Here is a 72089-nt window from a genome sequence, read left to right on the forward strand (position 1 = left end):
GGGTAATAGGCTGGCCAAAGGAGGAGATAGAAGCCACTGACATAAAGACAAGAAAGCTCCTTACCATGCATGGAGGGTTTCACCCCAAGTCCAGCACCCTGAGGCTGTACGCTAAGCGGAAGGAAGGGGGCCGGGGACTGGTGAGTGTCAGCACCACAGTCCAGGATGAGACAACGAACATCCAAGAATACATTAGGAGGATGGCCCCAACTGACCGAGTGCTCAGTGAATACCTCAGGCAGCAGAAACCCAAGAAAGAGGAGGGAGACGAGGAACCATCATGGAAGGACAGGCCCCTGCACGGTATGTACCACCGGCAGATAGAGGGGGTGGCTGATATCCAGAAATCCTACCAGTGGCTGGACAAAGCTGGACTGAAAGACAGCACAGAGGCACTAATCATGGCAGCACAAGAACAAGCTCTGAGCACAAGATCCATAGAGGCTGGGGTCTATCACACCAGGCAAGACCCCAGGTGCAGGCTGTGTAAAGATGCCCCAGAGACAATCCAGCACATAACAGCAGGGTGCAAGATGCTAGCAGGCAGGGCATACATGGAACGCCATAACCAAGTGGCCGGCATAGTGTACAGGAACATCTGTGCCGAGTATAACCTGGAAGTCCCGAGGTCAAAATGGGAGATGCCCCCAAGGGTGGTGGAGAATGACCGAGCTAAGATCCTGTGGGACTTCCAGATACAGACGGACAAAATGGTGGTGGCTAACCAACCGGACATAGTGGTGGTAGACAAACAGAAGAAGACGGCCGTAGTGATCGATGTAGCGGTTCCAAATGACAGCAACATCAGGAAGAAGGAACACGAGAAGCTGGAGAAATACCAAGGGCTCAGAGAAGAGCTCGAGAGGATGTGGAGGGTGAAGGTAACGGTGGTCCCCGTGGTAATCGGAGCACTAGGTGCGGTGACTCCCAAGCTAGGCGAGTGGCTCCAGCAGATCCCGGGAACAACATCGGAGATCTCTGTCCAGAAGAGCGCAGTTCTGGGAACAGCTAAGATACTGTGCAGGACCCTCAAGCTCCCAGGCCTCTGGTAGAGGACCCAAGCTTGAAGGATAAACTGCCCGCAGGGGCGTGCTGGGTGTTTTTTTTATATATATATATATATATATATATATATTAGAGTAGATGGTGTTGGCTGAATATGTATCATTCTCTCTGGCACCTTACGTGCATAGACCACTATCTATTAACCACTTTCACAGGCTAATCAGACCCTAAACTTTTCATAACTTTATATAAGCCCTCCGTCTTGATTTGATGTGATGAGTGTGAATGTTTTAAAGCAGAAATCAGCCGACTGCCCTTCAGAAACCGATGGAGAAAGGATTCATCACTCTAGCCCGCAGTGTCTTAATGTAGTTTGAAAATCAAATTCGTTTGAAGATAATGATCGCTGTTTTACATTCTGAATGGGTTTTAGATGCAGTTGTCAGAAAGACTAACGAATGATTTCAGTCAATATCATTCATGGTTTTAAGTGAGTGATACTTCATAGCGGTTTATTAGAGCTGAGTGAATTTACTTTCAGCGATTGCTTCATATACAAAATACTAGAGGCACCCAATCATTACAGGAAATAAATAAAGGTGAAAGCCATTACCCCTTGTTAATTATGCTCTTAGTGCATTCATGATAAAAGAGGAGATGAGATGTAGTTGGACTGAGGTATATTTCAAGGCTTTGACAAAGCTCAATATACATTGGGATGTATTCATGTTTTCAGTTTGCAGAAAGCATCAGGATGGAATTATGATGCCGTCACACAATCAGCCATTACTACTTGACAAAGTAAATTGGTGCTGTTTCCCTGAAGGGGGCGTCAGTAGTCTGTTAGAGCTTGGGTGCCAAATTTGTTTCTGTCCATGGGCCACCTACAGCTCAGTTTGAACTCTTAAGTGCACCGAGCACTTTATCTTGAAAAAAAAAAAATAGACAAAAAAAAAGACAAAAACAAAACAATTCACAAAACAGTTATTTCCACTTTAGTTTCAATGTAAAAAATGTGCATTCTGGAAAAAAAACATTAAATGAACCGTCCAGAAAAACATCCTGAACATCCTCAGATGTCTTAAGAATAAATATATCTCAGTTTTCCCGCATCCATTCAATCTGCTGTCAGCACAATGAAATGCTGCTGTCATAAATCAAATAATAGTGTCAGCACAGTTCCAGCTCTGTGGCTTAACCACCTTACTTCAGTGTGATAAAGCAGGTCATGGCAAATGTCTTTGCCAGTAAGAAGACACTAACACTGCTGATCATTCAGACTTCTGGCTCGAATGAGTTAGTTTGCACAACCAATCTGATTGCATTGTCCATTCTAAACAACTCGCAGCACAGTGCTGACTGGTGTAAATTAAACTGAAATGTCCCTTCTTTCTCTTCTGTTTTCATCTTTCTGTCTCTGCAGAGCTGTCCACTGCAGTGGGCTTTTTAATGTGCAGATTATAGCTGACACGCCATATGTTTCACACTCTGTATTAGAGGTTTAAATCCCATAGTGGTGCTGCTGAAGTGGGTCACAATCAGTGTGACAGGCTTTGTTCAATATAGTATTTGAAGAGGGTTCTCTGTGTGCTGGCCTGCCTGACTTCAGGAGGCCAATTACATTCACCTGCCACTTTATTAGTACACTTCGGGAGTATCTGGATTCTTTCTGCCTTCAGAACTCTTTTTTGTCTTCATGGCATAGATTCAATATGAATAAACATTCATCAAAGATTTCGGTCCAGATAGCATGCCATCAGAAATTGTTTACACTATGATCATCAAGGGATGGAGATGGTCAGCAACAAAACTCAGGTAGGCTGTTATGTTAAAATGAAGCTCAGGTGGTACTAAGCAGCCCAAAGAGTGCCCAGAAAATATCCTCCACACCATTAGTCGCAACCGAGGCTGAGCTATTGCAGGATGGATCCACGCTTTCTTGTTGTTTGCACCAAATTCTGATCCTACCATCTGAATGATGCAGCAGAAATCAAGGAAGGGGGTGTAAGAGGAGAATCCCAGTAGATCAGCAGTTTCTGAAGTACTCCGACCAATGTCTGGTACAAGCTAGCGTGCCACATTTAAAGTCACTTTAAATCACCTTTCTTCTTCATGCTTAGTTTGAACCTTGTCTTAACCTTGTCTGCATGCCTAAATGCAATAAGTTGCTGCCATATGATTGGCTTATTAGATATTTGTGTTAATGAGCTGTTGAATAGATGTACCTAATAAAGTGACCATTGAGTGTAAATGTCCCACAACTGTTTTTTTTTCTTAGCAGATATTAACAATAAAGAAGAAAGATGATTTTCTGTCATATTAACGGAAGAACAGCAGATTAACAAACTCTTGGTTATTTCAAAACAAGGATCAGTTTTGGTACTCTACTCCCCCCCCCCACATCCAAAATTTGGCCAAACTTTGAGACCCACTCACAAAAGTGCATCTTGACTTGCCTTAAAACAAAACTTTAACTGTGAGATTCACAGTTTACACAACAGCCTGGAGAAGTGCATGCGCATCACCATCCTTCACTTGGTTGTTCATACACAGGAAATTAGTTGCATCAACTTGTCTCGTTAAAGAATAAATACAATTTTAAAGAATTATCTGTCACACGTTTTTCAAGATGATGTTTTTTTCATTATCTGTCTGGCACCGTCTGATGGAGCAATATAAGCAACCCAGCTGCTGTGGAAAAGCAGCCTGTCATCTTAACACAAAATATCCAATAAATACTTTATTTTCGAGACGTTATCTCTCAACAGGAAATTTTTATCTTTTTTTTTTTTCCCACTGTGGCATGCCGGATGGATCACAGTCAGTGCAGCACAAGGATTGGAGTCGATGGTTGACAAATTTAATAATGGCCTGTTTTAATAAGCAGTTGTTACCTGGAAATGAAACCCATGTTATCATTTAGTGAAATACTTATTTCCCTCACCGTAAAACCACAGTCGGATATATTCGAGCTACTGTTTTATAAAAGCTTTACTCTCTGTGTCAACCAAACAAAATCTAACCTTTATGGATTTTATTAGCCTTTTATCAAAGCCATGTGAGTGATATTGATCTTTTTTACGAATGTGTGGCAGGAAAAGGAATAAGGTTCCAATTTTTCCCCAAATGCCCATATGACCTTACCTGTTGAAATCAATTTGGATGGGTACTGATGGGAATTGAAGATACAAATAGAACTTGCACACTGGCTAATGCTCTGAGCTTTGATCTGCCAGGCAAACAGTCCAGCCGTCTGTATTTGCCCTGTCCACATGGCCTCTTGCATCTCCTTCCGTGGAAGTGGAGGCATTTCAGAAATCAATTCACTTGCAGCTTTGCGGCTTAAAGACCAGTGCAGCATAATCCCAACCTCGTAAAAAAAAGCAGACCTGTATTCCAGCCCATATAGATGGAAGCCTGTAATCTCGCCGTGCCCTCTTTCTGTGTGCTCTCTAAGCCCTCGCCCTCTCAAACCGTCCCTGCAGCCTACCACTCACCACTATTTTGCATCTGCACACAGCTGTGTGGGACTGTTGGTGGATTGAACTTGCTTTTACTTAAGGACTATGTGTTTGTAAGAAGCGTGCAAGTTTAGAAACTGTTTAATTCGAATGCAGAGGAAGCTGTTAAATATTTAAAAGTGCTGAGAATGGAATTTAAATGATATACAACAGGGGTACGTTAAATTTATTTAATGTTTTAGATATAGCAGCAAATTTGAAGTGAAGTGAGGTAAAGAGGTGTGGTATTTGCCTCCCAGCTGGGTGTGGGCTAAAATATTTAGTGCAATGCATGACAAGATAAATGGGATTTAAGTAAAATGTCTGTGTTTACGAGCCTAGGTTTTGCTCTGAACAGCTGTGCACATATTAGTATAAGTGCTAGTCATTGCCTCAGGTGTGTATTCATGTTTACAACTTGCATTTGTCATGGCGAAGTCATGGTTTGTGAGCCATGTGACACGTCATGCTGCCTTAGCATCTCTCCAACCTGGGAATCTCTTCTTATTTCTGTTGAGCATGGCTTCTGTCAGCTGTAATGTCTGCCCATGTATGAGATACGCCAAAGCAGCAGGCACCATTAGGCAACAGATCTACAGTAAATGAAGAGAGCCAGCGGTTTGGCACCATTCTGTGGTAGCACATAAACATGAGGATTAATTCTTAAGCCCTCCAATTTAGGTTCACTACCGTCATTCGGTCCTTATCTGGCTGTATGCAGTGCATGTAGCCAGGAGAGAAGATAACAGGCGGTATGCCTCAGTGGTTCACAATGAGCCTTCACGGCAAGCTTGGTTGCAATCACCTGATCTCTGAAGTGCAAGGATTATAGCTGTGTAAGTGTTCATGTGTGCACAAAACACACATGTGAGCATCATTGTGAGATTCAGCATGCAATCCAGGTCTTGCTGGTTGACTGTAATATGGTGAAACTTTTCAAATACATTACTGTGACAGATGGAATACCAATTTTGACAGTTTTTCAACATATTATTAGCTTAATGACTAAGGTCCGCCATCTCTCTTCTTTTAAAAGGTATCTTATGTGTCCCATGAGAGCACTAGTCAGGCTACCCCTTGTTTTTATGAGCCTAAACTGAGTAACACTCCTGATGTCAGAATGCAGAGCTCTCTCGATATTCAGGAATATAAATATCTATCTTTTTAATTTGGCTCTTGACTTGAAGTACTGAAGTGTTATATCTTTATGCTTAGTTGTTAAGGTTGTAATGTATGTTTTTAAAATCAGTTTTGTGCCTGACATTTGCGTGTAATTTCATTTATGGGCTTGCCATCAAAAGCACTTTGAGATGCCTGCTTTTATCAAAGGCACTTAAGGTGAGTCGAGTCAAGTAGACAGCGCTGAAAAGAAAATCATCTTGTAGTAACGGTGACTAGCTGTTAGTTCAGATTCTAGGGCTGAATCATGGCAAAGGTAACGCCCTTGTATGTGGTGTTTGGTTATTCTCCTCACACCTCCGTGGCCTCCAACTGCTCCAGTTTGTCCAACAATCAAAACATGCTGGGTTAATTTTCTTGTAATTGTGCCCTTGACCAAGGCACAGACTTGAAGCGTGGAGTTGATCCCATGAGCCCACTGCCTCAAACACTAAGGATGGGATAAATGCAGAGAATTGCTTTTCCTACAGGGAAATAAAGGGTCTCTCACTCTGTGAAGGCCATGAGAGGCTCCAGCCTCCCTGCAACCCTGAATAGGATAAGTGGAAGAAGATGGCTATGATAAATTGTAAAAAATAAACATGTTCAGTAATATGTGGACTTAAATCAATTCAAAGAAGAGGTGTGCTCTGGCAGTTTTACATTGTCTGTATTCACAAAGGCAGGTTCTTTAAGAAATGGCTCACCCTGTTTGGTATGCAAGAAGACAGAGTTGTGCACAGAGTCCTGACTGTAACTCTGTGCAACACTTTTGTGGTGAACAGGACTGTCTGGAAGCAGGACCAGTGCTTTTCACAAAACCTTTTGTGCCTACGTAAGAGTAGAACATTGCAATTAAGTTCCCAAACGCTGCTGAAAACCCATCAAGAAAAGGGAACTCTGATATCACAGCTGCGGCCTATATCCTGTTTTTTAAACAATATGTTCAACATTAAAACTTTGAATACAACACGGCCGCATTCTCTGTTGAACTTAACACATTACTCTTTCTCCTGAAAAGCTGGACGTCTTTTATTTATTGATTTCATTCATTGAGATAAGGTTACATTAACTCAGCTTTTCCAAATTAAATGTAGCTTGCAAAACGAAATGAATCATATGATTGTCAGACTGCAGCGCTATACGATCAGACTTTTTGCCCCCTGTTAGCCATTAGAAAAACTGCAGAGTATGGCAAAGTTTTCACAAGTCCATCTTTTATATACAGCACAGGATTAATCCAAAGATTGTGTATTAAAGATAAATGTAGGCACTGTGACCTCTCAGAGCCCTGTTGTAAAGCATGAAGGTGCTTTGAAACCAGATGTGAGGAATCCCAAAAGGTTGATTCTGTTCATCTGGACCTAACGTTTTCGTCCAAATGAACAGAATCAACCTTTTGGGATTTACTTACCTGGATGATTGAGCATGCATCAAGACATATGTGAGGAATATGTGACACTAAGAGACGTTGCATCCTCATAGGCAAGTGATTTGTAAATCATAGTAAAACATACCATGCTTTAGTCTACCTTTTTAATCTAAAGAAGTCCGTCAATTAAACATTATGGTGTATTCAGTGAGGCCCAAAACTAGCATTGCGACCATAAACTAATCGGGGAAACGGTTTCCTGAGATCATAAATTAAAGCCAAGGTATTGGTACAACCATAAGAGTCTCCCCCTGCTGGCCATTAGAAAGAGTGCACTTTTAAAGCGCTTCCAACACTTTTTTTGTAGACAATATATTTTTTTATCTAATGTAAATAATTAAAAAACTTTAATGTATTTTTTGGTTTTTATATGTTATCAAATTAATTTTCCCTTTTAAAAAATCCAAATGATTTAAAAAAATTTTTTTTAAAAAGCCAAAAAAAACAGTGAACACTATTTTTCATTACGAGCGTAAACAGCAGCGCATAAAGTGCAAAAAGCTGATAACAGCACCAGGTGACGGAGATGGATGGAGATAGTCTAAGTCTAATCCTCTCCCAGCCACTCCCAACCTCTCTCTCTCCCCCCGTGATGCTGCAGCTCCTGTAGGCTCTTCAGTCTCCAGTAAACAGCAGTCATGGCGACAGTGGTCCAACCGCTCACACTGGATCGAGGTAAGGCGCTCGGAGCTTTGCAGTCTGTGCATGTCACCGGAGAGATTGTTTTCAACCTTTTTTACCCCCCAAAACTTGAGCGAGGATTTGGTTAGATTCTGATGTTTTTTGGTGTTTGTGCCCAGCTCGGATTTCCTACACATCGTCTGCGCGAGTCGCTATTTCAAGGCAATATGAGCTCTGGCTTTTCTAAATAAAAGCCCGTCGGTTCCGTCCGTGTATTTTTCCAGACCGGAGCGCTCAGTTCTTTCGTCAAACTACCGAGGGGGTTTCTGCGAGCACGAACATCTTGAAATTAATACCCTTAAACCACTTACAAGGCGTCCCGTTTAATTTCATCTGTATTACGTAACCCCTTTGGCAACATTGTCCCGTTAAAGCTCGCTTTTTGATCTTCATCTGGCGGAGACAATAACGCTCAAATCCTAAAGCGCCTTGACACGAAAAATCTACTTTGTTAGACGGGAGATAACTTCTCAGGCTATCTGAACTGGACAGGTGCAAGACTGGCTGATTGGTTCCCTCATCAGGGTGTAGATGTTGTGTTTTGTACTTGTTGGAAGCGGTGTGCAAACAAACCGCAGTTGAGGGTTAATGTTGTCCTGTGATGTTGCCTAGCCTGTTTTGTTAATTCATCTCAGTAAGCGTTCAGAGCTGTTAGTAATTACAGACTTTGTAACTTAGACACACATTAGTCCCCTGATCTCATTCATAAGATACAATAATAATGCATGTAGGCTGAAAAAATGTTCAGTTTCCCACCTAAAGATGCTGTACAGATATTTAAAATACACTAAGGTCTCTCATAATATCATAGTAATTCCTCTGGGAGATTTGAGGAAATACAAAATGTCCTGTACACTTGAGAAGATGCCCTTTACATCTCAACACTTTCATCTTAAAGGAGTCTATTTTTGAGGTCACTTTGAAAAAATCTTCCCAGTCGCACATTCAGACCAAATGCAGATCCGCTGGTGAAATGTAATATTGCGCAAGCCTTGTATAGGGAATGGATACCGTCAAATATAGAGAAAGCAGACACCTTAACGCTTTACTCTGTGCCAAGTAAAGCCAGCGTCAGCTCTCCTCCCAAGCCACATGAGGGAAGTATATAAATACTCTTTATTAATTATTCTGCAGGGATTAATCTGACTGATGTCACTCGTTATTGGTGATTTAAGTAATTAACCACATTAACATCTACTGCTAAAATATGCTATTTTTTTCCCTTCCGTATGTTCAATTTGTTCTTCAGTGAAATTTAATGTCTGAGGGCAGTGAAGCTTTACAGGTGCACAATCTGCTGGGAAGCTGCAGAAGTGCTGTACACGCAGAGTTAATGAAATGAGCCACAGATTGAATCTAGCAATGAGATAAACAATGCAACCTAAGCTTTTCCCACCCATGTCTCATAGTAGACTATAGATTTATTTAAAAAAAAAGGAGGCTCTGCTAAGCTGATAAACAGATTTTTAAACAGCAAGGCAAGGAGCAATGTCCTGCAACTTGATAAATTGTCAGCATTCAGCCATGTCTGATCTTAGTCATTTGCTTGGGCAGTGACTCAGCTGTGACCTTCGTGTGTACACACGGGGCCTGATCCATACCCACAAGCTGGAAAATGCAGCTGTAATGGCACAAACAGTAGTAATGATAGTTTCACGCAGGAGCTGTCAGAGCCAGGCAACATTATAGGCTTCTTGTCCTCGGATCCTGCCACTTTGGTGAAAACACTATAATTGCTAATGAAAAGGTGCACTCCTCTCGTTTTTGGGTGGAGGCTTTTGCTGCCGGGTTGCTGAGTTTGTCAAATGCACGCAGGGAGAAAAGGAACAGAGATGTTCATTTCCAGAGCTCCCACTTGGCTTGCAGGGTCACAGCAGGATGAAAAGATATTACATCATTGGCCTTCCTGTTATTGTCAAAGGAAATGACTGTGATAAGCAAGCACCGTCGAGAACAATGGATTTGAACTTCGCTGTATAATTTTTAAAAAAGCCTTTTATTCTCAGTAGATGTGGCATTTATGTAAGTGCAAACTGACACACACCGGAGATGAAAACCTTTCTGTATGAAACAGTGAGAGTAGAGGGCACTGTGACTGAAACTTCCAGAGATAAATTTAAACATCTATTAGGTACGGCTATGTTTCAGGACCCAAATGCAGGACTCAGAGACAATGGAATGAACTAAGTAAGGCAGCTTTATTGCTGTAGCTTGAAAGCTCAAAGAAAAAACAAGGATACAAAAAACCAGAAACTCCCACAAGGTTGAAACTAGAACCAACAGAACAGGAAACAAGGACCTCAAAGATAGCATGAGTGGACGATGCAACAACGAGCAGAGTAAGACTGAGGACTAAAATACACACAGGATAACGAGAGGATGGGCAACAGGTGGCAACAGGTGGCAACATAGCTGGACCTAATGCAGACTAATGGGACAGGGGAAACGAAACTGAGTGCACTTTACACTAGACACGAGACTGTCAAAATAAAACAGGAAGTATGATAAACACGGAGATGAAGACTAATCCACACAGGCTTGACTCGGGGACTGGGGAGAAACAGACGTGGGGAGATGACTGACTGAGGAGACAGAAAGGGAACATCAGAGATAAGAGAAAAACAAACATGAAGACGAGACTGACTAAACACACGAGAAGACTAGACAATGCGGAAAAAAACTCGAAAACCACACAGAACCGAAGCATACTTTATACATGACGTAAATATAACTATGAACCTAAGAATCACATAGAATATTCAAAAAATAAACTGCATATTGTTCAGAAACGTAGTACCAGTACCATGACAACGCCAGCAAGCTGCATGTTTCCAGTGATGGCAGGATAATGCTGGCCACGTTCTCCATTTCAGTTTTGTGTGTTAATCTGTGTTACTTGTTAACTGGTTGTTGTTGTGTTTTTTTTTTTTTTTTTTTTTTTTTTTTTTGTGTCATATTCATTATTTTATAATGGTCTGCCTGGTCCAGAATTCAGCTCAAAAACATTGAACTAATAAAGCTCATTTGCTGAATTGTAGTCCTTCCTTTTAATTGCATTAAAGTCCTTCACTTTATAAAAAAATGTCTGGAATGCCAGCAGGGTTGACCACTCTGTGTCTAAAACACTGCTTGTGTAGACATCTGTGAGAATACAGCCTCAGTAAACACTTTCCTGATGAATTTCGGGACTCAGTTACTAATTTCAGGATGTATTGATTAAAACATGAAGTCAGTTTTGTACGATATTGTCATTATTACAGTCAGAGAGGGGGATTGTCTATACTCATTAGCTAATGACTTGTAATTTTAAGTTGCTAGCCAGTGAGTATGAAGTGTTCTTAGTTTCACAGTAAGATCCTCTAATCACTGGTTACCTCTTGTTTTAAAACACAAAGATGGTGACGGTGACAAAGGATCCATCACCAATCCATGATGTAATGGCATCTACCGCTAACTTTCATTTAGAGTCTTTAATTGAGCAAAAAGTTGATGGAGATTTTCATCAGTTTAACCAGTGAATGATGTGCAGCAGACGCCTGGCATTATGTAGTTGGTGTTAACAATTGTAGAACAAGGAACATGGTGTGGAAGTCTCCCCTCAAAAGCCCCCGCTGTTTGCAGTTTTCCGAGCTAGCAAGTTAACCCCGAACCTGTGGTAGGAAGATTAGATGTTTGTTCCTAGCTCTTCTGCACCACATGTTATGGGATGAAGACACTGATCGGTTCTTTATCCCCACCAGTCTGTTCATTTAGAAGCTGCAAAGCAATCTTTATTCGTCCTTCACTTTGCTGCCATTGTTCATTTCAATCCCAAACGAGTTGGTGATTACGCCTGGGCTTCATGCTCATTTCCACAAACCCAATTGTTGGATATTGCACTGACCATAGCTAGAAGGAAGATTTTAACTCTTTACACTCACTCTAATATCCATGCTGTATCTGTTTTAGTTAGTACAAATTCTCCATTCCCCCGAATACAAAAACATAGATGTAAAATTGTTGAATTTAGCTGCTTGTTACAGAGGTTTAGGGTGGCCGTGGATTAGAAGGTAGATTTAGAGAAGGTCATTTACCGATCAGAAGGTTAGTGGTTCGATCCATGGGTGCTCCTGCCAAAGTATCCTTGGGCGACAATCTGAACTCTGAGTCGCTCCCAGTGTGAAAGTTAGATGAGACTAGATTACAAAAGTTAGATAAGATAAGTTAGATGGAAAGTGCTTAGACAGAGAAAAAAGTGTTTGTGTGAATGGGTAAATGACACATGTTACACAAAGCATTCTGATTGGTCAAGCAGAGTAGAAAAAGTGCTATTCAGGAACTAGTCCATTTGCCATTTACAGGTTGAAACTGTGTTAGGGGTGAATGCATTGGTTTATCATTGTTAGAAGATTGCGGTTATGTTCCTTAAACCTACAGCTGTACAGCATGTACAAGAAAGTGGTTTCTCAGCAGTGCATTTCTTCCTGTGAGGTCGTGATCAGTTCAAATGTCAACAGTAGAAAGAACCTGTTATGAATCATTTTGTTTTTCCTCACTGTGTTGCAGGGACCTTTGGAATAGAACATTTTTTATACAGTTTATGTCTTCTTGTCTTAGCACAGTGAAATGAATAACTGCAAGATCTGAGAGATCGTTGTGAGTTCATCCATTTGCGGCTAGAACATATTTCCATCACATCCACTCATGCACATGGCTGTGTTTAAGGGATTAAGGAGGTGCTGACAAGCTGACGTCACTTATAGCTGTCTATATTTTAAATGGCCTCCTGTTAATGCAGAAATAAAGGTTCTCTCAGTAATTGTCTTGGAGGGACATTGCCCAGTAATTACCCAGGATGAAGACGACAATAAGAGTGTGATGTTTTCTGGCTCTGTTTTCGCCACAGGCTCCTGCAGGAGCCATTACCCTTCTAGGAGTGATTTATTTCTTGTGCTATAAGGGAATCGCTGCAGTTGGACAAATTAAAGCTTATTCTCTTGACATGAGGAGAGAACCTGGTTGTCCCATTTCTTTTTTTTTTTTTTTTTTTTTTTTTTTATTCAGACTGTGATTTCTTTTGTTTTTATCACTGCCTTTAGCAGCAGAGTTGCCAAGGGCACCCAGGTCAAAGTGGCAGCGGCAGATGGCAAGGGCTTTTCAGGACAACTTACTCCCAGATGCATGACATCTGGATAGCATTTCTCAGGGTACAAAGGTGCGATTCCCGTCAGAGAAAGGTCATTAGAGACTTTTTCTGCCTGTCACCCTCCGAGATGGAAAGCAGCATTTCATTTAGAGTTAGTATTTGAGAAGTGGATCGCAGGTTTAAATCTCAGCGTTGCAGTTTAATAAACGCAGACAGACGCGGACATGTTTATTTACATTGTTGCAGTTTTGTCAAACTGACACTTTTAATACTGAAAATGGATTAGGCTAAGTTTTGTAAACTGCTATAAATGACTAATTATGTCAGGAAATGGGAACAGAGCCCAGTGCAAAAACATCCCCTCAACAATGTTGTGGAGCGTTGAAGCCTTTATTACGTGTTACTGTGGCTTTGTTCAGCTCTGTGCCTTTTCTCTAATCAACAAATGATGAGGATGACCTTTTTTAGTCACAGCCTGATGTTTTCAGGGTATAATGCCACACAGACGGTGGCAGCTATAATCATTTTATACCGCAATATTTGTTTTAGATACTTTTTTTTTACATTGTAAAATTTAAAATGAGAAATATTAAACTACTGTTCTAGGAAAGGGATTACATCATGTGTTCTGTTCAATATATAAGTTGTTGGTTTGTCTAGAAGCTGCATTCATCTCCAATCAATACTCCAGATACTTGCTGATTGGTGACAGCATATTGATAAAATATTTCAAGAACTTCAGTCATCCAAAATAACTAGAGCGAGCAGAATTTGCCAAAAGGTAAGACACAGTATTTGTCAGAGAATTAAATCATTCAAATGCTCCAAAAGATGCCAACAACATAGACATGGTTAAGAGGTCCAATGTACACCTCTAGAAATAGCAATGTAAACAAGCAAGCTAGTAGTTAGCTTGCTAACTATTAGCAAGCTAGTGGTTAGCTAGCTAATAGCTAGCTCTAGTTGTTTTCTAATATTAGGCTGTTAGTTTATATAACCTCAATTCCCAAAAGTTGGGGCTTTATGGATTATAAATAAATACAGAATATGATAGAGTGAAAAATTAGCGATAGAAACCAAAACTGTTCTTTGTACCAGGAGCCTCTAAATGTGTTTATTTATGTTTAAAGTTGGGCATTGTAATAGGGAGTGTGTGGAGATTGACTCACTTATAGAGTTAGCCTAAAGTGGAAGTTAGAGGAACTGCAGTTTTGGTGCTTATAATTTTTTTTTCTTTTTTTTTCTTGTTTTCATCTTTGGAGTTCGGCACTTATAACACAATCTATCAACAAATCCTCAGCTGGGATCTCTTACAATGCTATAATCAGTTTCTTCCACTGATTATGTCCCTGTTCAGCAGTTTTCCTTATTCTCCTTCTCTATTTAATTTTAATTAGTTAGAAAGTCAAGAAAGATGAAGCTGAAAGAAAAAGTAATAGTGAAAGTTGGTGAGTTTACATGCCTGGGGTTAAATTCTCAAAGCAATGGATGGTTCACAAGAGCGGTGGAGGCAGGGTGGAGTGGGTGGAGACGAGTGTCAGGGGTAATTTGTGATAGAAGGATAGCACAAAGATTGAAAGGGAAGGTTTACAAGATGGTAGTGAGACCTGTGTGATTTAAAGATGGTGGCACAATCATAAAGACAGGAGGCGGAGCTGGAGGTGGCAGAGTTAAAGACGTTAAGATTATTATTGGGGGTGATGGGACGGGCAGGATTAAAAATGCATCAGAGGGACAGCTCAGGTTGAGCAGATTGGAGGGAAAGTAAGAGAGGCAAGGCTAAGATGGTGTGGACATGTAAAGAGGAGGGATAGTGGATATACTGGAAAACAGATGTTGAAGATGGAGCTGCCGGGCGGGAGGAAAAGAGAAAGACCACACAGGAGAAGAAGATGCTCAGGTGGAAGTAGATCATCTGCTGTGGTGACCCCTAAAGGGAGCAGCCTGAATAAGAAGAAAGAAAATCAAGAAAGAACAGCTAGATATGGCCAAGACTTTGTATTTGCCTTTGTAAAAAAAATTAGTCATTTTCAAGTAGAACTGCTTGGCCAGGCTCAATTATATTCAGCTTGATGTAACTCGGTCATATTTTCGAAATTCAAGTTCAGCTACAATCAAGTTATCCATTTTTTTTTTTTTAACAAATAAAAGTTTCCTTGGTACTTTTATATTATTAAAAATGTTTTTCTTTCAAATATGATTAAAAGCAGACCAAAAGTGAACATCATCACCTGTGACCCAGAGCCGATAGGAAATTTCAATGTAAAGTTCAGATCTCAATTATCTCCCAGTCTCTTTGTGAATACAGCTGGCACACTTTGCTCAAAGTTTTCCGGTCACATTCATGTAGGATCTCGCACTGAGATGTGAAAAGGAATACTACGTGAATCTCTCTGGATAGTGAAAAAGCCTTTGCCTGGGTATTTGAAGTCTGTTTGAAGCGCTAGACTCCCTTGAACTGATGATATCAGAGCATAAAAGCACAGGAAAGACTCGGTAATAAAATCTGTCTTGTGCAGTTGAAAATAATCTACATTTTAGTGGCTTTAATGCTGCAATTAATGTTGTTTTGGTGGGTTTTTTAGAGACCTTCATAAATGTTACTGTACAGAGTGAAAAAATTAGTTCTGAGAAAATTTAGTCTACTTATACTCCTGACAGCTACTGTACATAGCTAAAGAAAACTTGGGCTGGATGACTTTGGAGCCTTTGTTCAGTCAGTAACTCCTACAGCAATCACGGCGGGGGCGAAAGTGTAAGAGAACAAATAATCCTGCCAGCCAAGAATCAAACTTGGGACTCGCTGCTCGGGGCATTTGAGGCCTACCCACTCAGCTATCAGGTCACCCAGAACTCGGCTCGTTTGATTAGTAAGTATCACTAATGAGAATGCCCTCATCCTTCGTATAGCAGAGGGAAATTAACTGCTGACGGGATCTCTCCTGGTGTCATAACTCTTTATAATATGGCAGCAGTACATTACACTGTAACTGCATCTTGATGCTCATTTACTCCGACCAATGTCACTACTCCTCATAGAGATGCTCTGTAATTACAACCCATGGTTTTCCTTTGCACTTCGGGACACCTTCTTGTTTTATTTTATTTTTTTCTGGCAGATAATTAGAGAGAAAGATACTTTTTTTCTTGTGTCATTATTCATAAGAAAAAATATCCTCATTTAGATACAGCAACATCAACACCTTTTCTTCGTACTTTGGAGAAGAATCTGTCAGAGTACACAGTGAGAATGACTTAATTGCATACCATCTGTTTGCCTCAGAGATATGCTAAATTTGACAGTCTTGCATGTCTCAACGAAGCAGAATTTTTATTGAAATGAGTGTAAAAATTTTTTACAGATGTTGAACACATCTGGGCACATTGAAACCCCCCCCCCCCAGCATAAATTTGTGGGGTTTTTTGGTTTGTTTCTTTTTTTTAACTTTGGAGTAAAAGTCAGTAAAATCCAGAGTTGAATGGTGGTGAATTGCATTTTTAGGGAAAACACTTATTTGGGCCACGATCCCCGTGAAGTGTAGCGTTAGCAGATGTCTTTAAATGAACCAGAAGGAATGCAGAAATCAAAGGCAAGGGCTCACTGTGCTGATTTAACGTACAGGTCGAAAAGGCAAAGCATGTGGACACAAAGGCGAGAAAAGAGGCATGACAAGGCCGACAGGCAGAAACTAGAAGGCTGAGAGTTGTTGAGCGTGAAGGAAAGGATTGGTTGTCTCTACCAAATGGTTTAGAAGTGGACCAGGAACATGTATGTGCATGTGGGGGGTCAGGCTGATGAAGAGAGATGAGTAATAGTTATTAGTTGTTATGTTTTTTTTTGTTTATTCCATTTTAGCTCATGCAATAGGGAGACATCCTTCGGTCCCCTTCGGTCCCCTATGAGCCCCAGTTCCTCCCCTTAGTCCAAAGACACTGATGTTAGGTTAACTGGTGTCTTTAAAATGGCTATAGGTATGAATGGTTGTCTGTCTTTCTGTATTAGTCCTACAACAGACTGATAACCTGTCCAGCGTGTACCTCTCACCCTATGACAGCCGGGATAGGCTCCAGCCTCAGCGCAACCCTGAAATGGATAAACAGAAAAAAAAATGAACCAGATGCTAAAGCGGTGGTTTTCTGGTCATTGTTTATTTTTATTTTTCTGCTATGACTTTTAGTTATCCATTCCATCCATTCACTTCCGCTTATCCTTTTCAGGGTCGCGGGGGGCGCTGGAGCCTATCCCAGCTGTCATAGGGCGAGAGGCGGGGTACACCCTGGACAGGTCGCCAGTCTGTCGCAAGGCTAACACACAGGGACAAACAACCATTCGCACTCACATTCATTTGCACATTCACACCTAGTGACAATTTGGGTTATCCAATTAACCTATCCCCACAAGCTGCATGTCTTTGGACGGTGGGAGGAAGCCGGTGTACCCGGAGGGAACCCACGCAGACACTGGGAGAACATGCAAACTCCACACAGAAAGACCCCGGCCTGATGTTGGAATTGAACTCAGGACCTTCTTGCTGTGCGGCAACAGTGCTAACCACCGTGCCACCGTGCTGCCCTGACTTTTAGTTATTAGACAAAAAACAATTCACAAAGTTCCCACATAAAAAGTCATCGACTCACAGTTTCTATAACCATGTGTGCCAGTGCGTTTTGACTGACAAAGACTAAAGCTTAAGACATTTCATTTACTTTAGTCAGCCTTCTAAGCATAACAGATTGTTTTTTTCTTAAGCTTAGTTCTGACTTGATCGATCCACTCATCCTATACCTTTGGCTCTTGAGCTGGGTAAAATACACTTATAGGTTCTAGTCATCTGTTTGCAAACAGGCTTATTGCCTATCTTGACAGCTGTATGGAGACTTTATAGTTGCAAGATTGACTGTGTATGCCTGACGTGTGCACACACACCAGCACCCCCAACTTCAAGGCCCTTCCCTCAGATGTTAGTAAAACACGTTAAATCTGGTAGTTTTCATGTGTGTTGTTATTGTATAACCGTGGTGGTTAGTCAAGGATGGAATTGCATTTCCTATACTACCTCCAGCTGAAGTTTATTCATAGACCTCGCATGTAACAGGAATGCCATGTGGGCGTTGAGCGTATACTTGGTGTTATCTTGAACTACGCTTCATTTGTTTTGTCAGCCTTTTTTGCTCAGTTGCAAGTAAAACATTTGATAATTATGGTCTTTTGCCACTGTTATGTCACTGTTATAATAGAGGTCACTAAGCTGATTTGCCCCCCTCTGTTGCACTATTAGGTAATGTAATATGTCATTTCACTGCACATCTGATTTGGGAGTGATTTCCTGGTGATGTGACGTAACTATGATCCCCTGCGGTCATCTCAGCTGCTTTGTCATGGAAAAAAAAAAAAAATCACCCTTCAGTGCCTCCTCTCCGTGGGTTTCCTCTGATCCGTCACACAGCTCATCTAACGGGGCCCACTTTCACATTTAGCACACACAGAGCAGTGCACAGTGAAGCGTGACCGTGGGACATTTGTGCTTAAATATGTGTGGTTCATTTGAATCGCAGTGGCTGAACTAAAGAAATAAACAAAGCGGGCAATGCGATCTGCAGGACATAATCCATCACACTGGTCCCACTAATTCACAGCACATATCACTGGAAGCATCAAAGAGGAAACGTGCCTGTGCAGCGCGAGCAGACATTTCGTTATCTCTGGTTTGAGGCGTGTGGCTATCACTTACGTTACATTCAGATTTGTATGTCCACCTGCAATTATATCATCTTGTAATGGCAGAAGATGAAGGGCATGGCAAACATGGACTCACAGTATTTCAGTTTTTACTCTCTATAGCTTACATTGCACAATTTAATTGCATTTAAACTGTGCAGCTTCTCTGTTTGATGCAGATCTTCTGAAATTTAAAATACCCCCCCGATTTGAGCTGGAAAGATTATATCAGGAAATGGGAAGGCATCACTTGTGATCAACGAGATGAAAGCACTGGCAGAAATGTCTGCAACATCAATCTTTGAAGTCAAGTTCCGAATGCCTAGTGAAAGTATTTGATGCGGATAAGGAAAATGGTGCTAATGAGCACGTGGAAGTCAATAATGGCAGAGAGGGGGGGGGAATATCTGGATGGCCCTTGACCTGCATGTAATTAGAAAGAAATGCTCGTAAACCTCTGAGACCGTTGCCCTTGCTGCTTGGAAGTGTACCAAGTCATTATGAGCTATTCAGAATCAGTGTGGGTTTTTTTTTTTTGGTTTTTTTTTTTTTTTTTTTTATATATTCAGGCGTACAAGTAACCTTTAGTATTCACCTTGATAAAATATATATATATATATGTGTTAGTGCTGCATGCTTAAGAATGTATTGGCACTTTAAACTCTCATATGGGGGGATTGAATTAATAAAAAGTGTTATATGGGTATAAACAAACTGCTTTTATACCTGTCGTTAAAGTTTTAAGGCAAAGTTTGCCATATTTTTAAGTAGTAATTCCCACTCCTGTTTTTCAAGGGAGACCTGACCATTGCAAGTTTAGCTGTAGGGAATTAAATTTTGAAAAAAGTTTCAGTGTTTGCAAAACACAAAAAGAATGTTTTATTCACCCCATTGGTTTTTTTTTTGTTTTTTGTTTTTTTGGCAGGGTGGTTGGGCGTATTCGATAACAGGAGAGGTTAAATTGACCATGTGACGTACAAAACGATAAATCTCTCTCAGTAACACAGACTCATGCCAGCCCTGAGAGAGGACAGAAGAATTAAGAACAAAGTTTAATTAAGCGGGCGCAGGCTGACGTCCAACCAAATCGTCGGCCAAGTACAAAAGGTCACAAACAAGCCGAAGTGTCCAAAAAAGCGCGAGAAGGGGTCCAAAAATAAACAGGCAGGGCAGAAAACAGGCGTAAAGGCCAGAATATCAATTAGAGATCGGACAGATTAAAGGAAAATAACCACCATCAGGTGTCTTGTTTCACCATGTGAGCACTCGGAATAACTTTGTATTGATATGCAGTGACCTTTTCGTGTAAGAGGACAGGAGGAACCTAAGCATGCCAGCACAATGTCCCTGAATGCTTAACACCTCACAGCAGGAGTCAAGAATTCAGATTTTAGATAACATCCTGTTTTTATTAAAGACCCGCAACTTCCACATCAGAGTGTTGTTTGTAACTTGGTTCCTCTTTTCTTTTTTTTTTCCAACTGACTTTTATTTTTGGTTTTGAGTGACAGCCCTGTGTAACTAATGCCATAACCTGAAGTGTCACACACTGCTGCCAAAGGAAACCTTGTGCTTAACCGACACGTGCAAGAAACTTTGACAACGCTTCATTATTCCAGCAATAAGACACGTCCAACTGTTTTTAGTCCTTCTTTTTTTTTTTTTATTTTTTTTTTTTAAATAAAATCAGAAATATGGTGTTTGGAAACTGTGTGGGATCCCAACTAAAGCCCAGAGAGCTGCTAGGCTTCTAATACTGTAGCATAAACCCTCCATAAGTGTGTCGACTCAGCATGGACAACACTGAATAAGCGAAGCATTGAAGAAAGCACGAGATCCTCACTGCAGTGTATTTATTTTGCTCAACTGCTAACATGTGTCTCGTTAAATCTGTGTTTAACGCTTCTTAATTAGAGACGCTTCCGCTGTTGTTGTCATTTTATTTCTTATTATTTTCAGTTGCATTTTGTGCCGAATGAGAGAGAGAGAGAAGCTGCAGGCATAGGGGCAGTAACAGTAGGGGCTTGGTGTACAGTCCCTCTGGGGATGAGAAGCAGGTGTGAAGGTAAGTGCAGGGCTGAGGTGATTGGAACAGGCGGGAACATGCTGAAGGCTAACGGTGCTTGGACTGGGAGTGATAGAATCTTTAATGTTTGACAGACAAAACACACCAGGAAAAATAGCAAAAATGCAGCTGCTGTCTTTAAATGAAACTCTTGGTTATTAGATTAATGGCTAATTAGCACTTCCCTGAAAAGTCACACCACTGTTTGCTCTAAATAAGCCCGTATTAAATGACTGGACTGTCGCTTGTGTGCCTTGTTCTCATGATGGGAACTGACCCCTGCAATTTCAAGCAAATCAATAAAATTCTCAGTGCTTTATTACAGAGTGCTTGAAATAGAAACAGGCAGAGGGGGTAGCCCTGACAGCCAATTGGCTATAGCTCATACCACATGGGCGGAAGTGCTTTGAGGAATGAGTCCCCAATTTGATTTACAGCCAGCTGGATTCTTACCATGTCACTCCCCTGTTCTCTTTCCCCATATTTCCTGTCCGTCTAATAACAGCACAATGCCCCCAAATGACCTTTTAAAGAAATAGAAACTGTACATTTCACATTACCTTATATAGTATTCGCAGGGGTCAGAGCTCAGTACTGCTTCTTTTCTTACCTCCCGCTGGCTTGCATGCAGCAAAAGCCTTTCAGTCTGTCATCTGCTTTGCTGAATTGCTCAATATTCCCAGAATTCAATACCAGCACACGGATGTGTGTGTGTGCTGGTATTACTCATATAGTGGGGACATAAGGAGAATCTGTTAAGTACAAGTCAAACTTGTAGGGACCTGAGTCTCCTTTGGAAGCAAAAACCAAGCCCCCTTTATATGAATCATGAAATTTTTTCACATGTGAGCTCAGGAAAATGTCAGGACATTTAGGTCAGGGATGTTAAACTCATTTTACATCATAGGCCACATACAGCCCACTTTAATCTTAAGTGGGCCGGACCAGTGAAACTCCCCTTTCTGTCAGTATAAAGAAGTTTAATTATACATTTAATCCTTGAGATATCTTAATATTAGAAAAAGGGGTGCAATTTCGAATGTATGTCTCAGTTTTTTTCAATATGGTAGAGAAATGCTGCTGCGGTAAATGTCAGAAATTTGTCACCAGGACTCTGAAATTGTAAGAGATAAACGTGTCAAATTACAAAAACGTGAATCCATGTGTACAGCGGATGGATACACAGTGTATTCTGTGTATCCGTTGTAAATAATAGAAATTATAAAGGGAGAAAAAAACCAACTTTTCCTTGGTTTTATTTTTTTATGTATTACCCAGTTACTTTGGTGTAGCATGTGGGAGGTCTTTGTCAGTAAAGATAAAGCTGTAAAACTTTACACCTTCCAATGATGTCCAATGGGGTCGGGCTGGAGTCTTCATCAGGACGTGTCTGGCCCCCCGGGCCTTATCTTTGACACCTCAGGTTTAGGTTGTGATACTGTCAGACTTTTTCTTTGTCACATGTTGATACTCTGTGTGGTTTTAGACAGGGGATCTGATTAGAGCTTGCAGGAAGCAGAAAGCTGGATGATTGGGAAGCCAACAAAATGAAGATGGTTCAGTGTGCAAAGCATCATGCATTTGTCTTCTGGCATTCAACTCCCTGGGGCAATATTAAGCTTAGGGCAATAGTGCATGTGTGTAAATGGCTATGGTTTTTTTTTTTTTAAGTGGTTTTTTTATACCAAAGAAACCTGCATGGAGCTATAATACATAGTTGAGCCTTAAAATGAAGGGGACACAGCCTATTAAGTATAAAATTGTCTATCAGTGTTTCTAAGTATATATTATTTACTTTACTACATATCACTGCTCAGTGGGTTATTTATGGTTCATTTATACTTAGAATTTCTGACTTTTGGCATTTTGCTAAATTATAATAGAGCACTTCACTCTCAGACTGCTCACAGACTGCTTACTTGTGATTCCTAGAGTTTTTCCTTCCTACTGTTGCCAAGCGCTCGCTTGCTGTCTCATTGTTGGGGTTTCTCTCTACACTGTATATTGTATGGCCTTTACCTCACAAAATAAAGGGTCTCGGGGTAACTGTTTTTGTGATTTAGAGCCGTATAAATAAAACTGAATTGAATTGGATTTTCTCAGTCTCTCATATCATTGTGGAGGAATTTTGGTCCCACTCTTCTTTACAGCATCGCTTCAGTTCATTGACGTTCACAGGTCTATGCACAGCTCGATTAAGGGCCTGTCACGTCATTTCATTCAGGCTGAAGTCTGGACTTTGACTGGGCTGTTGCTGCACCTTGATTCTTTTCTTTTTCAGACATTCTGTTGTAGATTTGCTGCTGTGCTTGGGATCATTGTCCTGTTGGATGACCCAGTTAAAACTTTGACTGTCAGGCAGATGGCTTCACATTTGACTGTAGAACACTTTGGTGTATAGAGGAGTTTGTGATCGACTCAATGACTGCAAGGTGGCAACATCCTGTGGCTGCAAAACAAGCCCAAACAATCAGTCCTCCAGCACAGCGCTTGACAGTGGATATGAGGTGGCTGTGCCACAGTGCATTATGGGCAAACATCTGTCCAAAGGACATTGTTCTAGACGTGCTGTGCTTTGTTCAGATGCAACTGTGTAAACCTAACCTGTCCTGCCATGTTCCTTTTAGAGAGAATAGACTTTCTCCCAGCAACCGTTCTACTGTCATGAACTTTAACATTTAACTTGCTGACTGAGGCCTGTAGAGTCTGCAGTATAGCCTTCGGGCTTTATTTTATTTTATTTTATTTTATTTTATTTTGCAGCCTCTCTAAGCATTACATGGTCTGACCTTGGGGTGATTTTGCTTGGTTCACCATTCCTGGAAAGATTGTGGCATTGGGTTATCACACACCTGAGTGCTCTTGACCAGCAAACTGCCAAAACCTCTGCTTTTATAGAGGTGCTCAGACTTGCTGATACTGAATTATTCAAATGCATTTGTATAGCTGCAGCTGGTTGCTGCTTAACTTTTTAATTGCTATGGAAGCAGTAAAGGCGTACTTATGTTTTCTATTTACATTACTTGCCCCCTTTTTTTTTTTTTTTTTTTTTTTTTTTTTTCCTCTGTCCGTCTCTGTTACTTGTATCCATGTTTGCGAATCACTGATCTAAATTCTTGATTAATCAACAAAAATCAGCACAATTTGTTATGTTTGATTGCATTAGAGACTTCTGTGTCCCTGTTTTCCCAGTTTTCTCTCTGAACAAGCATATGTGGATACACCAAAAAACCTAGAGAGTATATTTATGCGTCTGTGTGCTCGATCCCTGGTGGTCAGCATAGATGGAAGTGTGGCCCTGCCATATAACGTCATTAAATATGCAGTGTTTGCTTGTTGATATATCATGACCCTAAACCTGCAACTCAGCTAAACGTCTGTTGCCGCTGGTACGTTGTTTTAAATGAATAACATCAGTCGTTGATATATAATTATAACCCACTGATAAATCAAGCGGCAGAAACATGTTGCGAGGCTCAAATCTTTTACACAGAAACACTTTTGAGCAGTGTGATATTGACGAAAACGAAGCTAATCACACTTGCTGACGAGAAATAATGTGACCCAGTTTTGAAGTTTATTCTGTAACGGGGCATATTTCAGCTCAATCTATGCTCATCTATTCAGATAAGGCTTTGGCAACTTTCTGATGTGTCCTCGAGAACAGATAAAAAAGACGGCACTCAGTCGCAGATTAAAAGAGACTAATCTCAGAGGCCGCTGGATCATTTATAGCCCACGAGGCCTTACCAACACTGAGAGACCTACTTTAAAAACACAGTGTACACAACATCTACTCTAAGTCTGTCTAGCTGAGGAGAGGGATCCCTCTTCCTGAGTTTTCCTGCAGTTTAATTTTCTCTTTTTTGCATTTTAGGGATTTGTTTTTTTCTTGTCTGAATTTCCTGTCTAATGTTGGAGGATGCTGTTTGCGTCACATTTGTGATACTGAGCAATACGGTTGCATTTTAATTCGGCTCTACGTGATAAATAATTAAATGTGTCTGGAAAAAAAATTTGATAGTATTTACAAAACAAACTTTTGTGGTGTTCAGAAGCTAAATGTAATAAAACATGTATTCATTACGTGCTATACTGAAATTATGAATACTTTTTATTGTTTTATCCTTCTGAAGTTTTAACATATTTTGGGGGAGTTAAGAGTACTACTAGTTTAAAGATGTGACCTGATTGGCCTAAAGAATGAATTAAATAATCAGTAATTAGTAGACAATGAATATAATCGTTACTTAAATGCCTTATTATGGGGTACTTGCAAAAAATAGCCTGTGTCCCCTTTGGGTTGAAACTAGAACAGAGGGGGAACTTGAATTGTATGAACTGAAATGTTGTTGCCGTCACCCCCTCTTGTGTGGTCACATGTCTTAGGCATGTATAAAACATGATATTGACACAACAATCTAAGTCCAGTGATTGAGTACCAAATCACCCTTTCTACCTTTGTGAGTCTATTTGGCCTGCCAGTTTCAGAGGGTAAAAAATTAATCATCCAGGCTGTGGGACTTGTTCAGCAGAAGCTAATTAAGAGAAAAGAGCTCAGAAGACCCCAGAGTCACGGCCTCTACCTTAAGGCTTACGGTTTAGTGTAAACGCTTTGTAATGCCTACTCTTTCCAGGAAGTGTTACCTTTGAACAAATGAGTCCTTGACTTGTCACCCCGCTCCTTTATTCTCATGCTCAGAGATAAGCCAATGCAAACGATCCATGGATGGGATTGCTGTTCTATCTTCCTTGCAACCGCTGGCCTTGACTGAGTCTATTTCCATTATCCCGCCCATTGATTTGCTCTAGCGCCTTTGTCACAGCAGTGCTGTTAATGTAATTGAACGGGGCTTCTTTTTGTCCTCTTCCTCTGTCCCCTTGGCATGAGTACCCACACACATATACATATTTACTCACACCCATTCTCTCTCTCTCTCTCTCTTGCTTCCCAGATGTTGCCAGGGCTATTGAGCTGCTGGAGAAGCTGCAGGAGTCAGGCGATGTTCCCGGTCACAAGCTCCAATCTCTGAAGAAAGTCCTTCAGAGTGAGTTCTGCACAGCCATCAGAGAGGTGAGTCACTGCTGCTCTGTGAACACCAACAAGAATTTAGATTGTTTTTCTTGTGTGGGGCTCCTTTGTCATGACCTTTCCCATCTGTCTTCTGTACTGGACCTTTAGTAGAATTTGTGCATAATATGTTTTTGTAATTTAAAACAAAACAATACAAAAAGATAAAATGTGGGAACAATAAGCTGAACTCAGGCGTGACTTTTGCAATGGCTTTATCCATCTAACTCCATTTCTTATTCCACAGGGCTAATGACCCATAAGAGCTTGAAGCACCAAAGACAAGCATTATGTAGCTTTTCTTGAAAGGGCACATGGGCATTGTTAGGAGTACCAGCAGTGCAGAGACCCATACGAATATTCTCAACATCTAAACCACAATGAGACAGGAATGTAATTCACTTTTAGATATACATAAAGGGGATAAATAAATATATTAAAAATAGGTTGTCTGGTTATACCCCACCATCCATCATGTGTCTGTGGATGTTGGTTTCTTGGATAACTCTTTAAAAAGAGCTACCTTTTAAAAAAATATTCTCAATACTATTACAAAGACTGACATTCAGCCTAATAATTCAACAATTCATGTTTACGTACTGAGTAATTTTTCTATGGGTTAGGGGTATAAAGGATGTCGAATTCCTGGTTTAATTTGGCTCAAAATGAAAGCTTGGAGGACGTCTTCAGTAAAACTGTCATTTTTTTTCAAGAATGCAAAAACTTGTATATGACACCATCTATTTCTCTTTTTCAAAATTTGCGTTAAACGCAGGCACACTTGCCAGTTTATTTAATATCAATCAGTATCAAACATCTGGTATATATTTGCTGACATTTTCTGCTGTGTAACAGACAGTCAGACAGGACCACTATTGGTATTTATTGATGATTGATGATAATGAAAGTTTAAATGAAAATTTAAAAAGTAAAGAAGAGACACCATTCATATGTTTCTACTGTTGACATTGCATAGTTTGCCCACCTGAGGGCACTGCAACTTCCGTTTTGGTAACACACGGCCAGCTAATGTGAGCAAAGTCAGGCAGAGAGTATAAGAGTAAACAAATAACTTTACAAAACAAAAGGTTATGGAGTTTTTCTTCCAGCTGTTGCCAACAATGTTTATGTATTTTGCATTTGAAAGAAAAAGATATCGATATTGGAAAATACTGAAATATCGGATTTTGAAATCACTAAATTTCGGTAGCAGGAGTGGTCTTAGAAATTCTGTCACTTGGGCCCTAAGTAGTTCATTTAAAAGAAATGCCACTGCGATTTGTTGGCTTACTTTGAAGATTATCTTGACGTGGTTACTTATAACTTTAAGCGTATTATTATCTGTGGTGCTTGAAAGGCTTGATAGTAGCAAGAGCACTGATTCTGAGTCCTGTAAGCTCCATCAGACCCAAGGAAATAAAAACAGCAGATAGTCACCTTGTGTTTTTCAAATGAATTTGACACCTGACTTGACATCCAAATCTCTAAACAGCTTTTCGCTCAACATATTTCATATCTTGGCCGAAGGTGAGAAGTAATATTACCTGATAGTTTTATATAATGCAGTGGTGCCAAACTGTGCTGTCAGGTCACTGTAAGTGCCTTGAAACACAAACCCAAAGCCCACAGTAAGCCTGGAGCAACAACAAGAAAATCAGAGAGTGTAACTTTAAGGCATTGCTGAGCTGCATCAATCAACAAATGACTGCAGCATAATGAAAATGTCAGAGCTTATCGCGCTGCCTTATTACAGCTAGAGCTGAACAGCAGAAGTCAGAGGCACAGTGGGTTTTTGACTGCATAACCCCCCCCCCCCCCCACATACACACACATTTAAATGTTCACAGGGCCAGAAAACATCATGAGCATTTCATTAAGTCTAAGGTTTGATAAGCTCGTTAAACTGAATTTTAATTAAGCGAATCACTGTTAGGGATTGGTTTCAATCGTATTTTACGGGGATGAAGTAAAATGTGAATCGTGAAACTGAAGTTCTTGTTTTTCTCCTCTTGTTAAAATGCTTTCATTCTCATGCACGCAAAACAACCACCCACTGATCCGTCATCTTGAGATCATTCATCAAGACGGCGGGGGTAAAAAGCAAACAAGAGCGTTCGCTCTACGTGGCGCGGCTGCACAGGCTGATAACAACAGATCTTGTGTGTTTAGTGTTCTGTCTGTTGTGATATACTTTAGCACTACCCAGTGACATGGATTTGTTAAATAAACAGCAGTTTGAAGAGCAGGGAAGCAGATGACAGAATGGCCTCTGTGCTGCAAGTTAATTGTGAACAAAGTGAACATGTAATTTGTTCTGGAATGAAAGACAATTAGCGGACTTCATCAGTATGTTGGGAAGAGCGCCGCTCTATTTTCTGAAGAGAATTGTGTTGTAAATTAAGTAGACATGCAATAAGATTTTACTGCTGCAGGGCAAAAAATAACCATAATATGTTTTGGAAAATCAGTGATATGGGGAATTGTAAGCCAGCTGCTGTAATTCGCACTTTGTAAAACTTACTTTCTCAGCTTGTACTTGTTACTTAGAAGTGTATATATATGGGGTAAACAAAATAATAAAGAAGGTCTTAAAATCTGAAGATAAATAATTGCATAAAATATTTTGTCATTTGTTTAAAAGATGAAGAAAACGATGAGTATGACACTTCTGTATTTAACAAGATCTCACCATTTCTTTTACTTTAACAGAGCATAATTAAATGCCATTTTATGCATTAACTGCCATTAGGGTACTGTGATTGATTTAAAAAAAAAAAAAAAAAAAAGCTGGTCCGATGTATTATAACATACATAATTTATTTAATTAATTAATTTTTTTTAAATATAACATAACTTTTGTCAAAGATGCCTCATATTTTTTTTTTTTAGACTTTTACAGTTGTCCCATCTACTTTCTGTAACCACCTGTAGGTAAAGCAGCTTTCTTCTGAATGGCTGCGCTTCGTAAGCTGAATGTTTCAGGATCACTTGGGTGGGGCTTCTGTGCTAACATCCAGAGCTGTGTGCATGAGATGACCATGATATTTAGCCTTACTGACATCATACTGATCTAAGAGTAGAAAAAACTGTCTAGATCAAAGTGGTTACAGCACTCTGATGGCTAAGTGTCTACACGTGTTGATAGAATGTACTGTGCAAACACTGTGAGACACCTACCAGTTCTTTATATTTAGCTTACAAGAACGCTGGCTTTGTTCTATTTTTTAAATCGCCCTGGAGCTATAGTTGTCCAGGCTTTCTGAAGCACTTTTAAAGTTTTTATCTACAGCAGATGAACAGTATCTGAAAGTCGTGCCCTTCAGAAAAAAACCTGATGCATGACCTGAAAGATGCATCTAGCCCTTCAATTTGTCCTTCTACTGTCAGAAATGGTCTCAGCGGAAGGGTGGCTACCAGGAAAGAAGAGAAACGGGGAGAAAAGGCTGAGGTATGCCAAAGAACTGGACTGAAAAAATCAGTGTGAACGCGTTTTTTGAAATGTCTGATTCGGATTGATGTCATTATAGACAGAGGAGATCAGGACAGAGTCAGCAGTGAGTGCAACATGGTGGAGAATCAGTCATGTTGTGGGGCTGTATTTCAGTCAGTGGTGTTGGGGATCTTGGAAAAAATGATGGAATTATGATCCCAAACACACTGCCAACGCAATAAAAACATACCTGGATAGAAAAACACACAATGGGAAACTATCAGTCATTGCCTGGCTTCCCCAGAGCCTGGACTGAACATTTTTGTAGTGTGGGATCATGTAGAAAAGACTTCCAAAGAATGTCCTTCAAGAACCCAGAGGAGCTGTTCCTGAAGATGAATTCAAGATATGACAAGAACACCTGGCTAAGACAGTTCAGGTTGTGTCGAAGACTAAAGGGAGTCATACTGAATATTGGCTCGTTAGACTTGTACAAACTTTGTATTTGCCTTACATACCGCATATCCATCTATGTTTGCACATGTTTTGATAAATCACTGCCACGTTTCCCATTTTATATAACAAAATATAAAGAAATTAGGGGTGGCTGAAGACTTTTGTACTGCACTATATGCATATATGTGTGATCCCTTTTAGATCAAGGAAACACATCAAAAAGGAGTGTCATGCAGAGTCTGTAGAGGATGATAAAATGTGATATTTGACAAGACATCCAATTTGAACGCCCTTTATAGTCGCAGTTTAATCAGTGAATGCTGGAGATCATTAATTTTTCAGCTTTTGTCTAGACAAATAGAAAAATAGAAAGTTCGCCAACACCAGCAATGACACCAATGATCAGAAATTAATTCTGATCAAATGTTACGTAAAACCCATGAAAACATGCAACAGAAGGGATGGGGAATAGTCTTCTGTTCTGCTCTGCTCTGGCCAGCTTGGGGAAGCCTGGCACGTCCTGGCACCAACTGCCCGTCTGGCAACCAGCTGACTGATCCCAGTGCCAGTCACTGGAGTGCAATGACAGTGATTCTCAAAAACCTCATAAAAAAAGAGCGCGGCAGCAGCAGTAGTTGCTGTTTGCCAAGAGCCAAAGATGCGAAGCACTTCACCCACAAAGAGCTGGCTAAACACAGTCACCAGGGAAACCATCAGAGATGCTGTGGGATTAGTGGGCTGCAGCGAGGACGACTGTGGCTTATAGTCAATGACACATTTGGAAAACCGACGCGCTACAACAGCATCTCTCTGTAGTGCTGAGCCAGCTGGAGGACCATTTATAAGTGGTGGTTGTTGCATACTGTAGATTATTACCATTATTATGCGGCGCATTAAATGAGGTCATGTAGTGGAATATCACAGCTCTCAACAGCTGTGTCCTCTGATGCTCTGTTTGCATCAGGAGCAGTTAGCAGAGACAATCTTTGAGTGAAAGGGAATCTCAGTGGGAAAGTAGCAGTTAGGCTGGATTTAATGGTCTGAAATACTAATGCTTTTTTTGATATGTTTGTTTGTGACAAGAGAAAGCAGCTACACCCACAGGGTTCATTTTTTCTGTCTGGTGATGTCTTCTTCTCACACACAGCCTGCCTTTATTTCAGTCTGTCAATAGGTATTGAAAAACGTTTTGTTTTGTTTTTTTTATAATTATTTGAACCGGTAGCTTGTACATAAAGGAAGAATGTAGGCCCTGTAACCCTCTGTAACAGTGCCCTGCTACTATCATGACACTTAACTCAACTGGACGAAGGATGGTGAAGATGGGGCTGCCAGGCAGGACGAGAAAAGCATGATCCCATAAATGATTCATGGATGTAGTAAAGGAAGACTGGTGTGATGTTGGTGTCATAGAAGAGGATGCAAGGGATAGGATGAGATGGAGGCAGAAGATTTGCTGTGGTTACCGAAGAAGCAGAAGAAGAAGAGAAATGTTGCACGCAGCTGAAAAACTAGTCCTAGTCAACTGATTCCACAATTGTGAATTCCTGTACTATTACATGTATTTTGAGTGTAAGACAGCACTTGACAGTTGTCTGTATGTATGCAAGACTTTGTACATACATCACCCCTGGATGTTACTGGATGTTTATATATAGCATGTAGCTGTCTCCAGGTTATAGGCAGCAATTTCTTAAAATTTTTTTGCTTTGTTGTTCTTATAGGTAGCAGTTAATTGCCATCAGAGATGGGCAGTAACGCGTTACAAGTAACGTGTTACTGTAATTAGATTACTTTTTTCAAGTAACAAGTAAAGTAAGGGATTACTTTTGCAAAAACGGTAATTAGATTACCGTTACTTTCCCGTAGGAACGCTGCGTTACTAAAACCGTGATTTTTTTTTTTTTTTTTTTTTTTTTTTTTTTTTTTGCGAGAATGTCTCATGACAGCTGTCTGCAGATCAACAATGGATCATATATCGAGTGCGGGAGAGAGTACTGACCTTACTTTGAGTTTGATTCCATAAAAAGTGACAAAAACATTATTGTCCGTTGCTCACATGGGAAGAAAACTTCTTTTTACAGTGGAAAAAAAAACCCTAAACTTCCAAGCAAGCACCGAGCCACGTAATTGGAAATTCACTGAGAAACTTGCGGATTCTTCCACTGACCGCTGCGGCACACCTGCACCAGGGTAAACCTCCGCCTACCCCACTCCTGCTTTACAGGTGAAAATAGAGCAACAGGACCGCTAGTCTTTGACTTTATTTATTTCCTGCTGTGTTTTACTTGCATTTATTTGAAAGAGTGAGTGTAAACACAAAAAATATTTTATTTTATGTGCTGGAATGTGTAGAAAATAGGTTTAAATGTTAAACTAATTTATTCAAGTCAGAGAATGTTGCATATAATTAAATTTTTGCTTGATGCATAAAGTTAAAAGATTAAAACTAATAAAACAAGTTTTAAAAAGAGACTTTTCCATTTGATTACATTTTGTATGATGGATTATGCAGAAAAAGTAGAATTGGGCTGAAAGATCTATCGCTTTATCACCTCTTCAGGTTGTAAATCGTGTTTTTTAAAAAGTAACTAAGTAACTAAGTAACTAATTACTTTTGAAAATAAGTAATCAGTAAAGTAACGGGATTACTTTTTGGGGGAAGTAATCAGTAATTAGTTACTGATTACTTTTTTCAAGTAACTTGACCAACACTGATTACCATTAACTGAAACATTAAAAGCAAACCTGAAAAAAAAATACAAAATCCCCACTGCTTTAATTTATTTGTCTATTTCTTGTCTTTCTTTGCTTCTTGATTTTTATCTCTAATATCTCAGATGTCTGAATATTACAGAGGAAGAAATAAATCAGCACTTTCAGCCACAAAATGTTACCATAATGCAGACAACAAATGCTCATTGTCATGGAATACCTATCTAAAGTGATTGTGAAATCTCGGGAAGTAGCTTTTTACGCTATAATGGCAGTAATTTCAACTCACTGCTGCCTAAAAGGGAAAAACTATCTTTGTAATTCTAAGAAAAACCCACTGCTTTTTAATCCAAAGGAAAATATACTCAGAATTGATTTTTAACTAGATCAGTTTGTCACTTTGGAGCTGTTTAAAAATTCCTCTCTGTAATCATATTCTAATTCATTTTCACTCACCATAAAACGCAGGTTAAAATAGCTCAACCCTCGCCTTGTACATTTTGATCACGCTCACCTTGTGGGATTTCATTATCACAGATGACCTTTCTTTCCAGTACAAACTTTATCCTGTAATCTATGATATGATTCCTTTTCTTACACACATATTTGAGTTGGCTCATTTCAGAGACAGGGGAGGGGACACTAATCTTGTCTATGGAGTATAAACCTGACTTCCTACTATATGTCTGCGTCAAGAGAATTTGCAAAACATGAATCAGCCTTGTTAGTGGATGACAAGGTAACTGTCAATATGAAGAATGGACGGCAGGGAAAAGAGCCAGTTCAGCAGTGTTAGAGATAAATGACAACGAGACAGAGTTTGATGAGCTGGTTGTCTTCCCCTCGCCACGTTCATCGATGGTGTGGGGGAGAGTCTTGTGTCGCAGCATTAGTTTCACTGCAACACCCTGAATGAGTTGTCCGGGTCAATCAGCCTTGCAAATGGGAAAGGAAGGACACAAGATGAGATGACTGGAAGAGCTAACCAGCTGGAAATGATGGAAGGGGGTGATGTGCGGGATATTGGGTTAGACGGAGCCACGTGACCAATACAGGAAGTGCAATAAGCAGGCTCAGTGTGGCCACGTTTTTCATCAGCTTTGAAATTGCAGTTGATTTTCCACTTCAGCAGAGATTTTCAGTCAGCATAATTGACTGGGATTTGTGTTGATTCCGTCACAATGCCTCTGACTCCCACATCACATTAAGTTAAAGGATGAAAGGGACATTAAGTCAGTCTGTTCGAGCTCTATATTTTCCCTCGGTGTCATGGTTTGCACCACTGAGACGCTAACTATAATGGTTTTCATCCTTAACAAAACTACATTAACCAGACTAAGACCTCCTTTTTCCCCACCCCCCGTCCACCCTCTCCATCTCTCAGTAGACAAAACAAGAAGCCGTGTTCCTAAGAAGCACTGCATCAATATTCCCTGTAGGCATCCCTTCCGAGATGGGCTTTGTGATGCTGGTATTCTTTTAGAAAGAATGTGTTTGTGTCCACTTCACCATTAAAACCAGGAATGTGTGGCAAACTAAGCAGAAGGGAGCCATGTAGGGGAGGATGGAGTGGCTGTATTGATGTTGTTGGAAGGACAGTGAAGACATTTGGTTAAAGGAAAGGGGAATTGACAAGATGCCTGCAGGAAAGCTGGCCTTTTTAGAGCAAAGTGCACCCACCACAAGAGGAGGCTGACATTCAAAAGCACAAAGCTGTTAGTCCCATTTTTGGCTCTCTGCAGGGCACTGCAACCAATCAGGTTAAATATGAAGGGAGATATCAACTGTGGATCTTCAGAGCACTGTTATTTAAATATGACGAATAAATAAGCCAGGACACATTATATATTAATTTTTTTTTTTTTTTATAGAAAAATCAGTGAACTTGGGAATGGGCTTATATAGTTCAAAGTCAACAAGCTTGTCTTTAGACTGGAGGAAGAAGTCTGAGTACCTGGAGGAAATCCACACAGACACAGGGAGGGCATGCAGACTCCTCGTGGAAAGATATTGACCATGTAACAATTGGGCTAACCACTGCAATGCCTTGCTGCTTGTGGTATGGATATATTAGTCATTGTTTATAAGAAAATAAAACATTTAGGGTCAAGATGCCCTGCATGAGCTCTGCTGCTCAACTCGTGAAACAGCAAGGGAGGAACTAGGAAATAATCGAACCATCAGCCAGTTCATAAGGCTTTTTTAAAATTATCTGTTCAGTCAGAGTGGACACTTAATGTTCCACTGTTCCAAAAAAGAAATTATGCAAATGGTCGTCCTTATTTAATTTAAATCTTCAGCTGATATCCATCCGCTTATATTCCCAAATTACAGCACAGGCTAAATAATTCAGCACTCTTCTTCTCTTTCCTCACACCAGAAGTGTTGTATCTGAAGTTCACAAGAGTTGCAGTTACTTTGGCACACCGTATGTGGTATTGCTATGAACATTAAGCAGTAGAAGTAACAGTGAAAGATGGACATGATTTCGAGTCATATTGGATAAAACATTAAGTCCATTTTGTAAATTTTAGTTACGTAGGAGTCAGAAAAGAGGAAAAACACTTTTCGAGGCTTCAAAATGGCACCTTGGTGTCTATCTTTTATACTGCCGATAGATATTATAGGTGTTTTGCCTGTAAATGACTAGTGGGTGAGCAAAGTGACTTATTTAACTAAAACAAACTCTTAGGTTTTTCCAAAGAAAAGTGGACATTACCCTTATATTGGCCAAAAGAAAAGTTGAATCCAGTTGCTGCTCCTCATTACTTGGATGTGTGTTTCAAACCAGTTCTTGGCATCTACGTCTGTGTATCTTTGAGCACTGGTCCGTGTTAAGTTGATTTTGACATTTTTCCAAACCAGCATTTTGCAATTGTCCTCTGAGTCAGTGTTTCCCATCCACTCTGCCGCCCCACATAGGTGTGGCGTGGAAGATTATCTGGCTCCACCTGATTAATACCCTAAGCGACCGGCGTGAGTAACGGGCGGAACAATTACATTCTCCTCCCCTAGAGGGCGGTACAACTACCTGCTCTAATTAAATGGGTTGCCAACCGCCAGTAAAACAGAGGACGCAGAAGAAATTACATCATAGTCATGCTGTGAGTGAGACAACGAAGCCCATAATAGCAATGGATAAATATTTGAAAAGAAAAAGTATTCAATCTGACCTGGGTCCTAGAAAAAATACAGACCGGGGAAAAAATTATCGGTACGCTTTTTGTGACATTTTTGTTTGGTGGTGTGCCGTGTGATTTTTTTCTAATGTGAAATATGTGCCGTGGCTCCAAAAGGTTGGGAAACGCTGCCTTGAGTAATTTAACTAAAGCTTTCACCACACCACCAGGGGGCAGGATTACCAGAGGGCGTGGCGTGCGTTTTTCCACTCTTGCCTTCTGTTTTTGATTGTTTTCTGTGATTTTATTCTTCTTTGTGTGTGCTGACATTTACCTCGTTTTCTTAAGAGGCTTTGCCTTTTGTCAGGCTACAATTCTAAGCAGAAATAGTGCTTAATGAATTACAAGGGTAAATACTTTACTGCGTTCTCTTGTGGTATAAACTGGTATTACATGAAAGCGCAGCACAGCCCTACTTCATCTTCAATCTTCATATCTTGTCAACACAATACACAGATAAATGGATCATATATTCATAGAAGCTGTTTCTTCACATTTAATTACACATAACAATTAAACTATATTACACTCATGAATTTACAATAAGCACTTTAAAAATACTTTTTAAGTGCATTATTTTAGTCAACCCTTCTGAGACTTTATCTGTGAAATAGTTGACTGTTTTTTTTTTTTTTTTTGTTTGTTTTTTTTTTTTTAATCCATTGTTGAGGATCAGGGGATCCAAAAGTGAGATGTTGGCCACCCTTATGCTCACCTTGGCCATTTTGATGCATCAGCGATATATACTGAGAGAAACCTGAGAGTTTTTTATTTTCTGGGTATCATTATTTTTCGGCTCACTGCTGTGCCGTCTTCTCAGAATATGCCAAGTATTTCATACGCATTGCAGTGCTATCTGTAATGTCGTGTTTGAATAGAGCCATTTCTAAACATTTACATAACAGATACCATGTTTTAAGGACCAAAATGCTTTACTTTCACAGACAGATAAAGCCCATTTTTCCTACAGACTTCTTGTCTTATAGGTGCTAAGAGAGAGCATTAGAGACTGTTATGGACTGAATAAATAGCTGTAATTAGGACTTGCTGTGGTGTTTTTCTAACAAAGGGATAAATGAGAGAGAAATGAAGCTACTGTGTAGTAAGATGGAGGCAAGAAAAACCTTTTGTGGCATTTATAAAGCTGTGCTAAGCCTCAAAGTGCAAAGGTGGAAGAAGTCCTCAGGAAAAGGTGTCACTTGGGAGGTGTGTGTGCGTGTGCGTGTGTGTGTGTGTGTGTGTGTGTGTGTGTGTGTGTACTGCAGGCTCCTCTTATCAAAATGCATCAGCGGCACCATGAATCTACAAAAACATGTTGCGCTCTGAAGTGCACCCTCAAAAGCTAGTCATTTGGTCTTTGAGATTCATGAGCAAACAAGCCGACAGGAGCTCAGGGATATTTTTTTCCATGCTCTTGAGATCTCTACATACAAATATCTGAAGGTTTGCATCCTATGAGTATACACCCTTTTGACGATACAGAAAAGCGAGGCCCTTGTAATGTTTTTGCAGGGATACGTCAGAGCTGCCTGCCACATTTGCCTCCAACAAGCTGCTCTGCTGCGATGAGAGACGTCATCCAGGAAATTATTTTATTTCTGAGCCATAATATCCAACATAGCATACACATTCATTCCAACTCTGCTTTGCATTGAGAAGCTGTTGTTTTTCTGCTGAGAAACATTCGTCAGTTCCATTAAAACGCAGTCACTTATTCGTTGAGTTAATTGTAGATGCCATAAATGTGAGATTAAAACAGCTAGATGATAGTTAGGGAATCTTTCCACTGAAATCAATGCTGCCATTACGGTATTTAATCGAGTCATTTGCAAAAGCAGGCCTTGTGTTACGCTGCCATCCCGGGGTGGCAGTCACACCTCAAGGCAATGTTTGGAAAGTGCACTGGCAAGTTGCTGCTTTCTGAAAAATATCTTACAAACAATGCACACAAACTTGACTGATGTTAAACTCCTGATTTCTCTCTGTGCAGGTAATGGGTATGTCTGGTTCAGACGTTCTCTTTAATGTAAAGAAAAAAGTAGCAGGCAGTGAGCAACATTGCAGGCAGAAAAATGGGACTGTTTGTCATCAGCCAAAAAGATTTCAGTCATTATTTTATGACCTTTATTTTGAGGTCCATATTTTTATTCGTAGACTCTAGCAGGGGCAGCACAATGGTGCGCTGCTTAGCTCCGAGAGAAGAAAAACTCCCTAAAATCAAGGATTTAGAGCAGACTGAAGTCTGAGCTTTACTTCAACATATCCCGATCTCATCATCATTAGAAACTATGCCCATCGTTAATATGAGCATACACAGCTGAATTAGTTTACATGTAACATATCCTTGGATTATATTTCTTATTATGTGACAGTAGCACTGGGTGAGATTTCTGACTACTCTATAGCTGCAAAACATACACAAATTAGATCAGGCTGTTTGTTTTAGTGTGTGAATTGGTACTCCTCTAGTATATCTTCAGTTACCGCATGTTACCCATGAGTCAACATTGGCCATGGTCTCCTCTTTTATAGTCTCCGAACAAGTTTGCTTGTAAGGTTTTCTTAAAAGCCACATCTAAACAGGAAAGGTCAGCTGTCTGCACTTATTCTGTCTGCTTCAGCAAATAGAAAACTTTTTTTTTACCCAGGTGGACATGCTCACTAACCCGTGTTTTAGCACCGGCTCAGTCCCGGCAGAATCTGTTACTTCTTGTTCTGTTGACTTTTTATGCTGTCTGTAACACCACAATATGCCTCGTTTGTCAACATGAAAGTTTAAAGGAGACGGAGTAAGTAATCCCTGTAACCCCAAAGCTCAGGCTTTAGACAGTTTTCAGACAGAGCCTCTGTTTCAGACAGTTCTGATCTACCTTTTAGGTCAGTGAGAGGGGATATTCCTAATATGGTCATCTCAGGAAAACAGGTCTGGCCAGGTGCACAGAATTCCCACCCATTTGTTGTTCAAACTCTCTGTTAATAAGGGACAGGAAGAAAACTTGCTCAAAGAGAGGGGATTGGGAGCTAAAAGGATGGATGAACTTGGGGTTATTTTGAATCGTGAATCATGCAGACCTACTCTGGTAGAGTCCAGAGTCTCCCCTTTAATATACATTAACAAAAAAAGAACATCTGACTTTTTCTACCGTAACAGAAATTCTTCTCTGTCTGCATCAACGCAAAATTCTCTCTCCCTTATCTGTCTAGCTGCTGATAACACCAGCGTGTTTGCAGAAAGTCATCGTGCCGGATCGTAATAGGATTTTCTGTTACAAGATGTTATTAAATACAAAGGCTTGAGCGAGGCCCTATCACTTGAGGGTTACTTTGAAATACTAGGAGCAATATTACTGCCATAAATTAGGGATCAGTCTATGCCATGTGCTTCCTGAGAGTTTGCTATTGTACACATGCAAGTGTGCACAGCCTTCTGTGGAAGGAAACCATTATTTGACTATGAAAAGAAGAGTTTGAGCTCATGTGCAAGTTGGTGGATTCAGATTTCAACCACGTGCATCTCTGTCTTCATTTCTTTCAGGTGTACCAGTATATGCACGAAACAATTACAGTGAATGGCTGTCCAGAGTATCAGGCCAGGGCCACGGCTAAGGTAAGAACTGTGTTGGAAATTTGGCTCAGCAATAAAATCATAATATATAATTACTGAAAGCTGTAACTAATGACTCGGGAGCTGTCTTTTAATCACTTTACCCAGTGATTTCATTCTCATCATTTCATTTCATTTGGCCAAAGCTGCCTGAAATCAGCAAACTACATCCTTTGATAATGGCCCTCATTAAGAGTGTGTGGGTCATCAAGCAATGACACACGAGTGCCAGTTTTCCAAGAATAAAACCAAAGCGTCGCTGTTAGTCTCATCTGCTAAAAGACTGTCTAACAGATTCACATTTATGACGTGTCATTTCTTTATCTATTGAGAGAGCACACACATAAAAGGCAAACAAGTTTGTGTTTACACGGGATGGGAACAACTAACATATTTTACATCCTTTTTTTCAAACCATTTTCTTTAACTTCAAGTTTACACGTATATTTGACCACAGACAAAATGTGCAGATGGACAGGTAACTAGCTGTAGACCAGAGTTAGCTCATTGATATAAATTACGAACATTTTATTAATTTGTTTGTTTGGAAAGGTCTAAGATTCTTCTTTAACCTGATATACACTGACCGGCTACTTTGTTAGGTGCTCATTAATGAAAATATCTAATCAGCCAATCATGGCAACAACTTAGTGTGCTTAGGCATGCTCTAAGCCACCTGCTGCAGTCCAAACAGAGCATCAGAATAGAGACAAAAAGTGATTTAAGTGAGTTTGAAAGTGACATGGTTGTTTTTGATCTGAGCAGTTCATAAACTGCTGAGCTACTGGGATTTTCCCACAAAATCACCCCTCAGGTTTACGGAAAACAGTCCAAAAGAGGGAACGAGAAAAATCCAGTAAGCAGCAGTTCTCTGGGACAAAATGCCTTGTTGATGCCAAAGGTCAGGGGAGAATAGCCAGACTGCTTCAAGCTGACAGGAAAGCAACAGTAACTCAAATACAACAAAAGTATTCAAGTATCTTCCCTTCTATCAATGAATCGGGCTGCTGGTGGTGGTGGAGAATGGTGTGGGGCATATTTAGCACAATTTGGGCCCTGTGGTACCAACTAAACACTGAATAAATGAGTTCATTGTACTCAAACGGCCTCCACACTCACCAGATCTCAATCCAATAGATGTGATGGATGTGACGCAATTCGAGATTCTCACCCTGGATGCGCAGCCGATAAATCTTTATCTGCAACGGCGTGATGCTATCACGTCAATATGGAACAAAATCGCTGAGCAATGTTTCCAGCACCTTGTTGAATCTTTGCAATGAAGACAAAACAGGAGTTTGCATTTCAAGGTAGAGGTGTCAAAAGGTTGAAAATACGGTTGGTCAAAATGCTGTTAGTCAGTTTTTAAATTGCGATTTAAGAACTGACACTATGTTCATGTAGGAAAAAGGTATATGTTAAGGCGTTGTATATGGAGAGTGTTGGCAGTGCTCACCTCAAAAATAATTTGCAGTATAATCGATCATTTCTGCGTAGGGACTGTCAGAAGGTGGTGCTGGTGTATTTAAGCGGCTGCTGTAGAGTTGTTGTTTGAGGGAAAATAGCACGACTCATAAGGTCAAACAAAGTTGGAATCAATACTGTCAGAGTACACTTTACCAGAAGAAAGACAGGCATTACAGACCAGAACGAGCTAAATGTTTATCTCAAAGGCTGAAGTAGAAGCTCTTCATCCTTGACTCAACAGTCATCAGTTACTTAATGTCTTTGATTCGAGCTGTAAATCGGTCTTTAATTATGTCTAATAGTCCTCAAGACTCTTCCAATCAGCAGCTGCTGGATTCTCTTCAACTCATTCAACTTATTTCTCTTATGGAAACACAGCTGTCTGACTTTACCTTCTGAATGTTTGCATTCACGAGCTTTCATTTAATTACAATTCAGCACTCGGAACAAACAGAGCTTTTGATTGAGAGGTCATAAATGTCATGGATGCAAGTTAATTGTTAAAAAAAACCCATCTTTTTTTATGCTTTGGTTTAATTCCACCTGATTATTTAAGATGTCCAACGATTTTTTTCTTCTTCTGCTGGCTATTTAGAAAAGGTCCCATCCATATCACAGGTGAAAGAGGTGCACTGCGTGAGTGGAATAAGCAGATTGTGGTATTCAAAAGAGATGAGCTTGACCCGCTTGACTGAAGCAGGACGTTTCATCAGCACATCACAAGCAAGAGACACAAGCTTTCATGAAAGAAGATAAAGAGAGGGAGAGATTGCCTGATTTAAAGTGCAGAGGAGGAAGAGAAGGGTGGGATGCGATGAGGAGCACTCATAGAGCATGTCCTTCATTGGTTCAGTGTAGAGTCCACTCCTCTCATCGCCGCGAGTGGGTGGAGGACGAGAACAGAAAAGGATGACATAAACAAAGGGATACAAGTCTTTGTGTATGAACACAGAGAGGCTTCAAACGATGAGAGCTGCTTGCCAGTCCTTTTCTCATTTTGTTTGGCTCCACTAACGCTACACCTCCAGAATAGTCCTGCAGAGTTTGGTAAAATACAATTCAATATCTGTTAAAAGGAATCACTCAATATTTTAAGAATTACATCTTTTCACTGTTTTACTTTGAGTTAGATAAAGAGATCAAATCCTCATACCTGCTGTTAACTATTGAGCTAGAGCTGGGAGGTGGTTAGCAGAGGGAAACGGCTAACTTAACATTCAGAGTTCAAAAATACTCCTTCCAGCACCTGTCAGTCACTAATACTGTACATGTTGCATGTGTCAATCTATATAGAAAGACAGACATTTGTGGGAGGCATCTTTTAAAATGAAAGGATTATGTCTGCTATAGCTGGAATGCTCTCATGAGAGGAAAACCAGGCTATTGGGGGCCCCCAATTTTACAGTGACAGGGGTCTCCAACTTAAATGAGCTGTAGGCTACTGCTGGCACTGTCACCTCATGTGAGGGCCACTTTAGTGTTCAAGGAGTACAAAACAAACATGAAAACACCCACAAATGTTTCAGAAAATGTAGTGTTGAATTTTTAATATTATATAACAAGACAAAACTGCAAATGTGAACGCAATTTTTTTTTCTCACGTTTAACTAACTGAAGCCTTTCATTGAACTACAAACTGGTACTCACTTTCTGGCCCAACACGTGGCATCACAGTTTTGTTCGTATTTAACAAAATAAAAATGCAGACATAAGTGTGCACATTAGTTTTTGACTGCTAGCGAAAATTGTTTTCTTTACAAATAACTCTCACTGAACTAACACAATCAATCCCTCAATATGTTTGTACTCTCTGCTCATATTGGCTTCGTATTAAGTCATTTTTTGCTTTTTAAAGAACTTATTTTAACATTGCACTCAACAACAAACAAATCCTCCCTAACAAAAAAGTAACTTCACGGGCCAAATTGCATTCTATTTCTTCACGTCAGTATAGCAAGTAGGGGTGACGTGGGCCGCAAGTGGCCCTGGGGCTACGAGTTTGAGACCCCTGATTTAAACAGACTTCCATAAATAGACTGTACAGAGCATTAAAGATATCCTATCATCCCCCAAGTGGGGCTAGTTGTGGCTGTAGAAGGGGTTACAAAGGGGTGCCTCTTCTAGCTGCTTCTAGTATAATCTTCTTTTGTGTTTGTGGCTCATGTAAACTGCAGGGAGACCTCAGGGAGACTAGCCATGTGACTGAAGTGGAAAGTAACTGAAATACAGTCTTTTGGTGTGGTACAGCAAAAGTCTAATCATGTAGTCGTCTGACTCCATAGGTTTCTCGTCTAAATTGTGGCAAGAGTAGGTGTATTTCCCAACCTGTCAAAATATTTTTAAACAAGATGCACTAAATATGACACATTTTTAAACAAACTCTGTTCAGGGTTTTATTTTTTTCTTCTCTCAGAAGGAAGGATTCTCTGTCAACAAAGACAATCGTGTCATCTTCTGAAGTATCCTGAAGTTTCTCGAGTGGGTTCCATTGTCTGATCTTAAAAATAACATCTCATTAATGATTAGAAGAGATGTTATTTTTAAGTCTTTTTCTATGTCCCTTTTTTCTCTTAAGAACAAAGCTTTTCGAACTCTCTCCCTCACACTTTTAAAAGTTACTTCTTCTAAAATCTGTAATAAAAATGCACAAATTCATTGGGCAATTAAGCACATAGCTAAGGGTTTGAAGTGGCTTAGCTGTGGGGATCTTCCCAACTGGGAACACTGGATATTTTTGAAAGTGCTTTACTCCCTGCAGAGATATCCACAAGGACCACAATTGCACATAATCAGCATCAACATATGGGGAAAGACATTCATACTGTATTGCAGTGAGAATGAACTGCAACAGTGATGAAATACATGACAGAGTTTCGGTTTATCTCGAGTGCTTTAGTTGGTGAGACAGAAAAATCTGCAGACATCCAAGATTTGAGTTTCACTTGAACAACTCAATTCACTTTGATCGCTTTGTTAATTTAATCAATTCAGCCTCTAATATCTGGCCCGAGGCTTTTATTACTGATCTTAAAGGAGGCGGAGATTATCAGAGCAGCGGGGGGGGAAAAAAAGCAAAAAAAAACAGGGAGGTGATGCTAAAATGACTTTAGATACTTTAAGCCAGACTTTTACAGTGTTGTGTGTCTACCGAGTATCCTCCAGCAAGTGTTTCATTTAAAATGCCCCCCGTGCGTGAGAGGCACCGGCCATCTGCCAGATTGTTTTTCATTCACAGAAAGCCCGATAAAGTTGTGAAGGTCGATGCGCTGCGAGGCCCGGGTGGCGATGGTATGCATGCTGAGGAGCTGCTGCTTATTTTAACAGCAGGTCAGGGAGGGTGAGTGGGAGCAGCAGAAGAAGAAAGGCGAAGGACAGAGCGAGAGAAGGAAGGAGAAGGGGGAATTGTCATAATGCAATAAGCAGATTAATAGGCAGCGGGAGGGGAGAGAGAAATGAGGAGTAATAAATGTGGATCTGAAGATGCATATGAATATGGAAGAGATTGCAGATGCGGGGATGATGCCTGGAGGGAGCCTCAAAGACCTCCAGTTGCCAAGCTCCTCGTCTGCTGCTGGGAATTTCGATTCACATCTGCAAAATCAAAACAGAACTCACCACACCCGTACTTTCTTATCCTTCCTTTCCCCCATCTCGCACACCATAAATGATGCTGACTTGACAGCGAGGAACCTGTGGCATCGCATCTGTGGATCTTTGGGCACAGACTCTCTATTCACCTGCCACGAGCTTTCCCAGCTCAGCTAACAAGCTCCTCGGTGCTTTGTTGTAAATGTACAAGGAGTGTGCAGCTTGGCTTGTGATTCAAAGGAACTTCACCCAGCTCGAAGGGATACACAGGGTGGAAGTGAGATGTGTTAATTCGTGTGCTTGGAAAGACCAGAGAACTTCTCATGTGGAGTCTAAATCCCAAGCCCAGACCAAATCCTGACGCTTTGTTACGGCCGTCGTCGCTTAAATGAGAAGGTGCGTCAGAGGTTCGCGAGCAGCTTTGCAGTCTCTTTGTAATACTTCTAAAATGTGTTCTTCCTTTGCTTTTATTTTCACACTACAGAAGAGAATGAGAAGCTAGTGTAAGCTGCAGAGCTTTCAAAAAGAATTGCTGATTTGATTGAAGATGTGGTTTGCAAAAGCTGCAAATCAGATTTCAGACGAATATCTTTGCGCCGTCTATAATGAGGGCACTATTTAAGGAGCTGCTGTGTGCCTCTGCCTTCTTTCTCATCTTGATTATGTTTTTCTCTCCACTGTTTAACTAACAGGAGAAGAAATAACTCACTTCTTGCCCTAATACTTGATTTACTCATAGAATGAGACATTTACTAAAGTTTTTTTGCATTTCTTGGGAAACTGACCTGGCACAGTTCAGGCATTCGCTCCACTTTTTTAATGTGCACTAATATCTTTAATATCATACACATAATGCGGAACATTAGATTGTATATAAAAGGACTGGTATTACGCTGCGAATGTAATTATTCATTGTGAAATAATAATACAATAATGTGCCATCAAATCTCTTGTAGTAATTTTAGATATATCGTACTCCCCTTCAAATGGTTCACAATGGTTTGGTCCACACCTGTACTTTTCAGAGGTGAATGTAAAATAAAGGATGTGTGAGAGACCTTGTTCTTTAGAATAAAACTTATTTATGATTTCTCGTGGGTTCCCCTTAGGTGCTTCTTGCCCCCCCCCTCATTAAAAAATCCTGGAAACTCCTTTTGCTTTAAGGCACTTTCACATTTTAGAGCCTAAGGCTACATCTATTATTTTTGTACAGTCTATGATTAACCCATGGCATATTGCATAATATATATAGAATTACTTTTTTGCACACACAAAGTTGAACCTTGTATTAAATCTTGTGTGTCAAAAAAATATACGTAGAAGTGTATTTTTGTCAGAATTCATGTCTAATTAACCGTCTAATTCATTGGAATAACTAATAAGCCCTTTACCTTTTTTTTTTCTCTTCCTTCAGGCCACAGTTGCGGCCTTCGCAGCCAGTGAAGGTCACTCTCACCCGCGGGTGGTGGAGCTACCGAAGACGGAGGAAGGGCTGGGCTTCAATGTGATGGGCGGCAAAGAGCAAAACTCACCTATCTATATCTCCCGCATCATTCCTGGAGGCGTAGCTGAGAGGCATGGCGGCTTAAAGCGAGGGGACCAGCTCCTGTCTGTGAATGGAGTGGTGGGTCTCGCCAGACTAACGTTCTGATCCAGCATGTGGGAAAAGAGGATCAATGGATTGAAAGTAGAGTGTAGATAAGATTTTCAACCCCTGTTTAAGCTTGTTTCCAAAAATATATTTTTAGCAGCTTCTTGCCATGTATATGATTTCTAGTTTGATATGCGAGTCAACAATCACAGGAGTTATTGAGGTCGCACGGTTGCATGTTGTGAATAAGTAGCAGAAATTTCTTCAGCTGCTGGAGAGATATGAGCATCATACACTGTAAGCTAAGCCTTCTCATTTCACTTGATCGTAAGGTAATAATAGTGGAGAAAATATTCTTTTTTTTCTTTGAAGGGTTACTATTTTTAAAAATATATATATATTAAAATCAGCCCCCTTTAATATTCTACTCTTTCCGCGGCTCTGAAACCCCTGCAGAGTGTAGAGGGAGAGCACCACGAGAAAGCGGTGGAGCTACTGAAGGCAGCCAAGGACAGCGTGAAGCTGGTGGTTCGCTACACCCCCAAAGTGCTGGAGGAGATGGAGGCCCGCTTCGAGAAGCTGCGTACGGCCCGGCGGCGTCAGCAGCAGCAGCTCCTCATGCAGCAGCAGCAACAGCAGAATCTGGCCTCTCAGCAGAACCACATGTCGTAGGTGAGGCGCTTCATTGCTTTAAGGGTGAGGGGTGGGGGGAGGTGGATGCCAACAAAGGAAAAGGAAACACTACCTCTGAGAACTTTACTTTTAAAAAATTGTGTTTATGCATGTTGATGAAGATTACGTAAGGAAATTGTCCCGCTGGAAAGAACTGAAATGTAACAGAATGAGGAGTGTTGCAGCCTAGGTTGAGGTCGAAACGCCACTAATAGCTCGTCAGGATCGCCAAGCTCATCATTCGGGCACAATGCCATCAACTTTGCTTTGAATATAAATCCACAATACAGTAGTTGGTCCACCAACTGGACTTCATTTAGAGTTAAAGTAAAAAGCTACCAAATACAATTTCAACACTTAGAATAAACTGCAGATCTTTTACCTGGTTAATTTGTAATGAAATAACAAAGTAACAGGCCTCACCTGGCCATGACTCTGCAATTAAGATGCAACTGACACACCATGAAAAGGATTTTAAATCAAACAGAGGCAAAGTTATAAAAACTAAAACTAAAAAATAATAAATGTACCATTCTCTATAAACTTCTGGACCTTCTGTCGACCTGTTTCAACATACTTTTGATCCTAAACTCTGCCACAGTTTTAAAAAAAATATGTGCTGTTTTTTTGGACTTGCAGGCACTAAAAGAAATCAAAGGTGGGTAGGGAATGCAGATGTGCACAGAGAGTACACCTTTTATCATTTCCTGTATGAGCATAAGCAGAGCCTCAGGCTTGGGCCTCCCAGCTGTTCTTGTTTCAAGGTGACCGAGCTTTTATTGTTGCAAAATCTTTCTAGATGAATTATTCATCTTTCCAGACATCATACTTTTACTCGAAATAGTTTTTTACCTCGATTTGCTTCATTCCTTGGTTGTTGGCTTCATTTATATATTTATTTAATGTCAAGTATATAATAAAAACTTTCTGCTGAATGTTCTGGTGCAAGAAAGTTAAAACATTTTGCAGATAAACAATAAAAGAATTGAGATGGAGAACTGAATTTTATTCATTGTACTCTGTTTTGCCCATGTAAGCACTTCTTTCAGCTTGTGTGCAGGTATAGCAGACATATACATCCCAGCACAGAGCCGAAAAGCTCAGTAGTATATTTTGCAAACTGAGCAGCCAGTATCCTCTGTGCAAACATTACTGATTCTTCTTCTGTGCTGCCAGTGATTCTGTTGTAAGGGCTGTAAATTATTCAAGCTTAAACCGATTACATCTGTGGTTCATGCTCTGCAGGTACGCAGGTGCAGCCTGAAGTGTTGTTACTTGTAAGCTAAAGCTGGATGGAGGCTCTACCCTTGACTCGCTTTAGATCATTTTTTCTTACGGTGCCAAATTAGAAGAAGGCTGTGCACTGCCAAGCAAACTAAAGCTCACTCTTGCCTGCTGTAGTGAAAAACACTCAATTTAAAATCAAAAAGAAAGTGCAGACACTATTCAGACCATGAAACCAAGTCATATCATGCGGTCCCTATTTTTGCCCAAACGTCTCAAATTATTTGCCTGACGTGTTAGAGGCATGTGTCCAAGATCTCTTTGGCTTTGATGCTAAATCCCCCAAGCATATCTCTTGTCCTGGACTTGGCACACCACAGCCTGGAATGGTTCTTAGGAGCTTGTAACAGCGTGTTGTGGTGGAGCCACAGAAAGCGAACTGAGCAGGGATCATGTTATATCAATGCTGACCGCAGTGATCTGCTTTGGGATCCAAGAAGCTGCTGACCAAGTGACAAGAGTGCATTATAAGCCATTCTCTGTCACATTTTCTGAGTTTCTCTGCTCTCTGTTTACCAGCATAAACTGTATGTAAAGGTCAGAGCCAGATGTAAGTTAAAGAGATGCATTCATAAGTGATACTGGTGCACCTCCTCATCACACAAATATATGTATATATAAGAAGTGACGGCTCTTCAACTTTTTCCTTTCAGTTAATATTTTATCTTCTTAGACTTTTTTGAGTTGTCTTATTTTATACACCTGAAATCTTCAACAGTTAAACAACAGTTGATCTTTTTTTTTTTTTATAGAGCACTCGTATATGTAGACCGGATCCCTGTCAAGAATCTAATTCAGGCTTCAATTTAACATTTAGATGTTCTCTAATAAGCATTAGTGATGAATAAGCTAGTGATGGTAAATTTGATTCTTTTTACTGAATCGAGTTTTAATGAGTCACTCACCAAAGTGAATTATGGTTTTTTGAGTCATTTAATTCACTGAGTCAGTTGACCAGAGAGTGCAAAAAATGTACATTTTCACTTGAACTTAATTTGTTTCTCTTTTCATGTAAATCCTACTGCTAAGATGAATGATTCTAAAAGAAAACAACTATTTTATAGAGCAAAAAAGAGCAAAAACATTTCTAAAATTAAGCAATTTCCCATCAAAATTGCTTAATAAACATTTATTTTGTTTATAATGCGCCTTAACATTGGTTGCCAACCAAGAAGAAGAAGAAGCTGTGAACTAGGAGGGAGGGGGTGAGTGAGTGAGTGATTCGTTCACTCTGTCACTACCCGATCCGTACCGGAAACCCGATCGGTACCCCGCATGTGCGAAAGGTGTCTACTTCCCTCAAATGGTGTCCCTCAAAAGGTGTCCCTCAAATATATTGAATGTCGCAATGTTGGCAAAGAGGAAGTGACGTAAGATTTGCGCATGCGGGGTACCGATCGGGTTTCCGGTACGGATCGGGTAGTGACACACTCTGATTCAGCACAGGAGGGAGGGGTTAGTGAGTCCTGAGCAGTGTTGCCAACTTAGCGACTTTGTTGCTATATTTAGCGAGTTTTCAGACCCCTTAGCGACTTTTTTTCTAAAACAAAGTCGCTAAAAAAGACATGAAAGCGCGTATCGCTTTTACTCTCAACAAGCAGCGGGTGCTGTAACGCAGTCAGTTCTTTTACTCTTTTACTCTTATGCTGTTTTGTGGATCACAAGGTTTAAAACTACTTATAAACACACACACACAAAGTAACTCCACCAGAGTGCCTATTTTGGGTCACTTTTGCCGGTCCAAGCCCAAAGAAAGGAACAGGGTTGGAATTGTGACATTAAAAAAAACAATAATTGCTAAAGGAAATTTAATTTGTAGTTCTAAATAAACTCTAAATGCATTTAGGACGTTTTTTACTCACTTTATGTCTCTTCCACGATGTTATTTCTCTCTCCAACAACATAGGTTACAATTAGATTAGCATGACCAATTATGCAAATTAGGCGATGGCGTCATTTAGCAACTTCTAGCGACTTTTAGGACAACCAATAGCGATTTTCCTTACTGAGGAGTTGGCAACACTGGTCCTGAGTGATTCGCTTACGCTTACGATTCAGCACAGGAGGGAGGGGGTGAGTAGCTCAAATGTACTGTTAGCATGTTAGCAGAGCGATGCTACTGTGAACCGAGGAGCTATTGTCTTGATGTGAGCTTCTACTCAGGGTTTTTTCTTCCAGTTCAGAGCAGAAATTTTTTTTGTAAAGATACTGGATGTTGTGTTTTTCTCCACAATTTTAATTATAAGCTAGATATATTGCTGCTAACAGCAACAGGGATGAGTCAGTGAGTCAGTTGAGGTTGTGAATCATGATTCAGGAGTCGGTAAAGTGATTCTTGAGTATTGAACGAATCGTTCATGATTCGCGCATCACTAGTCACAGCAGATGGCTGCCCCTTGCTGAGCCTGGTTCTGCTGGAGGTTGCTTCCTGTTAAAAGGGAGTTTTTTCTTCCTTCTGTCACCAAGTGCTTGCTCATTGCTAATTGCTGGGGTTTTCTCTCTATTATTGTAGGGTCTTTACCTTACAATATACTGAGGGGACTGTAGTTGTGATTTGTTGCTAAATAAATTGAACTGAAGTTAACTGAACTGAATTGAATCTATCCTGTAACTTCAGTTAATTTTAACACAAAAAAACTCATCTCCAATCTTCTCCTCACCAAAAAATATCCTCCCTCTGTGTTTTTAATTTCAGAGTGTAGATCAAAATTAAGCCCCTCTGATGTCATCTTTGTCACAATCTGTCTGCAATTATGAGAACATTTTTGATTAAAACCCATCCTTTTGAGTTTAACATAAAAATCTGAGAGATGTGTCTTTTGAAGAAAAAAAAAATCCCTGCTTTGTCCCTTGTCATTTTAGTCAAATGTTTGGATTGCCAAACTAGCGAGATCCCTCTATTCTGGCATGAAAAGAGCCTCGGGATACCTCCAGAACATCTTAAGGAGGTGGATGGGTAAAGGGAGGTCTGGGCATGTCTGCAAACTGGATAAGGAGCAAAAACTGGATTGACAAATGCATTGGGATGGATGGATGGATATATGGATGGATGGATGGATGGATCCTAAAAGTATATGGTGTCATACTGGGTTTTTTTTTTTTTTTTTTTAAGATTAAACGGTTGTCTTGTTGCTAATTTATCCTTTTACCACACCATGTGACATTTTTCAGAAAACAGAAAAAAAATTCAACTCAGCATGACTTCATTTAGTGCAGCTGTGTTTCACGCCATTGCTCTCAGCCTGTTTTTCCTGTCTTTGTGATCTTCAGGCTGTTCCAAAAGAAGAAGAAGTGAAGAAGTGTGTGGATCTTTAAGGCTATCTGTTTGTGTTGAGGATCCCAAAGGCATCTCTCCATCATGGAGCAAAACCGACCGAAAGTAGAAGACTCTTTCACTCTCTCCCTTCCAGTGTACCACCGATTACTGAGCAAAAACGAAGAGAGCGTTTGTCCTGAATTTGGTGCTTCGAAAAACAAGTATGAGGGAGGCTAACACTGAAAGTTTTGACTTTATAGTCCCTTTTCTAGGTTCTACACCCCAGTTGTGACTTGAATACTCCCTTTCTTGTGTTTGTAGTTTGGTTTATTTTATCCACTTGGTTTGCTTTCATCCATTTCGCAGTGGATCCTTCGCCATTTTTCCATTGATATCATTTGTACAGTGGTGTTTCTATTGATTCCTCTACTGGTGCTTGTGTCTCTGTATGAAAGACCATTGATTTCCTTTTTCTGTGTCCTGTTTTTGATGAACTCTTTTTTACCTTCTATATTGTAGCAAGAAAAGATTTTGTATCTCGTAGGTTTAGCAATAACACTTTTGTTTTTGTTTTTTTGTTTTTACATTTTAAAATGAAATTCATCACCGTACATATACAGAGTTTAGGTGCAAATGTAAATCACCGTAAAGCAAATCGCATCTTATTCACTGTAAGGCAGCTCCTGAGTCCAAATCGGTCTTCGGTGCCATTTAAAGAGATTTACAGACGGCGCATAGAGTTAATGTGCAATAACTGCGATTCATAAAAAGAACTTATAAGCTACTCCCAACTGAAATTAATCTAGAAAATATATGTTACAAGGAGGTTCACTTTAATCCTCAGAAATCTTAAATGTTCCCGACAGATTACCAGAATGTCATCACTTTTGATTTTAACAGAATTAAATGAATATTATGTTTATTTTTCCAGATCTGTCTATTTTATAGTTTACGAGATCAGAGATTTAACACAAAGTTTTAATGTTCCTTTTAAAATATTATGTATTCTTTCTATGATGTGCAGATTGTTTAAAATCTATTCATTGCATTATGGCTAAATACTAGCACATAGTCCACGTGGATGTGTTACCTGCATTTTGTGTTATGAGTGGAGTGTTTTGGTTTGTTTGTTTTTTTTCCCCCCAGTGGATCTGTGAGAGAAATCATTTTCTTTGTCACCCAAGTAGCTGAACTCCAGAGTCAAAGTGGTAATCTGCCAAATCTGTGTTTACGTTGTCTCCATCTTTGGTGAGCTTCTTGTTGTGGTTTTCTGCTCCGTCGTTCCCAGAGATGACTTATTTATAAGTCTTTTTAACTCTTTTTTTTTTTTTTTTTTTTTTTTTTTTTTTTTGTTTACTGTTGATTTTCTTTACATTTTCAGTAGCTGGCTTTTACTCTTTTATTTATCCCAGACATTAAACATCACTTCCTCAATGCGAGACTCTGTAAACACCTGTATGCTAAAAGCAGCTGGCGTAAAAGCTGATGATGTTACAGAGATTTTATTTAAAACTGCAGTGAGTGATGATTTCATCGGCTTTAACCCCTAAGCCCAAATGAACAGCAGCCTACATTAATGTGTCCCACACTGCCACATTTGACTATTTCCCAAAAAACCTGTTTCCTCTAAGGTCTACTTAATGTCAAAATATTGTGATTAGGTGACCTTAATGTCCAGGTTTTATGATTTTCAACCATTTCTGACTCTCACAGTACATCTTAATAAGACAGATCCCTTTTTGTACCTTTAATTTATCGGTACTCTTTCTTAATTGACTTGCATTTTTGAAGCGAATGGTCCTGTATTTAACGTAAAGATTAAAAAAAAAAAAAAAGATAACAAACTCTTGATATGCAATTGTTATACATACTATATTTGTATAAATAAATCTATGTGCTTGTGTACAGTGATCAACTTGTGCAGTTTTCCTTTGTATCGCATGCATGCATTTTATGGTATTCTAGCACATTGGCCCAATTCCAGTCTGGGTCCTAAAAACTTCACAATTATGGCTGTTGAAGGGTCTCTTTACTTCGGTCAGGGGTGGCCAAATCCAGGCCTCAAGGGCCGATGTCCTGCAGGTTTTAGATGTGTCCTTGATCCAACACAGCTGATTTAAATGGCTCTATTACCTCCTCAACATGTTTTGAAGTTCTCCAGAGGCCTGGTAATGAACTAATCATTTGATTCAGGTGTGTTGACCCAGGGCGATATCTAAAACCTGCAGGACAGCGGTCCTTGAGGCCTGGAGTTGGACACGCTTGACTTAAGGGGAAGAGTAGAATTTTAGCTGCAGCTTTGGGGCGACTGATTTCTTTAACAGACATGTATACTTTTGATTTATACCAACACCTATTGATCTATTAAGATCATAAATATCACTTACATAGCAATATACCTATTCAGTTTAATGTAGCAGACCCTCCACAGTGAAAGTGTGTCAGGGTTGGGTTGGGACTGGACCTCATTATTCAAGTGTCTGTGAGCACCAGAGAGAGGGTTTTTTGTTTTTGTTTTTTTTATAAAGTATTTTATAGATGTGTATCAGATATATATTTAGATTATTTGATTAGGTTTTATGGAAGCCGTTTTTAACCTCTTCAATCATGCATTTAGGCCCTATGTGGAAATAATTTTAGCTTTGCTGCTACCCTTGTGCTATATTTGCAGTTTAAGATGAAGCTGGTAAACTGACCCAAATGCAAACCACCACAGGGGCAGACAGGCAGGATCTAAAGTGAAAAGCAATTTCAGTGCTGCATAAGAGGTATCTTCAGTAAAGTTCAGTAAAGGATTCCATAAAACTATGAAAGAGAGACAAAAAGAAGGAGCAGGATCATGAACTCACAGACACACAGAGACAAATTGCTTTAGACACACACACACAGAGGACAACCTGAGCTCAGGTATAAACAGTTAGAGCAGGCAAATGATTAAATGTGGGAATCAAGACAAAGACGGGAAGTAAAACACACAAGATACACAAAACAAGAAATACTGTCAAAATAATACAGATCCTCCTCCCTGTGCCAAAGAGCTCAAACTCTTAACAACACCAGACACCATGACGCACCTGCTTGTGTGTTGAAAGGGGGAATTATGATGTGATGCAAAAACGTGCTTCGTTCTTTAACGTAATCATACACCAACAGCCTTGTTTTTCCCCTTTCTCTGTAGATTAGGAAGAGTAATGCAAGAATGAATTTGCAAACTGATGCAAATTGTCACTGGGTAGCTCAAATACCTCCAATAGAGGTGAAAATGCACTCATGTAACTTCACAGTATTTTAGTTTGTCAAAATTAAATTGCAAAAGCCTAATAGCTGAGATGTTCCCATAGATGCCAGCGACAATTACTAATCAAAAGTCCAGCTTATATCACCATTGGCTGGAAGTTTATGATTCAACTTCACTTATGTATGTAGACAGAGATTTTAAAAGAGAACAGGGATAGGAGAAAAATAAAACTGTAGGATTTTCTGGTACGTCCTGAAAAAATGTTGCTGTATTGCTTGATTTCACTTATCAGTTGTACTCCTCATTATAGCTGTTAGGAGCGAGTACTTGTGAGTTGTGAAATGGCTCATAAACACTTCAGCAAGGTGAAATTTCACTTTCATTCTGTCTGAACACACCACCTGAAAGAACTGTTTCTGCTTTACACCTTGTTGGTTTGTCAGACCAGCAAAGGCACCGCCAACCTCTTCGATTCCAAGCTAGCAACTGCTTTGCAGTCTGCAGTGGATCTATATTGTAGAGGTTTACACATTTATTAAAGAGGTAAAAGAAAATCACCTGTTCAGTCTTGGGTGGAAGCACAAATCCCTTTGGGATTGTGTAGGTCTGGTTAAAAATGTGCCAAATTAAAAAAAATACCATTACAATAGTATGAGGGAGCAAAGATGCTGTTAGAAAGATGTGATTCAGTTTAAAACAATGCTTTTTAAATAAAAGTTATTTTTCAATGCTTGAAAAATCACTGCCCAAATATGTGCCCACAGCTGTTTTAACATGTCAAAGATTCCTTTTATAAGGACTTTGGTGTTATAAATGAAAATCCAATGCGCAAGAGCTGAATAATTAACCCAGACTCCAGTTCCCCTACTGGCAACTTGAGAGTCAATCCCCATAGACTGCCATGTTATAGTGCCAAGTTTACAGCATAATAAAGCATGTTTGCTGTCTGGTGCAAAACAGTTTTGGCCTATACTGTCCAGCTATTTTCATAAGAAAGGAGATGAATTGTTTTATAAAGCATCCACTAGGATAGTTGAGTCCAAATTTGATATTTGAGTCATTAAACTCTCATCACTGTGTGTGTGTGTTCCTGTCTAGCTATCTTTGTGAGGACTGAAATCTGCATTCTACAGTCACTTGTGAGGACACACTCACCGGTCCTTACAAGTTTGAAGGCCTTTTTGAGGCTCAAAATGTGGTTTTAGTGTCAGGGTTACAATTAGGTTATGGTTATGGTTAGGGTTAGGCATTTATTTTTAATGGTTAGGGTTAGGGTAAGGGGCTAGGGAAACCAGGAATGTCAATGAAGGTCCTCACTAAGATAGCTGAACGGGGTTGTGTGTGTGTGTGTGTGTGTGTGTGTGTGTGTGTGTGTGTGTGTGTGTGTGTGTGTGTGTGTGGCGGGAATGTCTTCTTCTAATCTTAGTGAGTACATTTCTAGTGTGTTAGTAGGAATGTAGGTTGAGACAACAACAAAAAAAGAACGCCACAGTCAGTCAATGTTTCCAGAACCAACAGGTGACGTCACAGTGGCCATTTCCACCTTTTATACTGTCTCTGGTAAAAACACTGCCCGGTTTGCTGGATTGAGGGTGCCCAGGAGCAACTGCATTTAAGGTTACAGACACCAAAACAGCCTGTTTGAAGCAGAATAAAAAAACAGGAATACAAAATTTGGAGACACATTAGATAGACATAGGCCTTTGAATACTGCAGTCTTTTCAGTAACTGGTTGCTGAGTGTAACCTTTGATTTGGAGACAAAAGTTACATCAGGTGCCTACTCGATTACAGCAGCACGGGTCTGATTGCCTTTCAGTGATCGAAGTGCAGCTGCTAAAAGGCCGAGTGATTACACCTTGTGTACTGAGTTGTGCCTCTGAAGTCTCATCCAGGTCTTTAGCCTTGGAACAGTAAGTCATCAGCCTTTTGCTGGATCAATACAAAGAGCAGACTCTGAAACTAATAAAGAGACCCTTGTAAGTGGAAGGTGCTAAACTCAAACGGTGACAGCAAAAGTACAAAGCAATGTGTTGTTCATTGTGTTTCATGCAATAAACGCTCTGTTAGTGCCACTCTCCATCACCCATCCAGTGTTGCAGTACATGACTGAAGCCTGAAGTGATTAAACTGATGAAGGTGACATATTCCTCACCCACGTCTGCAGATGGTAAAGAGAGCTTGAATGCAACACCTTCTCAAAAGGCTCACATCTGTGGCTGTGAGACACAACAAAGATGATACAACAATTGAAAAATTCCCAGCGGTTTCTTTAGTTTTAGTTTTAACTCGTGATCTCTTTTGTAAACTTCTATCAAGGCTAGACTAGGTTTACTGCACAGCTGTCGGGCATTTAGATGTATCTCTTTTAGATTTAATATAGACAGATTTTTTGTTTTACATCACCGAAGGCTCTGTGGTATTTTAACAAATAAAACCTTTCACCAAGCTTGCACACAGAGGCACATTTTGCAGTATAAACGAATTGTTTCCAAATTAAAGTGTGTCCCTATTTAAATGGAGATGAATCACCTTGATATTCTTAAACTTCCTCCAAACAAAATAATTCCTCCCAGAGAGAAAAAGAGAAAACTAAATAAAAGAAAACACAACTGAAGAAACTTTATTAAAGAGGAAAGAAATCAAACAATAGATATTATAAACAGTACGGAAGTGTTACGAAAGATAGGAATACCTTACCTCTCTCCTAAACACTTTTGCTACAAAGATATTTGTTATTTCATTGTTTCTTTATTTCTTTATTTATCTGTTTTAACATTCCCGTTGTTAGTCACACCTTGCTGCTGCCAGGTTAGACCCCCCTTAGAACTGTGTTAATTCTTTGTGGCACACATTCAACAAGATCCTGGAAATATTCTTGGAAATTTTGGTCCATATTGACACGATAGCACCAAGCAGTCGCTGCACATCCACGATTATAATTCCTGTTCCACCACATGCCAAAGGTGTGCTATTGAACTGAGATCTGCTGACTACGGAGGCCATTTACCTCATATTGAACATCACTAAGACAAAGGATAGTAGTAGATTCCCAAAGATTCAAGCCTCCTCTCCAGCCTCAGAATGTTTGTGGGGTGGACATTGAGGTGATACCAAAATAGATAACAAACTAGACGAGTTCCAGAATACAGACAGACTATTCAAAAATGGGCAGTTGCCTCTATTTGTTAAGGAAACCAAGATCTCTTGACATCTGAGTAACTTGCTGCAGATGTACTACCAGTCTGTGGTGGCAAGTGTGCTTTTCTGTGCGGCAGTATGCTGGGGAGGCAGCATCAGAAACAAGGATGCAAGGAGACTGGACAAACTGGTGAAGAAAGATGGCTCTGTAATTGGAGCCAGACTGGACATGTTGAGGGTGGCGGGGGAAAGATGCACACTAAAGACATCAGAAGCCATCCTGGATAACTCTGACCACCACTTTTTAAAATCTTCATGGAACAAAAAAACATCAGTACTGGAAGACTGCTCTCTATCTGTTGTAAGAGGGAGAGATGCAGAAAATAATTTGGACCCAGAGAAATCAGGATTTTTAATTCTCATCCAAATAGCAGATGAACTATGTGAAACATGAATTTCCCTTTTGGATCAAAAAAGCTATTATTGGTCATAAAGGAACAGACATGCTCAGCAACAAGACTCAGGTAGGCTGTGGGGTTGAAATAATTCTCCCTTGCTAATGAGGAACCTGATGAATGCCAAGAAAGTTATTCCACCAGAAGCTTGAGGCAAAAGCCAGATTCTGACCCTGCCGGCTGAATGTTGCAGCAGAAAACTAGAGTTATCAGACCAGGGAACATTTTGAGTCAGTATGAAGTGCAGCCTCAGCTTCCTGTTCTTGGCAGACAGGAGTGTCACCCGGTGTGGTTTGCTCCTGTTGTGCCCATCTGCCTCAAAGTGCAACATGTCTTGCATTCAGAAATGCTCTTCTGCATACCTTGGTGTAATAAGTGGCTATTTGGGTCACTGTTGATTTCCTATCAGTTGCAAGCAGTCCAGCCATTCTCCAGTGAGGTAGGAACCCAGAAACATAGGGATGCATCTACAGGAAAATCCTACTAACTCAACAGTTTCTGAAACATTCAGCAGAGGCCGTGCGGCCAACCATGTCCTGTTCAAAGTCACTTAAATCATGTTTCGACTCTATTCTGATGCTCAAACTTCAGCAGGTCATCTTGACCATGCTTATATGCCTGTACATTTACATTACAGAGCAATTAAACAGGTGTACCTAATAAAGTGGCCAGTTAGCTTAACACCCAGGTGTGTTTTCTCCATATTCCATCCTACTCACTTCTATCTTTATCTGTTTAACAGGATGGATGGATGGATTAGTAGTAGCAGTAGTATGATCGAAACGTCAGGTTTAAACGTTTCTTATATTACAGCGTTGCTCACAGTTCAGAAGTGTGCTGAAATTCGTCTCCTCTCCCTTTTCTGCCTTTGCAGTTCCTCACTTAGAGAGCAGCATCACAGATTTTGCCAGAGGGCAGATTGAATTCTCCAAAGACCTCCACAGTTAAAGTTTCATTATGAGATCAGAATTTCCCTCAACGATGAGAGAATATATGAGTTACCCAACAGAAACACTATCAAGAGGATCATTTAGAGACTACATAAATACAACCTGCGGCATATAAAATCTGCTCTTAAATAATGATCAATAAACTCATGAATATGGCCTCTCACATGTTGGAGAAATACAAGAAACACCTCTCTCTTGTGGTCTTGCACAGTACTACAAGAATGACTGTGCTGGCCTCTGAGTGATGTTATTACACTTATAATAAAAACAGGTCCCTGTATAACTTACACGTTTTAAATAAAGCTCAATCCCAACAACCTTCGTGTAAACTGCTGGCACGTTCTGGTGTGGACGCCGTGTGGGGTTGGTGAGGGTGAGATTCATGAATCACAGGTAGCCACGGAAAATTACATAAGCGACATTTGCAGTGTAGGCTGCAGCTGACAGCAGAGGTTAGTGAAATACAAGCCACTGCTAGAATGTTTCATTGCATTGTAGCTGAGACAGACACACTGTTTAACTGCTGGGATTTGCTTTTGGAGGGTGTTACAACTATCTCTTCAGTGGCAGGTGAAGAGACTTCTTGGACTGTACATCTGGATAAATACTGGTGGTACTTGCACAGTTATCATATTTCTTGTATTTCTTTTAATGCTACTTTGTTTCTTTAAAGATCATTAACACCATTGCTGCATAAAAAGTGGCTATCATAACGTTTGCTGGTATTCTAAAAAATCTAATAGACATCAGCATGAAACCATGAAACCACCAAATTGAATTACTTACATTCAAAGTATTGTTTTTAGTATGAGGAGTCCGCTATAATATTTAAGGTTAAATATGCAAATTGGATGTTATATATCTAAATATATGCTAATAAAGTCAAGTTAAAAATTCTTGTTTCATTTTGCTGACATGATAGAGGAAATACAGTCACGGAAGGGCCTTTAAATTCTCTTTAATTGCTGAATAAATTACAAAATGAAATTTTTGTAAGGAATGAAATGTTCTGTAAATGCTACTCTGGACAATGCATTAACAAACCCTTTGGCACAGGGAGACAATTTTTGAGTGTGGAAACTGTAAGAGATAATCAAGTGGAGACTTCTCGCTCAGAGTATTAGAAAAAAACAGAGAACAAAACCACACAAAACAAAAAATGAATTTTGATCATAAATATCGATTATTTATTGACAAACACAATTTATTTTCCCAAAATGTTTGCATGATGCAATTACTGAAATTTATGCATATTAACTATTTAATCTAATCACAGCTCTAAATTAGTTTTTTTTTAATCAAAATGCTGTAAAATCTTAAAAAAAAAGAAAAGAAAACATTGTCAACAATGGCTTGCCCTTTAAAATATGACTACTGTCAGAAATATGTTATTATCTCACTTAAACTTATTTGACTTTCATGAATTTTCTGAGATTTTCTTTTGTAACCTCTTGCTCACATGCAGCCTAACATTAGACCCTTTTGATGATATGCAATCAGGCGATTTAAATTCTGGGTAAGAAGCCAATGCAATGTGCTATGTTAAGTGTGATAATTATTTATTTATGTATTTTTTGCTTAGACGAAATTAACATACAGATGCTTACATAAGCAGCACGTAGGTGCTCAGTGATTCCTCTTGAAATCTTGGATTCAGTAACACATGAACGTTTAGCTAAATCCTCAAACAGCATCTTCTGTTCGAGTTATCAACATGTGTCATTTCTTCTTCTCCTGCAGACCTTGGACCCAGATTGGGATGATACCTAAATTAAAAGTGTAATCAGTCATGTGGTTATGAATACTCTGCTATCTCTTGTTTTATGTTATTTCATTATGCTTGAGCCCTGTGCTGTTTTGTCTCCCTATACTTTTATACTGTTTTGTGTTTAAGTTTTGTGGGTAGGGTGGTATTTTATCAATTGTCTATGTTATTGATTCCTCTTTTACTGTTTTTTTAATACCTGCTTTAGTGGCCTCAGGACTTTTTACATTACAGAGTATCTTGGGGTTAGTATCTTGCCAAAGGCATATAGACTGGAAGCCAGAGATCCACCTACCTTCTGAAAACCAGATGACTCGCTCTACCTCCTGAGCTACAGACATCCCAAGCCACCCATTATTTGGTTCTCCTGGCCTCGTTGGGCAGTGACCTCAAGCGTGTACTATGGTGATTTGCATCAGAGCGTGGAGAATCAGCACCTTTAAGACCATGGTCCTCGGCCGGAAAAAAGGTGAAGTGCTCACCTCTTTTCGGTGAGCGGAGAGAGGACCACAAAATTTACAGATGGATTCACACAATGTCTGCAGTGATGGAGAAGGTCCCGGGGCTGACCCGAGAGATGCCAGAGAGATTATGTCTCTCTCTGGCATCTCTCGGGTCCCAGGCTGGGAGGTCTGGGTGTCTCTACTGAAACTGCTGCTCCCTGCAACTCGAACCTGGATAAGCAGCAGTAAATGAATGTGTTGTTTAGCAAGATTAATGTAACATAACAACAACAAAAAAGAATAAAATAAAAAATTTCTACAAACATCATTATAACTGATGCATTCATATGAAAGCAGCATGGTAATACCTTAGACGATCCAAGTGGAGCTGTATCAGATTTGTGTGGTTTACATTAGATTCTGTTTTTTTGTGATAATATGTTTTCGAAATTCGTACCTTTCTGGCAAATGCACTGACACGGTATTACAGCTTTCCAGCTCATTCCTTGAAAACAAGCTTTCTTAGTGCATGATCAAAGACATGACGGAGTATAACACATATGTGACCCCCTCCCCCTCCGCCGCCTCCTCCTCTTCAGTCACACAATACATGCAATTAGAGGCCATTTGTTCTTAACTCTTGTGTTGATGGTGTAATCAAGGGTGTTAATGATGACTCACATTTGGTAGGAAGGAACAAACAGGTACACACACACACACACAGAGTGCAGCTTTACACTTCACGAGTACAGAGACACAAAAATGAGTTTAGAGATGTTTTGAATTTTTTCCTTTATTTACACAGTTGTCTGTTTTTATTGAATCATTTCTGTGATCCAGGAAAGACACCACGAATTTGGCTTTTACACTGCTGTACTGACTCATCAGCAAACAGGCGACATGAATGATTATAGCAGGGTAAAAATGATAAACGATATCAGATGACCTCTATCAGTGATCCTGACACCTTGTTAGCTGAAGAAAACTCCAAGACGTCTGGGACACACCACGTGTGAGGCACATAATAAATAACTTGGCCTTTTATTTTGACAGTTTTTTAGACTCCTAATCATGATTCTGCAAATGAATATAAATCTGCCATCGTAAGGAAAAATTGACCTGTTCTAGAAACAATATTTTTTTAAAATCTTCAAAAAGCCAAAGAGATCAAAAGATAAAAACTGAAATGGCAGCAGCCGCTTTCAGCATCGGTGAACTGTTCATAATTAATTAACTTTTGCTGAAAAGCTCTATTAAAGTGAGTGAGATTCATGCTAATTAGGATTTTCAACTTTTTTTTGCAGACATTTTATTTTTCGGTCTCCAAACTTTCAGCGTAGCATCTGATTAACTAGGAAAAAAAATGGTTTCTAAATGCAAAAAAAGAAAAAAAGAACAAAGAACAAAACAGGGGATGTAACAGTGTAGCACAACACTCCTTCAATTCAGTTCACTTTTTATTCATGTATATATAGTGCCAATAAAAGCAACATTAGTCATTTCATGACACTTTACAATAAAAAAATAAAAAAGTGGGGATAAAAAAAAACTCCCTTTTAACAGGACAAAACCTGCTAAAACTCACACTCACCTGAACTGAACTGCTTAAATACCATTTCTTTTTTTGAATAATGCAACATTACATCAGCTGTTATAATTAAATATGTCTCAGTGGGGATAATAGAAAGTATAGAATAAATGGGCATTTACATTACATATTTACAATCTCATGTACAGTACAAAAGCTGGCCGCCGCGCGTCCCTCAGGTTCTGCTGGGTTTTCCTCCCACTTGCCCAAAACTAGTTCTTATCGCTTTTGGTTGCAAATGCAGCTGGTGTTGGGTAAAAGCACGGCGCCCGCCTGAGGCAATATATATTCACATCAAAGCAAGGTTTGCTTCACAGGACGTGGTAGACGGGCCTGGATCCGGGGCTCTCCGGTGTGCAGGGCTGTGAGTCAGAGCTGCCGGGGGAGAAGCTGGATGTGTTTCTAAGGCCAGCCGGCCCACAGCTACTGGACTCCACCGAGGACAGGCGGTCCACGATACTGGACAGGCACTCCAGACTGGACGCTCCGACTGCTTTATCATCCACGCTATCTGATGAAGAGGATCCCAAATTCAAATTAGCCAAATTTGGATCATACAGCTCGGCATGTTATATAAGCTGACTTTAGAGATGGAAACTTAGTAAAATAAAGTCTAAATATAACATAATCTGCTGTTCAGGTATTCGTTTTTTAAAGCCTTGCAGGCAAGAATTCACATTATATTCATATCAAACTGCTGCTTAAGTTAAAAGGTCTTACTGTTCTTTGCATATGAATAGCCATTGCTGTAGTTTGCATTCAGCTGTTGCCACACTGGACTGTTGCTGTCAGCCTAAAAGGAAATGAGAAATTGAATTTACCCTTGAATTCCTTCAAATACTTGCAAACAGACAGATATGATAAGCTGCTTGTTTAAACCGCTGTGTTATACTGGATAGGAAGAAAACACCCAGTGCAGTGCCCGCCATGATATTTCGGACAGGCTAATAAATCCTGAATTCCAAAGTTATTGGCTTCTTTATTTCACATGCACCTTAAAGCCAAAGTGGTTTTTTGTGCTCTCCCCTCCCCGGCCCGACTCCGAGTGTAGCGAATCGATTGTATCAGTGGAAGCAACACCAGTTTGTGCAAGATGACACTTTCTCCTAGTAAATCTGCAGAAAATCCTGGCAGTGGTGCAGAACATGCAGTCAGGATGGAATGCAGAAAAGCGCCCAGTTTTGCCTGCCAGACTTCAGTAAGGTGGATTTAGGTTGGTTTAATGGGGCTATAAAGTGTCCGGTGGTGGGAAAGCCATTAGTCCAATCCAGCGTTATAAGTTGTTTTTGTATTATTTGATGCAAAGTCACCTTCAAACAGAGATTCAATATGACCTGTAATAATAAGCATCACAAGCAGAGGACGGAGATTCTTGTAAGACAACATAATAGATGTTTGCATTAAGGAATTATGGGAGGTGTATGCCATGCATGGAAAACCATGATAATTATGGTCTTGAGGCAAAGCAAGCTCATTTGATTAACAGGTTGCTAAAGTGGAAATCAGGGTTCTGCATTGAAATAAAAAACTTGATAAGGTAAAGAGAACTGATAGAAGTGCTCTTGTTCAACACTGATGGTGACTTTAGCAGTAAACAACAATAAAGACCTTTTCTGGGATTTGCTGTGCAGTGGTTCTAATTTCTTTGCTGCCAAAGACCCTGATAAAACCAGGCATTTGCATAAAGAGGCTGAAGATGGGGATCAGCGGTCTTACCATGCCATCAGAGCAGCTAGACAGCGGGCTTCCAGGCTCAGAGCTGCTCTCTCCAGGTAGGCCATAAAAGTTTTCCACCTGTTCTCGTAGCAGCTCCTGCAGGCTCTCGATGTACTGGATGGCGTTGCGCAGGATCTCCACCTTGGGCAGGCGCTGGCTGGGGTTGGCCGAAGTGCAACGCCTCAAAGCCTCAAAAGCGTGGTTCACCTTCTTCAGCCGCCGGCGCTCGCGCATGGTGGCAGCCCGTCTGCGATCCACAAAGCTCGACTTGCGCTTGCAGGCCTTACAGGCCCACTGGAGGCAATGTCCTGGCTGGTGGGGGGCTCCTGGAACCCTGACGTGCTCGTCCTCCTCGGAGCCAGCAAGCTCCATGCCTGGGCCGAAATCCAGGCTGTCTGGAGAGGAAGCACATGCTCTGTCATAGTAGACCTGTGATGGCGAGAAGACATCCATGGCTTGTTAAAGTCTGAATGGATGGAGAAGGAGATGGCCGCAAAGGAAGTAAGGAAGAAGGGTAGTAGAGTTTGGGTGAAAGAGAAGAGACCTCTGAGTGATATGAGGGGTCTGTTGCCCCAGGCCCCCCTTATATGCCCCGAGGCCAAAGCCCAGGGCCCACATTGGCCAGATCTAATTACCATGGCCCATTGGCCCAGCCAGAAGGCAGGCAGGAGTCGGCTCTTCTCCCTCCCTGCCCCATCCCAACTCGTTGCTTCTCACCCCCCAGTACCCTGTGGAGTTTCCCACATCTGCACTTACTGGTGTTTTCCCACTCATCAACACTCTTCTCTTACAAGTCCACAATTAATACAAGGCTTAGAGATGTTTAAGGGGAGTGCAGCTTTGACCAAAGCTGGCATGTTTTAAAGCGCTAATAAGTATTGTAATGTATTATTTATGCTGCATGTATCTGTAACCAGCCTTTAGGCATCATGTCATAGCGCACAGTGAAAGTGACACGTGGCTGTGAAGACATGAACATCGCAGTGTTTTTAGTTTAGTCAAATTCTGCTGAAAAAGAGGGTGACCACTTGTTGGAGTATGCAGGGCAATTTTTACGGTGAAGACAACAGCGTTGCAGATGCAGCCCAGCTGCAAAGGAAGGTGTAGCATTTCAAGCCCTGTGAATTCACATTAGTGCGGTAAGCCGCCCCCCCATAAACACTCAAACTCATTACTTAGGGTGCTGTGAATGAGCCGATCCCTGTTTGCCAAAGCTCATTAAAACAGTAATTATTGCACTGACACCACTGCACAACTCCCTGCAACATTGAGGGACCAAATTTTAACCGTTAAAAGTTATTGACACGACTCAAGCACACAACAGATGGCCGTGATGGTGCAGAGGCTTTCATTCAAGGGGATGACTCAGGGATTACGGAGTGAGGATGTTTACAGTGAAGATAATTCAATATTTGTCCCTGTAGTGGCTCTCCAACTTCTTTTTTTTCCAGACTGATAAACATTCAAGTCCCACATCCCGCAGTTTTTAATCCATCTTTAACAATAACAGAGGATCTGAGCTGAATTTTTGAAGGCCAACACTGCAGAATCAGCAAATCACATTCATTCTTATGTCTCTTCCTTGGGGTCCTCACCCCAATGTTTGAGGCTAATTTAACAGAATAAAAGTATACAGTGAAAACGATCCAAAGCCTTTTCTCAAATTGCTTTCCCCCCGTATTTTAACATCCCTGTAGTTAGAAGATAAAGTGTCTCCATTTAAGATTTGCAGAAACATCTAAAGATTCTGAAATGATGCTTTTCACATTTTGACCCAGTCCAGCTGGTTTAGGTAATGATGTTGGTGACAGCTTACAAGGATACAATGCGGATATTTCTCACAATGTGTCAAAGCGTTTGGCACGACCCCCACTCCCTCCAGCCCCATCACCACTTCTCTGGGAACTGCGCACACCTAAGAAAACACCAGTACCTGCTGCTGCCTCTGAATTGCCGTCGGAGTTTGGATTAGGCACAGCTGAAGAAGACATCGGCTCGCCTGAGCTTGTAGCTAGCTGCGAAGATCAAAGGCTGTTTAGACTGAGAACAACTCGGACAATGAGAAAACCTGGCATCAGCTTAATTGAGCCGGGGGGGTTAGATTAGTGCAGCACATGGCGTAATGATGCGGGGAGACGATATTGCGCGCAGGCTGGAGATGTGATCTGCGCACTCGGCTCGTCTCTGGGGAGCTCTCCGAGGTTGCTTTTTTGTTGTTCTCAAGGGTCAAAGACAGAGTTAAGTGAGGGGCAGGAGGTGATCTTTTTATGTTTCATCTGCCTCACGTCTGAAAACCTTATTTCTTCTAAAGTGCCTCACGCTTTGACTTTATGCTGCTTGCTTGGTGCTGCACCATCCCCCAGATAGAGAGGCAGTGCATCGCTTACATTCCTCCTCCCATTTAGCAAAATAAACGGTTTTATGGAAATCTATAAATAAATGTATTTTTTTATTTAATAAATCCAAACTATCCAGAGTTATAGGATTTACGGTATATACTTGTCAGAACAATAAAAGTACTGAGTGGCCACTTTGAATACCATCAAAAGTTGTCGGGATTAAAAAGTGGTTTAGCCGGTTTTGTGTGTTTGTGTGTGTGTGTGTGTGGGGGGGGGGGATTCCTTTTTATGACAGTCCCACTGAGGGTGATTCATTAGTTTGTCTATGCATGGGCATGTCTGCTTTTCGTTTGTATTGTTAATAATACAAATGTCAAAACTTTTTAAAAGGAAAAAAAAAGTACTTTCTCGTATTACAGTCACTTTGAAATAACAGCAAAATATTCTCTATATGTAAAAATATGTAAAATGTAAGTTGAGTAATTAAGTATTATGATTATGACGCAGGTAACAGTGTGAAAATTAAGTCAATCTTAAAATGCAAGTTTGTGTAAATTACAAGAATCCCATTGAGATTTATTGAACCTCTCGATGTGTTCACTTGACCCAGTGGTTCTCAGACTTTTTCTACCATGCCCCACTCCAGAGGCCAAACACAGCCCATGTCCCCTTTTCTGTCTTATTGACATTTAAGTTGAATTTTATTTAAAATAAAAAAGATCAAATATATATTTATTCGAGTTAGGTTAACTTCATGGCACAGAAGGAGCAAGAGGAAGTCATGGAGAGGTGGGCAGGAAGTCAGAATGTCTGATCAAAATATAAAAACAACAGCAGTTTGTGCTGTTTCATGTTTGTGAACATAAATATTCCCTTAAATAAAAAAGGTTCCTCTGCACGAATTTCCAACGTTATTTTAAGTCCCTGAACACATTTGAAAATGGGAGGTGTGGTGGACTCCAAAGACCTAAGCTTAAAACATTCAGATCACAGTTGTTCACATATTTGTATGATTTTTAAATATGTTTTTAAGTAGGAATGTGTTACTTGGTGTGTTTAGAAAAAGTAATGGTTTGGGTTAGTGCAACTATTATACATAAATATAATAAATAAATAAATAAATAAATAAAGTTTAGTTTAACTTTATCAGTAAAAAAAAAAAGCATGCTGACATGAAAATGGTATTGCTGGGGGGAAGACCCCTTCCAATGCCCAACAGTGGGCACGTCCCTGTTAAAATATCATACTGATTAGATGTTTAAAATGTTATAATCTGAAAGAAAAACTCTATTGCTCCTAACTGGGTCCTTACCTCAGTTTGCTCTACGTGAAAAGCTGTGGATGAAAGGAAAAAAGCAAACAAAAGCGCTCAAATAAAATCAAAATCAAAAGAAAGAACAATGGATTTTATTTTTCAAAGCACAGTGTTTTTGGTTAAAGGCAATTTCCCACCCACATAAAATCCAAGTCCATTTTACATTCCCCACAAGAACGAATGAAAAAAAAAATGAGTGGCAACACCATTTGTGTTGGCAGCGAGCAGAAAGAGGTGCACCGCCAGCCCCGTCAGTACTGAATCCTTTCCTAGCAGGATATTCAAGGAAAGTCTGAGTAAATCAGAGCATTTCAGCCTCCAGGCTTATCCCCCCTCCTATAACAGCTCGCCTTTCATCAGCTTTAACTTTTAAAACGCTGCCTTCACAGCCAAATGACAATTATATGGTGTCATCAGTAACACCGAAATCCCCGTAAAGTCATACAAGAGAAAGTCTGGACTTGAGAGCAGGGCTATTTCTGTGAGCACGCACACAGTCAGATGGTACAAACACAAAAATAAGACAATGAGGTTCAAAATGCAGTCAATACAACTCTACTAACAGCACAGAAAAGAAATGTGCTTGTATTCACCACCACCCCCAAAAACCCACACACTCATCTGAGTTCTTTTTTTAAATGTGATTACCGGCCTCCGTTGTAACAGATATTACATCCACTGCTACACATATGAGCTGCAAAGTAAGTATCACTGCTATCAGAATGAGTGAGTAGGAGCCCATTAAAATCACATTACTGTTAGCGCTATCGGATTTCTGTCTGGTTTCTACAGAAAAAAAAGGATATTTAGTATAAGATGTATGCATGCTGAATAATACCATATCATACAGAACCTTGCATTAGTGTATGTTTACCAGCTTTAATTTAGTTTGGTTCTGGAAGTGTTAACTTCATTTTGGGAATAAAAGTACACAGTACTGTGAAAGTAATATTGCACAAACTTTTACTTTGAACTTTGAAGTATTTTTTATTAATCCACACTCAAGTAGCTAAAGAAAAACCAAGAGTGTTATGCCTTATTCAGAACGTGCACCTATGCATGCTGAAGTAAAAAAGATTTCCGGTATCTTTATATTAAATGTGGTAGAGGTGTTGTGTAGATAGGGAAACACACACTGCCCCAAAGCTAGAAAGACTAACGCACAAACCAACAGATCTTGTAAGAGCGCTGCAGGTTTTCTTTTGTTGGAAATTGTCGAGCCTCTACATTAAAAACAAACTCAATTCAATTACCTGTTCTAGACTAGTTAATAAATAAAAGGACATGTGTACATGATGTGCCTTAATGAGAGGAAACACTGGCATAAAATATAGAATGAAAAAAGCCTCACAGCTGTGGGAAGAAAGGTCCCTCTAATTAGCTTTGTAGAGCGTATTGGCATCCTGAACCAGTCACTCAACACACTTCAGACTACTTAAAATACATAGAACACCAAACAGACGAAGGCCTCCAAACGTCTGAACTTTCTTCCTGGTTGTTTTTAATGAATTATTGAAGATACTGAAAAGGAGTCAATATACATAGCAAAAAGTGTGTTCAAGTTAGAGGAGGAACACCTCAAATTTGATTCCAAGCACACTACTTGAGTAAAATTGTTTTTCTTTGCACCACTGCTAAATCAAAGCTTTGAGATATGCATTGTTCTCCCTTGGCTTAATATTTCATTGAGGTCTTTAACTCCTTGTGAACTTGGCATGTGTGCGCGAGAGACACTTTGTGTGTTCATATCTGTGTGTGCGGCTGCAGGCCTGAGAGATGAGGCAGAGTCTCAAAGGTCAACCATGGCTCTGTGTCATCTGCTAAGATCTGAAGGAGCGCAGCGCACCCCACCCCACCCACCCCCCCCAACATCATCAACAAACACCCCTTTATCATGTCAATACAAGACTCGGTGGATTTCCATGTCGTTAGCATCATGTCACACGTTTAAATAGCTCGTGTGTGAACGCTTTGCCACCAGATGACGAAGCTAGCGATGATGAATTAATGGCTCAGATAACTTCATTATCCTGCTGGGCTTTGCACTTATGCCTGCAACCCAAGTTTCCACGTCCCCAACATATGATAGGAGAGGAGAGCAGGGGCACGCTGTGTTTGGAGGAGACTCGAGTTACTGTTGTGGGCTCAGGCCTGCTGGATGCCAGTTGGAACAGAGAGAGCAGCAAAATGTTTCAGGGCAGTTTAAATGGTTTATATGGACCTCTAGTAGAATGTTGAATGTTAAGGGAACTGGCAGATCTTGAGCAAATAGCTTTTTTAATGCAACCAGCAGGGGTATTTTTAAATGAGGTGGCAAAAGAGCCTGAGAACAAGACAGGGGAGGCCCACTGAAAATCAAACTATTTATTCATCCATTCACTTCCGCTGGAGCCTATCCCAGCTGTCTTAGGGCGAGAGGCTGGATACACCCTGGACAGATCAGAGCAGGAGGAAATAAAAACAGGAAACTGAGGCTACAATTTGCCAGCAATCGCTAAAAATGGATAAGAGAAGAGTGGAAAAAGTTGCCTGGTCTGATGAGTCTTGATTTCTCCTGAGCTGTATCCAAGGTTCAGAGTGATGGTGGTGGTGTAATGGTCTGGGGGTTATTTTCTTGGCATGCTTTGGGCTGCTTAGTACCAACTGCATCTATGTCATGAAGGATTAAGGCAGTTCTGAAGGTAAAGGAGGGTTCAATAACTAATAAGGATCAGATGTTCCATCCAAAATACAATGGATTGCAAACACCAATCTGACATGCCCTTGCAAATAAATATACCAAGGTTTGCACAACTGCAAGAGTAGAACTGAGTCATTTATTTTGTTGGTCAGCTGTGTACAATATATAAAGAGAATTTCAGCTTCCTTAAAGCCAAGGTTAGCCTTTGGACACAAAATAAATACATCTAAACTTCATGTCAATATAAAATATGTACAAATCTTTTGCGCTTCCTGTACAAATGAAGTACTTACAAACAGAAGTCAGAATGGTTTAGTATAGCAAAAATAGTTCACAGATGATCAGAATAGATCATATTGAAAATGTCAGATAGTTTGCTAATGTTTCAGTTTTCTGAGATGTCCTCACTGACTGCTGTCGTTGGTGATGCTGTCCACGATGGAGGACAGCCGCAGGAGGCTGGAGGACGCGGAAGACTCACTGGCTCCTAAAATGAAAGGACTTATGATACCACATGATGTTTTCTGTTTTTCTCTTTTTTTTAAAAATGAATTTACACCTGACTTCAAGCAAAGGTAGTGTGCAAGGTGTGTACCTTCGCTGCGGTTCATTGCTGAAGTGGAATGGTCAGCAGAGGTTGGCCAAGCCTCAGAGGATTTCTTCCAGTGGTACTCACCGGCCACCTGTAAAAAACACACATTATCCATATTCTTTTCCACATAGCCTCATTTATCCTGTTTTCTTTCCCTCACCACGAACCAGTCACGGCAGATGAGCCAGGTTCCTTCCTCATGAAAGGGAGTTTTTCCTTCCCACAGTCACCAAGTGCATTTCCATAGGAGTTTGTTTGATTCTCTGTATTATTGTAGGGTCTTTACCTTACAATATAAAGCACCTTTAGGTGACTGTTGTGATTTGGTGCTACATAAATAAGAGCGAATTGATTAAATATTATTGCCTGTAATATGAAGAAAAAACTTTTAAATGATTGCAGAAACAGGCTGCTATTACTGAGAAGCATTCAACATTCAATAAGAAAGTAATTAAAAGTATTCAAAGACCACGACGTGAGAAATTTGTAATTATATTATTAGTGAAAACCACACTGCTAGATTAAAAAAATCAGTGTGGCACAGAGTAATAAGCATTCACGTTATAATGTCATTAATGAGCACCACAAACACATTAAAAGTCCAAACTGGGATATTCTTGATCGGGTGGGGAATAATCTGAAATCCACAGATGCACAGATTTACACATTCATGTGAATAGTATGAGGAGTTTCCTCTTCAGGTTGGTATACTCGCTCACATTGTTTTCTTTTGCGTCACATGGAGATCCGGTTTTCTCCTGCTCGTCCAGCGTCTGCAGCAGCTCCTGCAGCCTCTCTATGTAGCTGATGGCGCTGCGTAAAATCTCCACTTTGGGTAGCCTCTGGTTGGGATTGGCTACGGTCTTCCTC

At 40.2% G+C, this 72089-nt stretch overlaps 3 protein-coding genes across 4 annotated transcripts in view; 1 reads left to right on the forward strand and 2 right to left on the reverse strand.

Moving 5' to 3' along the window:
* Positions 1-7655: 7655 nt before the first annotated feature.
* On the forward strand, positions 7656-52909 carry lin7a (lin-7 homolog A (C. elegans)). 2 transcript variants are annotated; one of them, XM_040035563.1, is made up of 6 exons: positions 7656-7770; positions 25641-25759; positions 39072-39143; positions 45610-45819; positions 46243-46458; positions 51013-52909. In XM_040035563.1, the coding sequence occupies exons 1-5, from the start codon at positions 7734-7736 to the stop codon at positions 46456-46458; spliced, it is 654 nt and encodes a 217-aa protein (XP_039891497.1). In that variant the 5' UTR covers positions 7656-7733; the 3' UTR covers positions 51013-52909. The 2 variants fall into 2 exon arrangements, with proteins under 2 accessions (XP_039891497.1, XP_039891496.1); XM_040035562.1 differs by having other exon boundaries at positions 46243-46454.
* An 8855-nt stretch (positions 52910-61764) lies between these two features.
* myf5 (myogenic factor 5) lies at positions 61765-65162 on the reverse strand. Its single transcript, XM_040036131.1, has 3 exons — positions 64294-65162; positions 63298-63370; positions 61765-63088 (listed from the first exon to the last, which is right to left on the reverse strand). Exons 1-3 carry the CDS (start codon positions 64744-64746, stop codon positions 62889-62891), a joined length of 726 nt encoding a protein of 241 aa, XP_039892065.1. The 5' UTR covers positions 64747-65162; the 3' UTR covers positions 61765-62888.
* Positions 65163-69665: 4503 nt separating this feature from the next.
* Positions 69666-72089, reverse strand: part of myf6 (myogenic factor 6) — a 2900-nt gene continuing 476 nt past the window's right edge. The window contains exons 1-3 of the mRNA XM_040035011.1: positions 71939-72089; positions 71223-71310; positions 69666-71114 (exon numbers count right to left, since the gene is read on the reverse strand). The exon at positions 71939-72089 is cut by the window's right edge and continues 476 nt beyond it. Coding sequence (XP_039890945.1) covers positions 71032-71114; positions 71223-71310; positions 71939-72089 — 322 coding nt within the window. The 3' untranslated portion in view covers positions 69666-71031. The remainder of the gene's footprint in view (positions 71115-71222; positions 71311-71938) is intronic.

Source organism: Simochromis diagramma, unplaced genomic scaffold (genome assembly GCF_900408965.1).
Source record: "Simochromis diagramma unplaced genomic scaffold, fSimDia1.1 OVJJ01000816.1, whole genome shotgun sequence".
In the NCBI taxonomy this organism is placed as follows: domain Eukaryota; kingdom Metazoa; phylum Chordata; class Actinopteri; order Cichliformes; family Cichlidae; genus Simochromis; species Simochromis diagramma.

What these genes read in the sequence shown, in the direction of transcription:
- myf5 (XM_040036131.1), bottom strand. Translation starts at nt 64,746, where the DNA reads ATGGATGTCTTCTCGCCATCACAGGTCTACTATGACAGAGCATGTGCT. An exon ending in CTAGCTGCTCTGATGGCATG is followed by an intron (nt 63,371 to 64,293) that starts GTAAGACCGCTG and finishes ATTTCCTTTTAG; the next exon opens with GCTGACAGCAACAGTCCAGT. An exon ending in CTATTCATATGCAAAGAACA is followed by an intron (nt 63,089 to 63,297) that starts GTAAGACCTTTT and finishes CCTCTTCATCAG; the next exon opens with ATAGCGTGGATGATAAAGCA.
- lin7a (XM_040035562.1), top strand. Translation starts at nt 7,734, where the DNA reads ATGGCGACAGTGGTCCAACCGCTCACACTGGATCGAG. An exon ending in ACCGCTCACACTGGATCGAG is followed by an intron (nt 7,771 to 25,640) that starts GTAAGGCGCTCG and finishes CTTGCTTCCCAG; the next exon opens with ATGTTGCCAGGGCTATTGAG. An exon ending in AGGCCAGGGCCACGGCTAAG is followed by an intron (nt 39,144 to 45,609) that starts GTAAGAACTGTG and finishes CTCTTCCTTCAG; the next exon opens with GCCACAGTTGCGGCCTTCGC.